General features: G+C 40.1%; 7 protein-coding genes and 1 long non-coding RNA gene across 9 annotated transcripts; 4 read left to right on the top strand and 4 right to left on the bottom strand.

Moving 5' to 3' along the window:
- Positions 1 to 757: 757 nt before the first annotated feature.
- LOC311266534 lies at positions 758 to 2831 on the bottom strand. The gene is made up of 2 exons (XR_014623722.1): positions 2406 to 2831; positions 758 to 1140 (listed from the first exon to the last, which is right to left on the bottom strand). It is a non-coding gene; the product is annotated as an uncharacterized lncRNA (long non-coding RNA).
- An 8-nt stretch (positions 2832 to 2839) lies between these two features.
- Positions 2840 to 7638, top strand: LOC311266533 (uncharacterized protein CXorf38 homolog). Its single transcript, XM_084368948.1, has 6 exons — positions 2840 to 3102; positions 4675 to 4809; positions 5743 to 5865; positions 6727 to 6876; positions 7030 to 7257; positions 7354 to 7638. The coding sequence occupies exons 1-6, from the start codon at positions 2899 to 2901 to the stop codon at positions 7462 to 7464; spliced, it is 951 nt and encodes a 316-aa protein (XP_084225074.1). The 5' UTR covers positions 2840 to 2898; the 3' UTR covers positions 7465 to 7638.
- Positions 7639 to 11861: 4223 nt separating this feature from the next.
- Positions 11862 to 15388, top strand: LOC311266542 (SH2 domain-containing protein 1A-like). Its single transcript, XM_084368959.1, has 4 exons — positions 11862 to 12025; positions 14570 to 14630; positions 14711 to 14855; positions 15138 to 15388. Exons 1-4 carry the CDS (start codon positions 11874 to 11876, stop codon positions 15179 to 15181), a joined length of 402 nt encoding a protein of 133 aa, XP_084225085.1. The 5' UTR covers positions 11862 to 11873; the 3' UTR covers positions 15182 to 15388.
- A 2184-nt stretch (positions 15389 to 17572) lies between these two features.
- LOC311266245 (uncharacterized protein) lies at positions 17573 to 24957 on the bottom strand. The gene is made up of 11 exons (XM_084368526.1): positions 24868 to 24957; positions 22629 to 22698; positions 22101 to 22170; positions 21497 to 21558; positions 21249 to 21400; positions 20980 to 21140; positions 19403 to 19530; positions 19077 to 19221; positions 18629 to 18731; positions 17943 to 18024; positions 17573 to 17807 (listed from the first exon to the last, which is right to left on the bottom strand). Exons 3-11 carry the CDS (start codon positions 22165 to 22167, stop codon positions 17733 to 17735), a joined length of 975 nt encoding a protein of 324 aa, XP_084224652.1. The 5' UTR covers positions 22168 to 22170; positions 22629 to 22698; positions 24868 to 24957; the 3' UTR covers positions 17573 to 17732.
- Positions 24958 to 24980: 23 nt separating this feature from the next.
- Positions 24981 to 27690, top strand: LOC311266244 (caspase-8-like). The gene is made up of 6 exons (XM_084368525.1): positions 24981 to 25071; positions 25243 to 25589; positions 25725 to 25756; positions 26462 to 26567; positions 26667 to 27213; positions 27371 to 27690. The coding sequence occupies exons 2-6, from the start codon at positions 25250 to 25252 to the stop codon at positions 27510 to 27512; spliced, it is 1167 nt and encodes a 388-aa protein (XP_084224651.1). The 5' UTR covers positions 24981 to 25071; positions 25243 to 25249; the 3' UTR covers positions 27513 to 27690.
- A 1885-nt stretch (positions 27691 to 29575) lies between these two features.
- Positions 29576 to 35693, bottom strand: LOC311266506 (Y+L amino acid transporter 2). The gene is made up of 10 exons (XM_084368901.1): positions 35543 to 35693; positions 34802 to 35331; positions 33260 to 33385; positions 33026 to 33170; positions 31699 to 31822; positions 31382 to 31485; positions 31193 to 31289; positions 30899 to 31048; positions 30486 to 30669; positions 29576 to 30286 (listed from the first exon to the last, which is right to left on the bottom strand). Exons 1-10 carry the CDS (start codon positions 35584 to 35586, stop codon positions 30192 to 30194), a joined length of 1599 nt encoding a protein of 532 aa, XP_084225027.1. The 5' UTR covers positions 35587 to 35693; the 3' UTR covers positions 29576 to 30191.
- Positions 35694 to 36852: 1159 nt separating this feature from the next.
- Positions 36853 to 50200, bottom strand: ripk2 (receptor-interacting serine-threonine kinase 2). Of its 2 annotated transcripts, none has more exons than XM_084369805.1 (11): positions 49610 to 50200; positions 48129 to 48282; positions 46993 to 47148; positions 46442 to 46599; positions 45772 to 45821; positions 45498 to 45659; positions 44232 to 44317; positions 41319 to 41420; positions 41105 to 41201; positions 40753 to 40956; positions 36853 to 40107 (listed from the first exon to the last, which is right to left on the bottom strand). In XM_084369805.1, the coding sequence occupies exons 1-11, from the start codon at positions 49852 to 49854 to the stop codon at positions 39719 to 39721; spliced, it is 1803 nt and encodes a 600-aa protein (XP_084225931.1). In that variant the 5' UTR covers positions 49855 to 50200; the 3' UTR covers positions 36853 to 39718. The 2 variants fall into 2 exon arrangements, with proteins under 2 accessions (XP_084225931.1, XP_084225932.1); XM_084369806.1 differs by having other exon boundaries at positions 36853 to 40104.
- Positions 50134 to 55330, top strand: LOC311267019 (sorting nexin-16-like). The gene is made up of 7 exons (XM_084369807.1): positions 50134 to 50191; positions 51428 to 51785; positions 52272 to 52358; positions 54148 to 54296; positions 54383 to 54452; positions 54535 to 54671; positions 54750 to 55330. The coding sequence occupies exons 2-7, from the start codon at positions 51447 to 51449 to the stop codon at positions 54847 to 54849; spliced, it is 882 nt and encodes a 293-aa protein (XP_084225933.1). The 5' UTR covers positions 50134 to 50191; positions 51428 to 51446; the 3' UTR covers positions 54850 to 55330.
- The last annotated feature ends 785 nt before the right edge of the window (positions 55331 to 56115 follow it).

Raw genomic sequence — 56115 nt, 5'->3', positions numbered from 1 at the left:
GTTTATTTATTGCAGTCTGGACCAAAGTGGTGGTCCAACTGTTAGCCAGGAAAACATTACCGTCAGTAATCTGGCTACAAAAGGAATAGATATTTGTATGATTACAATTCATTTTAAATGGGCAGCTCCGTCACAAAGCTGTTTTTCTTTTGATTCTGTAAGGGGCACAGCTGGATAAGGTTTTATTTTTCTTGTGAGCACCTCCTGTGCTTCCACTCATCACCTGCTCTCTCTCTCTGCCTGCCTCCTCCTGGGTCTGCTGGCTAGACGCTCGGAGCGGCCTCCACAGCTGCGGCGGACTGGGGTGCTCGCAAGATAAGTCAGCGTCTCATAAAGACGACTGTCGGTGTCGAGTTGCAGAATGTGGCGCTGTAGTCCTGGGAAAAAATAATATTGGATTGTGGTGTACTGAGTTTGTTGCAAATTGCATTTAAGAGCATTTTTCTTGTGATTTCCTGTTTCAATAATTGTCGCTTTGTATAATAAATGCGCAAATTCTCCTGGTGTGCCGTCTGTTTGCTCGCATTGAAGAGCTCTACCAAGAGGGAAAATAGCACTATTCTTGAAGGGTACTGTACCACCTGATACCAAAACCTGACATTTACCGTTGATGTTGTAGAAGTTGTAAATAGCTGAGGAATGATTGTGCAGCGGGACTGCTGCGGGGTAAGGAAATAACTTGATGTTGTTGTTGGTTTGGACAGTTTTCTGCAGCAATGAGAAAAATACACCGCCAAACACATCAGACCCAGAAATGGATGGTGCATTGTCAATAGCTTTTTTAGTGTATTTTCTTTCAACAATTTCTGCAAGTTCCCACTGCTCAGGCTTGAAATAGGTGGCGGTTAGTGTAGCCTCCCTCCTCCTGCAAGCCCCGAGTCTCAGTTGATACATGGAATATGTCAGAAACTCCAGCTCCTCCCTGATGAACACCTCCAGCAGCAGCCTCAGGGACGTCAGCGCATGCAGCTGCTGGCCCGGCTCTTCTGGGTTTTCCTCCCCTCGTCTTCACAGCAGACAGCAGATGTAGCAGCTTGGTGATGCCACCTCTCATAAGGGGCTGCCTCAGGGTGGCACGATGCACCAACTCCAGCGGGTTATGAAATCAGATATGATGAACACAGGTGTCGATGATCTCACCTGCGCAGACCCCAGCAGATAGCAGCTTCTTAAAATTAAAGTAGTATAGTATAAGTCAGTAAGTATAATTTGGTTTTTATAATCTTCGAAACGTTGATTGAAAGCAGCTCAAAGCTTTATTTTTACTCAACATTAGATCAAATGACTGTGTAATGAAGGGTGTCGCCAGAGTGACAGGCTCATTTTCTGAATTTTCACCAACTCTGTGGTCCCCAACGTCTGTAAACGGATATCTAAATGTAAAATCCTTTAATAAAGGTTGAAAGGTATCGTTCAGTTCATCCTAAAATAAAATAAAACTAACAATCTGAAACCATCTGCATGCCTACATATCATTAGAGTTAGAAAATAAAGCGAGAAAATAAATAATATAAACTTCCTATTTTCAGTCATGAAGTCCTCGGCCAGCCTTTAATAGTCTGCACATATATCAACAGATGTATATAATGTAGTGGATTTAAAGGTCCTGCGCGGAGGATTTAGGGGCACCTAGCTGTGAGGCTGCAGATTGCAGAGAACTGAGTTCCTTCTAGAAGATTCACTTCTAGATTTAAAAGTTAAAAAGTCAATTTTTTTAATTTGAATCAACGTTAACTTTGGCGTACTACGACTTTTTCTTATCAGCACTTCTCACTTGCCAGTACTCTTTTCTTCCCTCTCCATATCACGCCAGGAAGCACAGCAAAACCCACCGATGAGCTGCGGGCTTCCTTGTGGCACCTATGTTAACCATTTGGGCAGTTCCGACAGAACGCTCTGCGCCCGGCGCGCAACTTGGTGGCCGACTCGCTTCCTGCAGCGATCCATTCAGTGTCTGTTGTATTTCCTTCATCCGGTAAGAAAACACACTGATAATGTACAATAAATCGTGTCAGTGCTGGTTGTGGTCCTTTTAACTTCATTGTTGGAAAGGAAGCAACATCCTGCTTATCCAGGAACACATAAAAGGCCATATGTTAGGAATTCATTAGGTTATTATAAAGATCAGCCTGATCAGAAAAGAGCAGAGGAGAAGACCTGACCAGCGAGGAGAAATACACTATAGATTCCCCTAAATCCTACACAGTGGACCTTTAAAAAGGACCAGATTAGGAGTCCTGGGGGCCGATATATTTGCCTTTACGTCGGCCCCCAGAATCCGTAACTGTGCCCCTGTATCGCTCTAACACACTCACAGTCTCAGCTCTACGAGCACAAAGAAAACTCAGAAAAATGCATGAATCAGCTCCTGCAGTTTCCTGAGAATAAAAGGTGGAGGGTCAAACCTGACGGCCGTCCTGAGAAGTTGGTACACCGCACGCAGGAGTTGCTTTGCTGCTTGGAGCTGCACCCTCGCTCTCCGGGTCAAACATGCCCTGACACCACTCCTGGACAGGCAGGTGCAGGTCAGCAGGCCTCAGCCTGAGGCCCACAGGCTTCTTATGGACACACAGCAGCCAGCAAGCCAAGCTGTTTCAAACAATCTGAGACTAGTCTGAAGTCGTGGATACATCCCACCGGAGCCAGGTGTAACCACAGCAATTTACAGTAGTGTCTCGCGGCTCTGCAGGCTGTGAGGTGGTTTATTTAAAGCTTTCTGCCGCCATCAGCACACCTGCCTCGTCCTGACACCGGCAGCGAGCAGCGCCATTGTAAAGCAGACAGCGCCATCTGGTGGCCGCTGTGTCGTCAGCACAGAGAGGGCGGGGCCTGGCGGGAGCGCTTTGTCTGGACCTGCTGGCTCTTTGTTGTGTTTCCCAGCGGGAAGTAAAAGCCGACATGGGCCTGGAGGAGCTGGGAGCTCGTCTCAACGACAGAGGGTATACAAACTGGCTGAAGGCAGGCCGGTGTCTGGCCTCCCTGAGGGACGGTCTGCACCCCTTCACCGACCAACGCATGAGAGCTTTCCACAGAGAGCTGCTCAATGGAAACACCCAGCTGAAGAAACCCTGCCAGACTTCATGCAGGCCGAGCGGGACTAAGGTCAGATCAGATCAGCCTGCCACTTCTGTTCAGTCTGAGTGAAACTGATGTTTCTGTGGCACTAAACTAACCTCCTGTCGCATCACACTGGGGCTGACAGAGGGACTGTGATACTTATTTCTAGTTTACCAGCAGTACAGAAGTTTTCAGAGCACTCGCGAAAGTGAAAGTACTTTGAAAGATACTCCACTAGTAAAAGTAGTGCTGCACTGAAAACCTCACTTAAAGGGGCACTATGTAGTTTCAAACTTAAGTTTTAATATTTACAATATTAATGAGGTAATAATGCAAACCTCAGAACACTGTTAGAAGCTAGGAAGGTGGCAGGGTCCGCCACCTATAAACAAAGTAACACAGTATGAAGTTGTGTTGTCCTTTAAGGTCAGTTTGTTTATTCAGTCGTGAAAACAAGGAGAGTTTAGAGAGATTAGAGTTTGTATTTAGGCGCAAAACTTCTGATTAAGATTTCCTCTGCAAAACTACCTTTCATCTGTGAAAAGTAGAACTTATTCTGCAGTTTTTATATGATGTTTTGGGGTGAGCTCATTTTAACTACTTGAGAGACAAATCTATTAAATCTATAGCAATCCATACTATTATATCACTACTATACATTTTCAAATGAATGAAGAGGGTTTTTAAACACTTAAAGGTACAATACATGGCTCCACACTAAGTTTTTACACTGGATGCACTGGTGCATCCAACTTTTTCATTTAGGTGAGCTAGTACATGATGTAGGTGCACACAATAATAATACATTTAAGTTAATTTATGTAAATGATTGTAACAGGAATAAATGTATTGTCTTCATTTGAACTACAACACACACAAAAGGATATTACAATAATAATTATATATATATATATATATATATATATATATATATATATATATATATATATATATATATATATATATAATAACCTCAATTGTTTACGAAATAAAGTTACAACGTACTGATGTTTAAAGTGCTATTAAATAAATCAACCTCAAATGCTACGGGGGCATTTTAAAAAGGATTCATTGATAGAAAATTTTACAAAAAATGTGTTAATTGGCTAATATTTGTTCAGAGGCAGCTGTCGACTGCTAAAATTATCAACAGAATGTCAAGAAATTAGAGCTTTGATGTTATGTTTAAGTTAGCATGCTAACCAGCTAACCCCAGCCCCAAGCTCACAGTCTGGACTGTTAGCTGAGCGGCTAACTGAGCTAGCAGCAACAGTTAGCAAGTTAGTTAGTTTCTTGAGAGATATGCTCCCCCTATTTGTTTGCTATATGAATTTGAGAGTTGGCAGATTCATTCACATTGCACCTTTAATCTGTCAGTTTATCACAACACATTAACAATAAGAATCACCAGATTTGTGGTTTTCAGGGGACAGAAAGGGTTTGAAACATCCTAATCTGAAAAGTGTGATTACCTTGAATTTATACTTAGTAGTACTGTACTGTAAACGTACTGCAACTGTATTATAGGTGACCTTCAGTCACTATATTTCCCATCTATTCTCACTATAAACTGTAACTTATGTTTGTTTGTGTGTGTGTGTGTGTGTGTGTGAGCAGCTTTCCCATCCATGCAGGACGTGCTCTGAGTGGCAGGCGGTGATTCTGAGACACCACAATCAGCCTAACGTCACAGTTTACTGGGACAACTGTTCCCCTCCCAAATGGAGAACAGACCACTGGGAACTGGCGAAGGTAGTCCACGCACACACTCACCTAACTTTCATCTGCCATGGGGAGCGTTTAGTATCATCAGGCCTTCACCTCATTATGAATGATACATGAGAACTGAAAAAACAGACAAACACTGGCCTTTATCTTCTTTATTTTCTCTTAATTGTCTTCTGTTGACCAATTAGTTGATTAATAGATAAATTGTTTTTGCATATTTATAGTCACAACAACCAACGAACACACTGATTCAGGTTGGTGGGAAACTGTGCAGTCAGCGCAACAATGCCACAATTAAAAACGTGTCAGTTATTGAAATTGAAATTAGACCGATATGCAGTTTTTTGGGCTGATGCCAATACCGATAATGGGGAGTAAAAAATTCCAATATTGATTTGTCGGCCGATATACGCACAGTTTTTGTACAGTGAAAACTCAACTGTGGTTTTCAAATACTTATGATACAAATTTGTAATAGTGGCAGGATATTTTACAGTTAATGTTCTCAGTAAACTTCACTCTAAGCATAATAAATATAAATCACCTGAAGCATCGTTTCATGCACTGTGCTCTTCAAAAACCCAAAAGTTTTCATATAGGCCGATATCAACAACATATTCACCAATACGGATGTAGCTGTGATAGGCCGATATCAGCTGATAATACTGGCCAACCTGTGTATCGGTCAGACTCTAATACAGATATTGGATAAATGGTTGAAACATCCATCTTCTATCAATCCAGGTGATAGCAGTAAGACAATTTCTGGATCAGTGTGTTTAAAAAAAATACTGTAACAGTATCCATGTTTTATATTGCTGATGGTGTTAAATGGCATTTATTTTAATATACCAGTTTAATATTGAACAACACATAAACGGCATGCGGTGTGTGTGTGTGTGTGTGCGTGTGTGTGTGTGCGTGTGTGTGTGTGTGTGTGTGTGTGTGTGTGTGTAGGCCTACATGCCACGGGGTCAGGGGAAAAAGACGGCTGCAGACAAATGCGATGCCTCTGCTCTGCTCAACCTGATCAACTTCTGTGATCGTTTCAAGTCTGTGGACCTAAAATGCGTGAGAGAGGTAAGAGATGTTCATGTTGTTCTAATTTGGGCCTGCCAGGCTACTTCTGGTCAGTCAGTCTGTTGTGAAGTATATCCTTCACAGGAGACCAGGGAAATGCTTTTAATGTGTAATGGAACATGAATAAGTACATCAGACAAATATTAAAAACTGTATTAGATTGAACTGAATCGTCCCATATTTAATATGTATCATCATTGAATCGTATCAAAGACCATGAATCTCGATGCGTATCAGATCATCTTATGAGGGAGCGATGCTGACCCCTAGTGTGAGCGTGTGCATGGTTCTGTTTTATAAATCTCCCTACAGAAAAATTCACAGTTGATACGTGCGCCTCATTCAATGTCTGGGAGTTAAACTATTATCTCTATGTGAATTAAAATGATATGACCTTTTGTATAAACCTTTTTAAGCAATTTTAAAGGTTTATGAAGATCAGTTGCAACTTTACAATAAACAATTGCTTAATAAATGGTTTGTCAACAGTCAAATAACTATAAAAACTATACACTTACCATTTATTAATGATGGTTCATGAAGTGTTACCTATAGCAAAAATATTTAAAAAGACTTTACAAACTGCTTCAGAAAGAAAAGGATGAACACTAGTAGACACTGATGCACAAAAAGTAAATAAATAATAAATAAATAAGACTTTATACAGTTAAACAAACAAAAGGTGAAAGTAATGCTGCATATAAGATCGATTTTCTCACCTTTTTTCTACTTTTACTGTTGAAATCCAAAACAAAGAGAAGGTAGAATGGTTAAGAGGGGGGTCTCACGGTTGCTGGATGTTTGACGATGTTCTGTAATGTGTGTGTGTGTGTGTGTGTGTGTGTGTGTGTGTGGTTCCAGGTGATCCGTTACAGGAATGAGTTGATGCATTCTAGTGAGTTCCATGTGACAGATGAATGGATGAGGCACTACCAGACCGCTCTGAGAAACCTTTTGCGGCAGTTCAGCCAGGTACCACAGATGGCAACAGTTGGCCAGCAGATAGAGGAGGTGAGCGTGTGTGTGTGTGTGTGTGTGTGTGTGTGTGTGTGTGTGTGTGTGTGTGTGTGTGTGTTTGTCCAGAGTGTTGAAGCTCTTCAGTCCCGGCTGCATCAGTGTTGTTTTGCGTCACAGTTTGTGTGCATGTGCATTGTGTTTGTACAGATGCTGACCGTCGACTTGTCGATATGTGTCTCCGGTTTGGACCAAAGGGATTCTGCTCTCTGTGATGGATTAGTGTGTGACACCGTCAGCCAATTGCAGATCAGCGCCGGCGCAGTAAGCCAATGGGAGGCTGAGTTGCTACAAGAGAGGCTGCAGGAATTACTGCATGCTGCCACTGACGATGATGATGATGATGATGATGATGATGATGATGATACAAAGACACAGGTGAGAAGAAGAAATACAGATGTTTGGGTGCACTTCGACATAACACACACAAAGAAAATTGTTCCATGACTTCAGCTGACTGGGTCTCTTCCTCAGGACACTGAGCAGTTGAGGAGTCTGGGTGGTTTCCTGCGGGCCAACACAGATCTGGCTGCGAGGTTTTCTGCAGAGCTCCAAGCCATCAACTCACTGCAGGCCAGAGATTAAGAGAGAAGGACGAGGTGACAGAAAGAATGGGGAGCTACCTGTGCACTACGTCTTATTGTTTACTATAAAAATGTGCCAAAGTCACAGTTTAAGCAGATCAAGTCAGATATTTTTATTTGCATGTATATATAGTATTTTATTGAAGATGTAAATTAAAACATCTGAGGAAATCCATCGACTTGCTTCTGATTGACTGATTTATAGATCCTTATTTTAGTTGTTGTGTAAAGATGCACCCAGGTGCTTAAACAGCCACAGACTCGTCTGAACAAGGTGAGCATTATTTTGTCCCTACAGCCACTGGCCTTAGAAATAACTCTGGGATATTGTTGTGTCGCTAAAACAAATGACCTTTTATAAAGACACCTTCAACCTTGATTTCTATGCTATACCTTCTTAAGTGTAACTTTAACACACCTTACACAGGCTACTAACAGGCGGATGCATTCATGTGCAGGCAGAAATGTGAAGGTACTTTTTTTTACTTTGTATCCTCTGTATAGCTTCATCTATTACAATGCACCGTATTTCATAAGGGGATTATATATAAAATATGAATCTGTAGTGTAACTCGTGACCATTGGTATTAACAGCAGCAGAGTAAAATGTCCACTATTCCCTCTGAATTGTTGTGGGATCCAAGTTAAGTAGCATAAAAAGGAGATATTCAAGTGAAGCGGCTCAAAATGGAGGCTCTTCAGGAGTTTGCTGCAGAAAGTCACAGGAATTGGTCAAAATGTGTTGTAGGTTTTTTTTCCCTTAGGAAACGGCTGGTGCCATTCATCGACGAGCAAACTGGACTATTCCACAAGAACCTGCTCAATAATGCGACTCAAATCTGTGTGCCAAGAAATGCTATCTCCAAAACTGGACAGAGGGCTTTGAAAAGTTACACAAGCCAGAAACACGTGTCTCAGCTGCAGCCGAGTGTCAAGTGAAGTTTTCTCGGAAAGAGTCAAATAAAAGTGGGCTTCAAAGTTTATTTTTACGTTAAAGAAGTATGGTCTTTACAGGGGAAGGAAAAATGAGCAGAGAAAATTGAATAAGTGCTGTGGAGTGCATTTGTCTTTTGGGAGCACCTGGGGTTTTCCATCAATGCACAGCTGGTTGTTACAGTTAAAGGGGCTCTATGTAACAGTTTATATGAATTTAAATATATCAATCACTTTGTTTTTTAGTTGTTCAATGCTGCTGGACTGTGGGTTTCTTTGTAGAGGACTCTGGTCAGATTTTCCAAGACAGTCCGAAGAATGTGATGCCTCGTATCAGTGCCTCTTCCTGCTCTGATAACAGAGCAGGAAGAGGCACTGAGGCACTTTCCAATCAGAAACAAAAGAAAAGCAAATGTCCCATACAAGTCCAATTCTTCTTTCCTTCTTTAGTATTTTCCCCAGTGTTTGACCTTTAATCTATCCCATTCTAACGGCCATTTTGTTGTCTAGCAGTTGATATTTTTGTCAAAGTTTAGCTTCAGTGTTTGTAGCCAGCAGGGAGGCCTGTGACATGGGCGGCACGGTTGGGCCCAGCAGAGTGGTGTAGTAATGAGTCCTAATAGCCGGAAATCATATAATTCTTTTGCACTTCCGGTTCCCTGGTCTCAAAGTCAGTGAGTCTTTTGATTTGTTTTTTTGATTAAATATCTTAAATAAGGTCTGTGGTTACCACAGGCTTAAGTATTTACACTGAGAGATGGAAAGACATTTAAAGGCCCAGTTCACATTTATCTTTTTGCAAGTTTATCTATTTACTGGATTGTTTCCAGACCTTTTCACCTTCTTTCAGCACAGAGAGAGGTCCTTAATGAAAACTGCAGAGCGCACTAAAACCTCTGCGTGGCTTTTATCAGTAGAAGGTGCACACACAGCTCCAACATCACAAACCAACTTCATGTATTTTGCCTCTTTTACTTCTCTGTAGTATCACATCTATAACTCAAAGCCTTGATGAAGCATTAAGGAATCATACTCTTACTCTTGGCACATAATGTGGCCATGTATTTGCAATTTCACAAACAGTTTAATGTGCGTATGTATTGTGCTCTTTAACCGTAGGAGGGCATGGCTTATCAAACGGTAATGTTAGCAAAGAAGTTGTTGAAAGCTAACATCAGCCAATGAGTCATCAAAAATGTTTTTTACCTTCAAATATGGCCAAATGTGGCTCCAGATTTTCAATATCTATCATCTTTTACGTCGCCGATCAATTGAGAAGCTATAAAATCACAACAGTTTGTCAGATTACCTTCTTTTATACGACTTGCAACCTGGAACACAGCAGCATAACATTATCCCAGCATTTAAGCTTCCCACCCTGAGCGTGACCCTACTGTGTCAGTAAGGTCTATTAAGGGAACTTAGGATGTTATCACCATTTTGTATCTTTACAATACAATTCAATAGACGCTTGCTTTTGGCCCCCGGCCCACCATGAAGTTTTAGTTTTGGCCCTCAAAGGCAAAAAGCCTGGGCAAATGTTTATATTGATTTATATTGATTCTGAATCCTTGAAAGGCTTTCCGTTCCCTCCGGCAGTGCCTGTTCTCCTGTCTATGGTCAGAATTAAATTCACTTAGCTGTTGTGCTTAACACACAATACACAAGTCTTGTCACTGTATATTTATCTTTAAATACAAATCTGAAATGTTACACTCTCAGTGTTTTTCAATTTTCAAGTGCTGCCTGAGAGCTGCTACAACAGACACATGTCACACCCTGCCAACAACATTTATGCACAGTAAGGGCAAATGTCCGACAGGAAGTAGATTAAATAATGTTTCTTCATTCTGTATCTGTCGTCACTGTATGATGTTGCTCAACTGCTACTTAAAGGTGCTCACTGTCAATACAGGCACTAGACCTATACTGAGTGTGTGAGTAGAATTTATGAATGTAAACTGTAAACTTTATTTATTCATTTATATGTCAAGAGGTTGGATAGACACTGTTATGGTGATCGTAGAGGATGTTTGACTGTAATGTTGGGTCACTGAATGCAAATCTCACTTAAAGTCAATTGAGAGACAGATCTCTCAGCCTACAACAGACAGACACAGAGACCCTTCACTGGTGACCATGTGCTCTAAGGTCTGCTTCACCAGAGTCAATGTGCAAAATACTTGTCTGCTCTGATCCTGAGAGCTCAGAGATTACTTTCAAACTTTTTGGATTAGAAAGAGGATTTATCTTCACTCCTGTATGTCAACCACAGAACTGACTGTAGTGATGACTGCTGACTGGAGCTGGAGGGGAAATGTAGGCTACTTTACTTCATGAGGGGAAAAGAACAGAGGGTACCAGAGTCTCTGGTGAGGAGGCTGCTGAATCCACCGAGAGTTGTCCTGAATTTAACCGCACAGGCACACACATACCCTCAGTGTGTGCCAGCTAGCTAACCGTCACCAGCCAGCAAGTTCATTTTTTAGTTTAGCTTAGGCTAATGCTAACATTAGCTACCGCTGAGGAAAACAAAATCAGGACATCCCTACAATTATCTCATTAGACAGTTTTAACGGTGTCACAAATGCAAATTTCGAATTAAATGAAGGTAGATAGGGGGAAAAAAGATGGTAACTTGTCTCTGGCAATACATTTTAAACTAAAAATACAACATTAGACAAAAACAATGTGACTAATATCAGTGAAATTATATGTTTGTTCATGAAAACAAAGAGAGTTTGTTAATTTCATTTGTTTAGGCATAAAAAAAATATCTTTCTCAGCTGATTAAAATTTCTCCCCCAGAACTACGTAGTGCACCTTTAAGTATTTTCTCGAGTAAATGTTCTTAAATGTTCAGTCTGGTGACAGTATCCAGTTAAACCACAGCTTATATGTCTTTGTTTTTGTAAGCGTGCTGTTGGGTTAGCTGGTGGTAAATGTGGGGACTTTTTTGCATTCATGCTCATTGTCCTCTGTGTTGTGAGTTTGTCATATACTACGTTCATACAGCTGATGAGCCCAAATGTACGCCGATTTGTAGAGAAGGTTGTGGAAATACAATTGCTCTTGAAATATGTCAGTTGCAGCTGAGTTAATTTGGTGGAACAAAACAACATTTCATGTTTACACACACACGAGATCAGAAGGCAAAATGGTGGAGCGGGTCAGAGAGCAGGACTAAGGGAGCATTAGTTATTTTATGAGGGTATTCTTCTGTTTTGTGACTTGCAAAAGGAACCATATTAAAAATGCACCATGTCAACAAACACAAAAACAAAAATATACTTTCACTTTCCGACAGATAAAAGCCATCTTTCAGTGCACAACATGTGAGCTGCAGCTGCATGACAGAAAAGTGTGAAAACCATAAAAGCTTTTCCTGCCTGATATACTTTCGCACACTCTGCTGCCACAACCTGCTGCACCCTCGGTCACTCTGCACACAAGATGGGCGCCTGCCTCTGAGGCAACATGGAGAGTGAGGGGATGTTGATCCGGTCTATTTACTATGGGAGAATTGGAAGCGAGGCCACAGAGACGCTGCTGGAGAGGTTTGGACATGAGGGCAGCTTTCTGCTGAGGGACAGCGAGACTGTGCAGGGGGCCTACTGCCTGTGTGTGAGGTGAGCTGTGAGTGGTGAGGTGGTGCAAACTGGACCAGAAGTGACATTTTTCATGTACTTCTTTTGCGCCTTTGTGCATGTTTGTTGCCAGTCTTCTTTTAAGTGGTGGTGAAGTGAGACTTAAGCCTAACCGCCGAGTTAAGCTGAGAAACCTAGCTAAAGGTGCTAATGTGGGGCTTTTACATGGTATTTCCTCTAAGTCTGTACATCATAGCAACATTTTTTAATAGAAATTTGTATTTGAATTGTAATTGTATTAATAATGGGTATTTTTGTGATTTTCAGTGAATTACAGGCAATGAAAAAGGCTCAAAAACGAGTTGGGATTAATCCACCTTACGTTTCAACAGACTGTAATATAGTTTAATTTCATAACTGTATTGTTTGTGTATAAATGGTGAAACAATACTTTTGTTTTTTACAACCTTAAACTCCTCCCTACTAATATTTTAAGTAAAAAGTAAAACATTTGTACATTTGTACATTTTTATGGGCACCTGTGTCATTTTCTTGTATTTTGGGTTCCTTACAGAGTTTGTGAAAGTTACATAGTGAGAGGTCAGATCAAAAGCTGAGTTTGTGCTGACAAAATGACACAATACATGTGGTGTACAGACAGCTTAGAAGGTGTTCAACAAAGGTAAACAACAAAGTATAGAGGGTCAGAAACCATTTGAACAGAAGAGTGAAAGAGAATGAGTATTGAGTGTGAGTATAATTAGACCGATCTGAAACAAGACAGCAGCCGTCTAATTTTTATCTTAATGTATTTGAAGGCATCTCTTTTACAGTAAACATGTTGCGGTTGACAAATTGTACGACAGTAAACCTCAACGTGTCAACATGAGTAAAAAGACCAAACCTTAAAAATAAAACCAAGCAGAAATAACAGGAAATCCAAATCTACTGTATTTTCCATTTTAGTTCAGCAGAAAGCTAAAACATGCACCATAAATACTGACAGTGATGGAAGGTCCTTTACTGGAGTCAAGGTAGCAGTACCACACAGAAAACCTACACACATAGTCTCGCATTTAAAATCAGCAAATTGTATTTAAAGTATTTAAGTACTCAATAAGCAAAATAACTCAATTTAAAGTTTATGATGTACATATTGTTGTAATTTTGTTCCTGATTCATCACCGTCTTTACGCTGCATCTAGAACAATACATGTTTTAAAGGGGCTCTGTGGAAGTTCTGCATTGTGCTGGAGACCGGATCATTAGTTCATGTTATTGGACTTCGATATTGAAAGTATATAAAGTCACATCCTTTGGACTGTCGTAGAAAATCTGACAGATAGATGATAGAAATCCGAGGTCAAGCAGCTTTAAACAACTTAAACAAATTGCCCACGGCAAAGTAGGAAACAGAGAGAGGCGGGGAAGGTCTCATTTTCGTGTGACGTTACGATCTGCTCACATATGGACATTAAAAAAAGTGATTAATACATGTTAATTACTACAAATTGTTACATAGCCCCTTATAAAAACTAGCAACATGTTTGACATTTAAATCTTTATCTAAAAAAGTAGAAATGTAGTAAAAAGTACAATATTTCTCTCTAAAATGAAGTGGAGAAGTATAAAGTAGCATAATTCGGACATTTTCAAGTGAAGTGCTGTAACTAAATACATTTACTCAAGTACTGTACTTAAGTACAATTGTGAAGTATTTGTACTTTACTTGAGTATTTTCATTACATACATGTAAATAAATTTACATTTACATTTACATTTAGGGCATTTAGCAGACGCTTTTGTCCAAAGCGACTTACAATAAGTACATTTGTCACAAGAAAGAAACCACAACATATCACGCTATGCGGGGTCGAGGTGAAGTCTGCACAAGTGAGTCTTGAGTCTTTTGCGAAAGATGGCGAGTGACTCTGCTGTCCTGACAATGGTCGGGAGTTTGTTCCACCACTGAGGTGCCAGAACATAGAAGAGTCGGGATTTCGCTGGGCGGTCTTTGTTTGCTCTTAGCGATGACTTTTGGGTACTTTATATACTGTATATACTTTATATACAGTACTGCACATATGTATGTAAGTACTGTAAGTAAATATACATACAAATTACATTCCACTGCTGTGTACTGCAGACTACTCTGACAATATAACAAACATAACTGCAAAAATATTCAAAGAGTCATCCTGTAGTTTAGATTGTAAGAATTACAGTCATCTGCCAGAAAAGTCTTTCCTATTTACAAACTAGTTGCAATTTCTTTTTCAATTTTGGAAACACATTGACATTACTAATTCACATATATATATTTTTGAAGAATATACAGAATAATGTATAACAAAAGCATGTGAAAACTAAGAAAAAAGTGAGATTGATTGCCCTGTAAAAAAGATTAGTGAGGACTAAATGAGGTCTGGTTTCACCCCGATTGTGTCAAACAGAAAGCCGAAATCAGTTTCAATTTTCTCTTTCCAATTTAGTCATCACGTTGGAACATGTGCGTACGCTTGCGCCATTTCCGACTGACTCATTCCCAGCAAATCAATCAAATTTCTCAACTTTTGTGTTTTGCAGGAAAGCTCCGTTTGTGCACACCTACAGGCTCGTGCACTCTGCTGACGGCTGGTGTCTGCAGGTGGGTGATCGTCTCTAGACTCACTCACACACACACATACACAAGGATGTTATTTATGGTTTCCTGTGTGTGATCAACAGGTTTCAGGAGTCAGACTGCACAATTGTGGGACTCTGGAAACACTGATAGAGAGCTACAGAAGGGTTGCGGCCTCTCATGTCAGTATACCCCCACTCACAGATCCACTGGACAAAACACGGCTACAACACATGAGCCTGGGACAAGGTATGACACACACACACACACACACACACACACACACACACAGTACTTTCCTTTGTCAAGTTGGCTGTACGGAATGTGAAAATAATTATCCTGGAAAGGACGATAAAATCTATCTATCTATCTAAAACATCCTGAAATATTCCCCATGGCAAAATCTAGTCCACACACTCACACATAGGTCAGAAACACACACAGTGCTCAGTGTGTGTTTTGATTGTTGTGGTGCATTAATGAGTCACTTTCCAGCTGCTCACTCAACTTTAACACTGGTGTCGTCCACAGAGTTTGTCTACATGGAAACATGCGGCAGCAGCTCTGTCTGTTGAGGCCAGGCCTTCAGCCTGCGAGACCAGCGCCATTGATCAGGTGGACAGAGAAGATCAGAAACGCAGACTGTGGTTATTACTCGACATGATTATAAAAAAGATCTACAATTCCAAGATTTATTTAACCATGTACTCTGCAGACTTTGAAATGTTTTTTGAAATGTTTTTTTTTTTTCATTTGGTGTCCAAGTTAGTGTGGGAACTCACAAAATAAATTCTGTGCAAATACACCAAACACTATCTCTTGCTGTGGTTTCATTTCGACAAACCTGTCACCTACATATGCAGTCTGTCACGTATGTGTTTGTGTGTGTGTGAGAGGCTGCGTTCACCTGTTCGGTCGTCTGTGGTGCTTTGTGTCACAAAACTGATATCTGACCTCCTTGTGGTCATGTATTATATTAGTTTTATCACACACAGATGGAGCCGATGTGTTTTTCTACTTTATATCAGCTTGGGGAAGTCACACTACAGTCACACACTCATACAGTAATCAGTGTGATCAGTCTGATGTTTGTGGTTTGCCTGCCATCTTTTATCTTATCCGAAGTCACAGCACAGGAAACGGAAAACAAAAAGGCACATGAGAAAACCTATTGTGGGCACACTCATTTCACCACGTGAATTTATTTATTCATTTTTGCAACACGAAGCTCTTTTCAGCTGCTGGCAGTACCCAACCTACAAGCTGGCTGTCAAGCCTGACAACAAGCTCGTCTTTTACTGATCTCAACCTGGTATCAAATGGGAATAAATAAAATAAAACTTCACTTTAGGCGTAAGCAGTGTGATGGTTAATCTGTCAAACTGAAACACAGCGTTTCTTCTTTCGTGGCACTTCCTCTTAACCGCCAAAATGTGAACATAAACATTTACTAAAGAGCTAAAGTTAGCAGTTTGTGGTTTCCCTGATGATATGCTGCCCCCCTTTTGGTGTATGTGTATGAATTTGACAGATGGAATATTTTTACATTTTGCACCTTTAGCGGCATTATATTTAGCTGATCTGGTTTAGTGCATGCTTACTCACCAACATAGCTTACTGTGCCTTCGTTTAGTTATAACTGTGCTTTTCCTGCTTTGACAATTCAAAACATCTTCTGTGAAAAAGGGTCTATAAGCACTCACATCACATTGATCCTCTGATGGTGTGGTCACTTTGGGTCTGCCTGATCGTGCTTTGGATACAACTGATCCAGTTTCTGTAAAGCCCCCTCAGAAACCTTTAGTGTAGTCATGATATGACGCTGAGAAAGCCCCTCTTTGTTTGAAATAACAATGTGACCACTGACATTTAAAGGCACAGCCATCTTGATACTGGCAGCAAGTGAACAAGCCTCTGATGATGAGTGTCATCTTAATTCACGCTTCAATGGAAGAGGTACAATTCAAGACAAATTACTTTGGTAACTTTGGTTTATGTACAAATATTAAAGATTAAAAAAAACAAAACATTAAAGACTTTTGGACTTCACTGTATTCATAGAGCACTTCTAAGAAAACAGTCTATATACTGTACATTTGCTAAAATCTCTTCTGTAGTACAGACCCAGTCTGATTACTACATGTCCAGTGAGATGGAAAAAACAGTAGGAACTGAAGTTTGATCACTTCATTTCATTAAGATTTTTCTTAGCTCTGAGTGTAAACCTTTTCAGGAATAATTCAGCATTTTAGAATATAATATAAGATGAGATGATTGATTCCACTGTCATATCTGTAACTTACATATAAGGCTACAACCAGCTACCGTCTTCAAGTGTGCTTATTGACCACAATCTATGAATGATGCCTGGATAAATTATTTATTTTTAAAATGAGCAGGTGATTTATCACTCAACTTTATTTCACATGCAAAAATGTATAAATATTTTATAGAAGCACTAGATCATATATAGATCTACATTTCAAGACTTCAAGCTAACTAGTTAGCTCAGGCAGCGCAAGTGTGTTTCATCAAAACGGCAACAAACATGTCCTTGTTTCAATAAACAACCGAAAACAAAACATGATTTAGCAGAGCAAAATTATCATACATCCGCAGCGTGTTTTGCTGCGATCATTTTACATGTGCATAAATGTATTAAAGGTGCAATATGTGAGAATTTTTGGCCAAATTCATACTTCATAACTTTGCTAACTCCAGCAGATATCTCTCCAACACAATACATAACTACCAACAAATCTAAATGCTATTTTTCTCATGTTTTTTCATGTTGTTCGAGCCCTAACCAAAGGTAATTTTCTGTCACTATGTGATGGACAATTAAGTTTCTTGAATCTTGATTTCTTCAAATTTTAGTTTCCAACAACAATTCTAACATTTTGCCCCTTTAAAATGTACCAAAACTTAAAAGACCACACAAAATGCACACCTTCATACGCTCTGCATGCATTCAACACCTTTATACAAGTTGCTATATAAATAAAGTTATTATTATTATCATTAGTTGCTGAATTGTTATGTATGAAAATGCAGAGTTAGAGCTGACCTCAGGCTTTGTTTTTACATTTGAATATGTCCTTTCCATATTGTTTTCAAGAACTCTTTTCAGGGTGTTTCCTCTGAATCCTCCACCTCTGTGATCTCCTCCATTGGCTCAGGTGACGGGGCAGGAAGGAAGATCTGAAAATATAAAACACGGACGTGCAAAAAATTACATTTTACCATTCATTTTATTTCATTTGATCTATATGAAGGACTTTGTACTTTGTTTTGAAGTGCTGAGAGTGTTTGTGTGCAGTATGGGCTTGTACTTACATTGAATGTGTCATTTTTTTCCAGGAAATGTATGTACTTAGGTGGGGGGCGAGGAATCGGAGGAAACAAGACCTTAGACACCCTGAAAAACACACACACACACACACACACACACACACACACACACACACACACACACACACACACACACACACACACACACACAATCTCTAACTCATTCTGTTTCCATTTCCACTGGATAAAATAATCATGTTGATATGTATTTTTTTCAAAACAAACAGTTGACCACAAAGTGAAACTGAAAAAGAAAGAAGAAATAAAGGTGCATCCTTTCTTTATCTTCCTCTGCATCTTCTCTCATTTAGAGCTTTTCCTGTTTGGCTATTTTAGAACTCACACGGGGGAGTTTCTGTCTCCACCTTAAGGAAGTTTAAGGTTAATGCGGTGGTTTTTCAGAGAAAAGACACGGCCGCCACCCAAACACTCCTCTCACTTCTCCTTTCTGCATTCTGTTTTCTAACTTAACTTTAGTGCTTCTGCCGCGAGTTTATGTTTTCAGATTCAGGTTTTCCATCATCTCACAGAGGCGCATAGAAAAATAGAGCACGTGTGAAAAACGGCAGCAAGTCTGTGAGGAGTTGTGTAGATGAATGGGCGCGTGTGAGAGTGTGTGGGTCACGCGTCAGTAAACAGGTGAGTCATTCAGTCACAGACAGAAACAGTACCTCTGATAGCGCACCAACAGCAGCACAGCCAGGAGGATCATGGGTATTCCAAGTGAGATTGAGACGATCACGAGGATGTTGAGTTTGTTTGATGGTTCTATCACTAAAACAGACACACACATAAAGATGATGATTATTGTACTGAGGTTATTGCATTCAAGGAAGAGAAAATTGTGTATTCCGGCTTCCAGACATCAACCAGTCAATGGAAGAAGATGATTCAACTCTGATTCCTGCAAATGCAAATTCAATTTAATCTAAATTGCAAATGTTACGTTTTACACAGCATCCCAACTATTTTGAAATCAGGGCTGTGTAAAGTCTATGTGGACTCCTGGTAGATTAGCTAATGAGCTAATAGAGATCTGAATGAAATCAAAATCAATTCTTAAGTCACCAGCTTTTGATTAAACCACTTTTCAAGATGACTTTAACAAACAGCACTCACTGACAACTTGACTCCATTCACTCCATTCATGGTTGTGATGGCAATCCTGTTGCATCCTTGTCCTCATCCTCACTCTATAGATGCGGCTGGGATCTGCATTTTGCTCTCTATAAGACAGCTTGGATGGGACGTTTTTGGGTATTTCCTGTTTTCAAAAGATAAAGATTTAGGATAAACACTCAGCAGGTTTACCTCATTTACATTGTTTTTTAGCTGATCAGGTCTGACTGCGGGAACATGTGTGTCCATGATTTATTCCTTCATTATTGCTAATAGTTTATCTTGTTAATGTGCATCAGAAAATAACACATACAGACATACTGTACCTGGTCACCCAAGTCCAGCTGGTATTCAAAGCAGTCAGAACTGACATTACTGGGGGGCGCAGCCCATGTCACCAACAGGTCTCCATCTTTGACTGACGCAGAGATGTTGGCGGGAGGAGGCAGGATCGCTGTGGCACACACAACCACATGAGCACATGAGCCAAATAACTGACAACAATTCATTTAGAAGGTCTGCTAAGGGCTCTATGGTTGACAAGGTTGGTCCACCGCTTCCTGCCCATTTTGCAGTTAGCAGTTGCTTGGACTGTTTGGTAGTATAAGCTGGAATTGGTGGCTTCCCCCTGTTCTGCTATTTCTGGTGTTGGTAGCAGAATAGCGGGATCCTGCCCTCTCTGTGTTTCTCAAGCACACAGGACCGCCGCTTTATGGAGTTTTCTATCATGATTGGATAAAGTGGGCAAGAAAATATATTTTCTCTCCATAAGCAGGTGGAGGAGAGACATTGGTTACTGACCAAACACTCTTTAACAGCGATAACTGTTGGAAGACAGAGCCATTTAACACTTATTTAAATAAGAAAATAACGCAGCTACTTCAACAAGCACAAATTCACAAAAATTGTGACTGTATACACACAGATATCTACCTGTTGATGCAGTCACATGCACACAACTTCAGAAAACATGGCAGATGGTGTGTGTGTCATATTACGTGACTTAGTTTAGACATAATGTGACTTTTTGTTTCCCACTCACTCACACCTGTTTATGCTTTGGCTACATTAAACACGTAACATATGCGGACCAGTCACAGAGTTAAAGTGCAGCAGAGTTGCGTGGGCCACAAGCAAAACAAGATGGTGTGCTTTCGTTTTCAGGATTGTGTCTTCAGTTTTTGGACTCGGAAACACTGTGAATGCAACTTTTCACTGAGTTTGTGTAATATGAGTATGTCAACATCTACAAACTACAGTAAGGTACTAAGTAACCACAAGCTGCTAGTTAGATGCAGACAGGGTGATCAAGACCCGAAGGGAAGCTGCTATTTCAATCTCTTTTGTCAGCGATATCAAAATAAGCAGGTGTCAGGAAACAATTCATAATAATAGAAACACTAAAAACCCCACTGCCAGCGAGAGCACTTTCCTGTACAATTTAATTTATCAAACTAAGTCTGTTTTGAAGGGCTGCACATGCCCGTTCATTTCATTTTACATATGTGAAGCACTTTGTACTTTGTTTCAATAAGTACTTTTTGTGTTAGGCCCCTCCCATTACTACGCCCCCTTTTAGCTGCTCGGCATGAACACACTATTCAGTTTTGGAGAAGAAATTCAAACTCAATATTTACAATATGAATGAGGTCATAGTACAAACTCAGAAATATTTATCTTTTCCATAACTGAATAAACAAGCTGTTCTCAGAGGAAAATTAGGTCCCAGAACACTGTTTAAAGCTAGAAAGGTGGCAGGGTCCGCCACATATAAACAAAGTCAAACAGTAATTTGTCTTTTAAGATTTGTTTTGTTGTCAGTCATGAAAACAAATAGAGTTTGACATAGTGCACCTTCAACAACAGCAACATACTTTCTTTTTTTTATATCTGAGAGTATTACCATGCTGGCTGATTTCATATGTGTAGGTGTAGACTGCCCAGTTGTTGTGCAGGCTTATGTTGAATTGAAGGATCACCAAGTCCTCACGCATAGGCAGGTGAAAAGACTTTGATCCGACTCTTCCCTCGGACGACTCAATCTCCATTTCGTTGTGACAAACACTGCATGATTAGACAGAGATACATGCTCAAAGCATTTCATACATTTGGTCTTACCTGTAGTGTAAATATGCATTCATATTTCTAAATGTTCATTATGTTAAAAAATACCTGATGGAGACAAAGAGCTCAGTATCCTTCTGCAAAGTGGGGAATGACCAGGAGCAGTTGACTATATTTGTCAGGTAAAGGTAGCAGGGAAAGTTCTTCGGATCACTCAAAACAGTCCACTCTTCATCAGGCTCCTGCTCTGTAGACTGAATCTGAAGGAGTTTAACAAACAAGAAGAACAGGATAAAGACAGTGAAAAAAAAAAGTTTTTACTGTGAATGTGTGGACTTTGGAAGTTAAAGTAATACTTTGATTCTCGCATCATCATCATACGTTGACTGGCAGAAATCTGGAGTGAGGGCCTCTGTCTCTGTTAAAAGAAAACATGTGTCCAGAGTTAAAGCACGAGGGGAACCAAACTTTGAGAATGTACGCGCAGTGAAGTACAATGCAAGTCCATCAAAACTTGAACATGTTGTGCAGTACACCATGCTTAATTCATCAACGTTTTCGGGTATTTTGCTTTAATAGGGTGGTGTCAGAAGCTGGTTTCCTTCCATACTGTATGCAAGGAAACCAGCAACTAACTGCGATACCGCCCTGATTAAAGCAAGTAAGCCAAAAAGTGTTTGACGTGTTAAACATGGTGCACACAATTAACTGGGGCTGGCTTGTCCAGTTGCAGACAAAACTGTGGTTTATTTGTGATTCTGGGGTGAGGGTTAGCCGAGTAGTGGTTATGGTTTTGGGTCTATGTAGTCCCCAAAAGATGCATGAATCAATGTGTGTGTGTGTGTGTGTGTGTGTGTGTGTGCGCGTGTGTGTGTGTGTGTGTGTGTGTGTGTGTGTGTGTGTGTGTGTGTGTGTGTGTGTGTGGCTGTGTGTGTGTGGCTGTGTGTGTTATTTACCCACCACTTTGTGATGCCCATAAAACCAGCAAACTGAACCAAAGTACTGAATGGACGGAAGACGGCATCATAGCCTAGAGGTTTTATACACACAGAGAGAAACATTCATGCATAAAAACACACAAGGGAGGCTTACTAATTTCCTTGGTATTCATACTTCCCCTTTTGAACTGCCTACATAGCCTGACAGCTACTAAAACATATCAATGGGCACATAATCAAATACAAACAGCTCTCCTCATACAAATTCAATATCATTCTCCTCTATGTTACATTTAATTGTTTGTTTTAACAACATACATACATCTTTCCACGCTTACAAAAGCTTTGCCCTTTTTTAACGTTTAAAGGAAGAATACGTGCCTTGCTTTGTTTACACACTCAGCTGTAGTACTCAAAAATGATAAATGGATATAGCCATGATTAGATCTTCTGGGTTTAAGCTTTCTTATGAATACATTCTATTACAAAGTCCTCCTACAGTATATATTGTAATACTGTCATTGTAAATAGCATTAAGAAGAAGCAGTACCTTCCGTTGTCCCTCCACTCAGTCACTTCTCGGAGTGCCCTCCTCTCTGACAGAAGACAATGAAACATTTCTGGGGAAGGAAGAAGCATGACGTCACATACTGTACAGAGCTTCAGGAAACCAAGGGTTTCTTCCTCTTCCCTTATTAGTATGATACACTGCAAGATCAAAAGACATTTAACACCCTGTGCTCAGCTTTTCTGTTGACATCCAGAGCAATGTGTTGATGGTAAATACAGTAAAAAAAAACTAAAGGTACAGGTAAAAGACTGAATCATTAACTTCTTAATAGAATTGGTAAAAAAGATTTTTTTCAAGTAACCAAATTAGTAACTTTTTAATGAAATGACTAACTTTCTTAGAATCAGTACCATTTTAAGTTGGGCTATTTAAATATTTAACTTATTAGTATTTTTTTTTTATTATCAAAACTGGCAACTTGTAAATTAATTGGTAACTTTTTTTGAATGTTACCAGATCTTAAACTTTTGAACACAATTTGTGACTTTAGAGCATTAGGCTTTCACTATTTTCTGTAAGTTTTTAAAGAAAATTGGTAGCTTTCGTAAAAAGAGACTGTTGATTTTGTTCCTGTAGGTTTTTCAAAGCATTTAGACATGTATATCAGTAAATTACATTTACAGATAATATAATTCAACAAAATATTTCAAAATCCACGCAGTTAAACAACTTTTGAGACTTTCTATTTGGTATGTGGGCGAAATTTTTCTGTGTGATGGGGGGCCGTGTTATCAATGACCTCTGTATTTCTAAAATCTTGCCTACTGTTGAACTGAATACATTGTACTTACTGTATATTGTAATCTAAAATGTATTTATGCTTTGGGGATATTTCTCTGAAGGATGAATAAATAATGATCAGAGGACTGACCTGGTGGGAGTCTTAACATTTCCACAAACACCTACAACTTCTATTTAAAGACCTGTTAATTGGTATGTCAGAAACATAACGTGGCTTTTGTCATTAGTGCTTTATCAAAATCGAACAGTTTTATGTAAAACATGGGCAGTGCTTGTATCAGTTATTACCAGGACTAATTTGATTAATCAAGATCTTGCTCTATTCATTGACAACAGCTGTGGGTCAAACCCAGTAAAATGCAGAATGATGTAGAATCAGCTCAGGCCCTGAGGGAGGGTCTGCAGCCCAACAGTGATAAATACCATACCACATATTTTAATTCTGTGTGTAGGTGCAGTTCCAAGAATTATCATGATTAAGTGTCTGGTGTTCAGTGGTTTACTAGTGTGAGGAAGTAAAGTACGGGGTGGTTTTCCATAGACCCATGACTGGGACAGTTGAATGGTTTTGTTAAAGTTAAAGTGGTTTTAACAAATGCATTCCTGAGGTGTAAGTAGTTCCATCTGAGGTGATTTAATGACAGTATTCACATGGTATGCCTTAACAAAACAGAAGTTCAATAGAAGAGCGTCGCAGAGCAGGACCTGTTGGCATCTCTGCAAAGTGGGATAATAGAGACAAATTGTTCCTTTAGGGATTGACAGACTAAGACATGCATCGGATGCAGTAAATGTATAGTAAGTATGTATGTAAATGTATAATACTTCAGTAAGTACATCCTGCTAACACAAATGTAGCCTGATACAGTCATGCTGCAATAAATCATATAGGTAAACCTTTATATCAACCATGGTGCTAGGCAAACGGGCTAACCTCTAACAGAGACACCACTTCAAGTTGAAATAACTGGGAACTGAGTGTTTACAATGTATATTAATTCTGTTATAGATCCAGTTTATCATATGTTCAAGTGGGGTCAATCAACGACTGATTATTATCTGTGTAATTTACCATGACAACAGGGAAATAGATAAACAATAACTAACCAACAACGAAAAGAATGACAACAAAATAAATAAAAAAACAATTGAATGTTGTTCATAAAGGTGGACAATTGCAACAAGTGGTTTGCTATACGTAGCTCGGGTAGACGATTGTGTTTCTGCTTCTGGTTTATGTCTGGTACAGAGAGAAAACCTATTTGAGGACAAAAGTAGTTCCCTGACCGGGAATCGAACCCGGGCCGCGGCGGTGAGAGCGCCGAATCCTAACCACTAGACCACCAGGGAAGGTTGCTACGAAGTACAGAGAAAATAAATTTTTGTATATACTATTTTTACTATATTGGGACCTGTACACACAAACTGCCTTGTCACTCCCGTTGTGAACCAAAGTCAATTGCCAAACTATACTTACCCTACAAACGCACACCTCACAAATGTTCATTACTACCCCGCTTTGTGGCGGATGGCGGGAAAAGAGTGACAGGAGCCGTGGCTGTGTTGGACCGCGCTGCTTCCTCGTCAGCTTCAACACGGAAGCAGGAAGTTATTGCTGAGACGAGCCTGAGTGTGGTTACAGTTCACCGAAAGTACAACTTGAAGGGAAGACTTACTGACGGTAAATTACCAAAGCTTTACTTAATTACCGCTGTTATTCTTATAGCTGTGTGTGCCAGGTAGTGGCTCTCGAGTGTTAAAGCAATGCTACTACAGTGTGTAACAACAAACTTTTACAGTCTGACATAAACCAAAAACTTTCTCCTACTGTCTTCCTGTGTCTCTGTGTCAGATTCAGCATGGAGCCCAAGCACAAAATTAGACAGAATAAAGTGGCCATTGTTGATATTTTGAGTACAGACTACATTCGTATCCTCAACAAGGTTCATGAGCAGGAGCTGATAACTCAACGAGACTACAACAACCTCAAAGACATCAAAGGATTAAATGATGAGGAGCACGTCGTGAAGCTTGTGGATAAGATAATAGATAGAGGAGAAGACACCTGCCAGGAGTTCCTGAACCTCCTGCAAACTGATGAGGACATTAAAGGCACTTACCCTGAGCTGAAGAAGATACAGTGGACCAAGACCAGCCTTTTACCTAAACCAGTCCAAGCCTCTTCAGCTGAACACAGTGGTATGTTAACATAAATCATGTTGGTATGGAGATGACTGTGTCTAGTATAAGTCATCTACCAGCCTTCTGTCTGCTTCACATGATGTTGAGTTTCATGTTTGGAGGTGTCATGCTGTTTCGCTCTGATTTCCTCAGATGGTCCGTCACAAGAGGGGAGACGTAAGGAGGTGAGGCCTTTAATCAATATTCAAACAAATCATTACATTATTTCAGTTTTGCTTTGTTAGAGAGGCACAAGAATTATCGTCACAGATAATTAAAAGACAAGTGTTCACCTCAAAGCCTTCAGACGTTGTGTTTGAGGGGGACCACAGGTGTCGTGGAAATAATAATAAAGCATGTCACATATTAATAACTAATTGTGAAATTAACCCTTGTGCCCTCCTCAAATTTACTACTCTCTGGACACCTTTGTGGCAAAAATGTACACGCACAAAGAAACTGCTCTTAAATCATACATCAACTTCACACTTATTCAAAACTACCAAACATTAAATCATTTTCAGGATTTTAACCCTTTAAAGGCCGTCAATAAGTAGTTCTTGTGAAAAAGGGATTTACAGAAACAACATAAAACAGTCGATAAGTTCATCTTTTAAATAGACATTAATGAATGCATAACTAATTCATACATCTGTTTGAAAAACAGAGTTTAAAAAAAGAAATGAATGCCTGAATGAATTACTGAGTGATGCTACATGAAATTACTATTTCTGTGACACTCATGGTCCTCCATATGTATTTACATATAAAATATTAGATTTGTAATATTGTAATATTGAATAACATTTAAACTAATAAAGAAACATCTTGAAATACAACTCCAGTTACTTCATTATGTGTTTGTGTCCAACTGTTTCCATTGTTGTTAGGATGAGCAGTACCAGCTGAACAGCCAGCCCACCGGCCTCTGCGTGATCATAAACAACGAGAACTTCATGTCTGGGGATCCAAGACGTGGAACCAACGAAGATGCTGGTATGTCAGAGTAGACAGATTCACAGGTTTTTTACTAATATCTTGTTTTTTTGGTCATTGAAGCTTAACTACATTTTTTTTAAATGAAATTTCTTGTAGAAAGTCTGGGGAAGGTGTTCAGCTGGCTGGGCTTCAGAGTGCTGATGTGTAAAGACCAAACCATGGATCAGATGGATCGGGCGCTGAAGTGCTTCGCTTCTCTCAGCGACCTCTCTCAGCTGCAGGAGTTCAGGGTTCAGGAGTGGTCCAGCAACGGATTCACTGATCTTCAGGAGGCTCCTAAACATGGCGACGCCTTCATCTGCTGTATTTTGAGTCATGGAGCGAGCGGTGTGGTCAGTGGGATTGATAGGAAGCACCTCTCCATTAAACAAATAATTGGAACCTTCAAGGCGACCGACCAGTCACCCCTCACTGACAAGCCCAAAGTGTTCCTGATCCAGGCCTGCCAGGGAAGCCAAAAACACAAGGGAGTGTTATTGAAAGATCTGGAGGCTGATGGTTCTCATTCAGGATCCATTCCTGAAGGAACCGATATTCTGGTTGCCAGAGCAACTGTTGACGACTGTGTCTCATATAGAAACAAAATATCAGGGAGCTGGTTCATCCAATCTGTGTGTCAGCAGCTAAAGGAGGGCTGTCAGAGGTGAATATATAACTCAAAATTAAGTTGAAGTTCAGTAATGTCCACCATATTTAGTATTTTGTAGATCTGATGATTTGAACCTTATCATGCAGTCTAACTGTAAAAGTCACTGAAAAGGGATATTGATGTGTTTTTCAACACTGTTTGTGGTTTTTAGGGGTGACGACATAAAAGACATCCTCCAACGTGTGAACAACGATGTGAGCCAGAAAGAGGCGGCCGAGCAACCTGGAACAGCAAAGCAGATGTCTGAAGTTACCTACACCCTGAGAAAGACACTTGTGTTGACACCACGTTAGAATTGAGGCTCACCACAAAGCATGTAAAAACAGTATAGTGAATGTCTTAATTAAGGATGTATTATCATCTCTCTTTTTTATCATTTTAAATCTTTTATATTTCCAAGTCATCACAATGAATCACTTTTATATTGTCACAGATTTATGTTTCAGAATAAATCTGTGTTTTGATTTTGAATGTGTTTGGATTTTTTTGTGTTTCATGTTTCATGGGGGAAACATTTTATCACCCTCTTACTCTTAAAAGACTGAGTGGAACAGTGATATTTGTCTGATGTGGTTTTTAGCCCTAAAAAAACCCTAAAACCTAAAGACTCTTTATTTACTATCATAAATGACAAGAACAGCAGCAAAAAAATTACATTCAAGAAGCTGGAAACAGCAAATATTTGAGATTTTAGCATTTGACAGTCATCTCTGCTGATTTCTTTAATAATGTGTTCTCTCTAAACTCATTCATTCATTCTGTACTGTTACACAGATGTTCCTCTAAACACAGCAGCACTCTGCAGATGTTCTTGTACTGCTGCATCTAGTGATGCTACAAAATCCACTGCCACTGGTTTTCACCCTAATCCATTTCTGGTTGGTTTGTTGGTTTGTGAGCGGGGATTACACAAAAACTACCAAACAGATTTGGATGAAACTTGGATGGAGGATGGGTCTTGGTCCAGAATAGACCCCCTTAACTTCTGGTGTAAATGCGGATAAAGGGAAGGAGCTAGAGATTTTTTTTCACACTTTCTTTGACCCACAAAATAATGAAGAACAGAGTGTTCAGAGCATATACACTCATACAATGTGTTATTGCAATGTGATTCCTGGTGGAGATGTTTTAATAAGTAATGGCAGGAGACAGAAAATCAGCAATAATTAAGGAGCATAATTTATCCTTTAAGTGTTTAAAGTTCAAAGTGCTTCCATTACTGAATTTGATGAGTTTTGCACTGAAGCATAAAGTCATACTGAATTCAAACAGATTCACAGTAATTGAAAAGATTGAGGGTTAAGTTTTACCTTTAATTAAACCTCATCTGTTTTCTAAATATAAGGCACAAAAATCACAAACAGTTTATGCTACATCTTACAGGTGGTACCACATATAAAAAATAAATAAAATAAAGGTGGTACCAAATATACTGGTGCACTCATTTGGCAGTAAGTAACAGCAGCAGCGTGATGTGCACCTCCTCCTGTCGCTGTCCTGTGTTCAGCTCAGGTTGGCACATTAAGACCAGGAAGACAATAATAAAAACAGCTCCACCTGGTGGAGAAGCTGCAGCCTGCTGGAGGGAAAGGAGTTTGTGAGTGACTTACAACCAATGATGGGATGTAACCAAGTATATTTACTCAAGTACCGTACTTAAATGCAATTTTGAGGAACTTGCCCTTTATTTCAGTATTTCCAGTTTCTGCTACATTGTACTTCCTCTCCACTTCATTCTGGAGCTAAATATTGTACTTTTTACTCCACTACATTTATGCAGCAACTTTAGCTTCTAGTTACTTTGCAGATTACAAACTGTACCAGAGCCAAAGTATACAGTATACATGTAAATACAAGTGTAATTTACTTTTAGTTGTAATTTTGATACTTAAGAGGAATTAATATCAAATACTATAATACTTTTATTCAAGCACTATACATAATGGAGACTTTATTTCATTTTTACTGAAGTAATACACAACATCTTTACTTGTACTCAGGTATGAATTTCGGGTACTTTTTACTGAAATATCAAGTAACGGTGCGTTAGTCACATAATTCAGTGTAACGTCAGTGGTTTGAGGCAGGTTTTGGTGCAAAACTTGAAATGGTCAAAATATGTTCTAGCAGCAACACCTACTGTGATTATGAGGTTATATTTATGAAACAAAATGTGTTAAGTTATTCAAATCAACCACTTAAAGTGACGAATGATAGCACTTAAATAAGGCATTTAACTTATATACTTCCACTTATATACAGTATGTAATCAAGCTGTAAACTTACCCCTGGATAAATTAGACATACTTCTGCGAAATGACGACGATCAGATGATCACATTTCAGCCACGTAATAGTTAGGTTCAATACATCTTATTTATTAAATGTTTCCTTCTTTCATTGAACAAATAGACATGATAGAGTAGACAAAAATGAAACAAACTGAAAAAGTGAAAAAGTGCTCATATGCACGTCTGTCCATGTGATGAATGAAATTTCCACCAGTGGGTTGAGGTCAGAAGTCCACGGAGCCAGGACCAGGTGAGGCTGAGTGAGACCTCAGTGTTGTGTGATTATTGAAAACAAGTTCAGACATAAAGTGATCAGCTTTCATCTTAACACAAGTCTAAAAAATGTAATGTGAGCTATGTGGTTTTTTTTTAAAATTATATCCTCATAGAAGATTCATTGATCCTTGTAGAAAAGTACATCACATTTTAAGAAGAAAGCAACAGTTCGTGGTTTCCCAAGTGGCCTGCTCCTTCCTGGTGAGTCATTCGAGATGTCCGGCCTTTTTTTAACCTGACCCGGCAGTGGTAATTCTCACAAACGTTGTGAGACAGCGCCTTGCCACTCTGTCCATGAAAGGTCTCGTTTTTCAGCGTTCGAGGAAAACATGAACCTCAACACGTGGACAAGAGCGAGGCCTCCGGCAGAAAGCTGACTGCTGAAGCGATGGGGATCATCTGCAGCTCACTGCGTCTTACCGCCGGCTTGTGTTTCTGTCTCGGTGTCAAATTCAGTCAGGCAGCAGTAGAGCAGCTTCTGGATGAATCTGGTGGCAAGGACTGGATGAGAAGAAGACGTGAGAGGATGAGCGAGGGACGGGAAAAGACAGATTCAGTTAAGATGACTGATAATCAAAGAGGATTGATGCTCTATGTTGAAGTCACTTCCTCTTAAGACAGTAATAAACTGATATACATTTCCCTAAATAAAATGAAAACACACGTCCTCCTGGACTCAAATAGTAATTTTTCAACTTACCGTTTAACTTGCGGATGAATTTGGGCCTCCTCTCCTCAGGCAGGTAAATGGCCACATAATAGACCGGCACCCCCGACAGTGCAATGCCAATTCCTATGAGAGAGTTGATTGTGTCTCCGTACAGAGGCACGATGACTAGGAACAGGCTGCAGAAACAGTAGATGAAGGGGAAGAACAAGGTCAGCTGTGGAGAGAAAGACACAAGTCTGGTTAGTTTGCGTGTCCACAGAGACAGTTTAAGCCAATTTGTGAAATGGAAAACATCTATCTATCTATCTATCTATCTGTCCTTCTGTCTGTCTGTCTGTCTGTCAGGACCTCAGTATTTCTAAAATCCTGGCTCCGGCCCTGCATATAGAGCATTTGCATGTAATTGTATTCAGCATGAATGTGAACAGTGAAAGGAGCAGCACCTTCACAGGCCGGTATCTGTCGGGCTGAGTGATGCGCAGGTAGATGAGTCCGGCCACAGACATACCCACATAGAGCCAGTAACTGAAGCTGAAGTAGCTGATGAGCTGGAACACGTCCTCCACACACAGGAAGATCAGACCCATTAGCCCCTGCAGACACACAGCACATAAAAGACTTGCTTTATTCCATAAGATAAGGATTCATATACTTGTGTTCCTGCACATTGTTCATTTATTACGCATTTGAGGAATCTGATGTTTAATTGGAATAAGAGAAACAGAAATGGTCCTCACATTGAACAGCAGTGCAGGTATGGGTGTGTAGCGCTCCATGTGGATCAGGCTCAGACTGTCGGGGAGGTGGCCCTCTCTGGCCCCGACGAAAAACAACCTGCAGGATCAACAAAGATGGAAAGTTATTTTAAAAAATACTCATCATGACCTGAGCCTAAAGTCCGTGCCTGTTCAGCGTTTCCTGATTACCTTGAGGCAGCGATGATAGAAGCGTTGAGCCCTCCGTAGCAGGACATGGCCACCGAAACAGGGATGATCCACTTGAATGGCCCCAGGACCGCGTTCCCAAATGTCTACTGGGTCACATTAACATGGTTGATGACACTGTGTTTTCAGGAGAGCCTATCAGTGCCTCAGATCATTATACTGTCCACATTCCACTGACAACATGCAAGCAACTTCCTTTAGTTTCTCAAGTGCAAAAGGTCTGGGGTCAACCAAGCAGAGCAGGGTTATATTTAGCAGCACAGTGAATTATCTCCCCAAAGTGGCTGTTTGTTTCTCACCACAGCAACTGCGTCACTGGCCAGCAGGGACGGCATGTCCAGAACCACATAATATGCCACGTTGGTCAACAGGTAGATGATGGTCACTATGGGCATGGAAATGGCAATGGCCAGGGGGAGATTCCTACAACAACAACAACAACAACAACAGCAGCAACAACACAGAGCGGTTTATGAATCAGTCAGTAAACATTATTGCAAAAGATCAAGGTGCAATCCAAGTCATGTGATTTTACCACTGGACTAGTTCTGTCAAATTCATCTAGATAAAACATAAAATATGAAAATCAATAACAATTGTATCTAGCTATGCTACAACAAAAGGTAATCAGGCTCGGGATGCACCTTATTGAGTTTTTCACGGACAGTTGCAGACATACAATGCTTTTCAAAATGAACCCATTCACTGGGCAAAATAACAAATCTACTTTGTTTATGTGACGATAGTATTGTGCATTTTTTTCAAATTTTGGCCACTTGGGGGCGACAGAAACAAGATGTAATGCATATTCACACATCCACCAGTTTTGGAGCATTATAAGTATGAGTCATTATTGAAAAGTCATGTATTCAAAATATTTTTGCTCTGTTTTTAGTCTCCACCAACTACTGAAGAAAATATATATCAGTTTAGCTGCTAAATGCTAAATGCTCCACTGTGTTACAAGCTAGCTGCTCTCTGTTTGTTGTTTGACTGAAAACAGCTGCCTGCTGTGGCTGGAAAAACAATAATGGAATATAACTAAGTACATTTACTCATGTACTATAATTAAGTATAATTCTGAGGTACGCGTACTTTATGTGAGTATTTCCATGTTCTGCTACTTTATACTCCACTTCATTTATTTGATAACTTTAATTACTAGTAACTTAGTAGTAACAAAACACTGATTGCAATAATCAGAAAAATTCTGAATATCACTCAACCCATAAATTACGGTAAATATATGTATAATTTACTTTTACTTGTACTTTTGATACTTAAGAACATTTAGTATCAGATACTTAAAATACTTTACTATTTGGGTGGCTGTCACTATTACCAACGTAATATTTAAACAGATATCTTTACTTTTACTCAAGTATGACTTTTGGGTACTTTATACAACACTGCTGGAAACAACGTTGATGAGAGCAGTGAGACTTGACTCACTGCAGTGAGACTACTAAAATAATAAAGCAGGGAAACCAAAACAAGGAACTGAAAGATGCTAAAAGTCCTCTGTAGAGCTGAGAGTACCTGTAGAGTCATGATGATGATTCTCTTTGGGTTTTACCACCACATTCCCTTTATGTTTATATGTCTTTGTATATACGTGTGTGTTACCTCTCTGGATTCTGAATCTCCTCTGTGACGAAGTTGAGTGTATCCCAGCCGGAGTAGGAGAACAGAGCTGAGTAGAGGGCCAAGGCTAAGGCTCCGGGATCCGTCGTCGAGCCCTCAAATGGGTTGTGGAAGCTCTTTGTTTCTCCTACACAAAGACAAGTCAAAGTTTAAAGCACACAGCCTTTTCATTTGGCGTGCTTCCTCTGATGCATTCGCACTTTAACGTAATCTTACCAGAAGATATTTTTAGGATTCCTACAATAATGATGAGGCAGAGCGACATGAGTTTGGCGTAAGTGAAAATGTCCTGGACCAGAGTCCCCCACTTCACGTAGGCACAGTTAATGAAGATGAGCATGCCTAGGGAAAACCAGAGGAATAAAGACAATGACTGAGGTGAGATCAGACGTTGATACTTGTACAAAGGCCTAATACAACTTCTACAGCTTCTGCTTTCTTCTTTGGTTGCATTTGCATAGCAGACATAGATGAATCATTCAGGAAACTAGCTGCCATCTCTCTGCCCGATGCCCAGGGAACAGAATCAGAAACTTGTCATGACTAATGACATTGCTGCTCTCTAACCTAAATACCACTTCTGGTCATTTAAATTCTCCAAAGCACAAAGCCTGGCTGTAAACCACAGTGGTATTTTTACAGGACTGGACAGCCAGTCTAACTATAGCTGATGCCAGTTTCACATTCAGAGGGTTATTGAGTTTAGTACCAGGGTGCAGTGGCGGTCCTAGCTTGCATGACGCCCTGGGCGAACCTCACCTTCAGTGTCACCTCACCTTTATTTCGGGTTACTGCTAGAATAAGTTTACATGCTTTAATCCTCACAAAATCATCAGTTTTCTCATACTATCCGGTGTATTCCCTGTTTCTGAAACGCTCTGTTCTAGCTTCTGTCTCTTTAAGGCCCCTCTCAAAAATACCCAGTCCTGTCTAATTGGTTAGCTCAGCACCGCTAACAACAACAGAGCATGTTGATGAAGGTTCTCAGTCTTCCAGGTCATTGTACTTCTAAGTGCTATGTCGTAGGCAACTGGACATTAAGTGCCAAACTAGCCAATGTGTCATAGTGTGATGTCACAAAGTCACGGAATTAAAGGCGGGTGTATTGACGAGGCGTTTCAGGATCAGTGTTTTCTGTGGGAGAAAGGAGCTTCTGTTGGCGCAGACTTTGACCTTTTCAACTTTCGGGATCTTTTACATGCACAATGACCTTGACAACACAGAGGAAAGGAGAAAAAAAAGAAATAGCATAAAAGGTCTCCTTTAATACAGCACTGCAACGATGTTCAGTTCAGGCTGATATCAATGAGATCTTATTTAAAACGCTAACTTTGGATAACAGTCATTCCTCTGTCTTGTAAATCCCTTCTGTGTGTGAAGGCTTTGACTCCACCACTAACAATTAAAACTATTATAGAGAGAGGTACTTTTTTATCTTTTTCTTCCTGCAGCAAACAAGTAAAAAAGGCTTCTTGGGGTGATAGAGAGAGGGCAAGCTGGCGTCAGGGACTGGGTTAAGGCCAAAGAGGGCATCAGAGTGAAAAATTCAAACACTAGATGGCAATAAAGTCAGTTTTCCCTGCCTGCATTTTTTTCAAACACTTGTAATTGTACACACTTTTATGTTTGATATTGGAAAATGCAGCAAAACACAGCCTAGAGTTTACAGATTAAATTATAAAAGCAATTAAATTATTAGTCAACTTTATGCTGAACTACATCTCACACATTCATTCAGAACAGAGGAGTGTTCCTTACAGAGGCAGGCTGCAGCAATGAGCCGGACAGAATCGTACGGCGCCTGGCAGGTGGGGTAGAAAGTCTCCACCAGGTAGTTGGCAAAGGTCAGTGAAATCACAGCCTGGCTGGCCGGCTCGATCAACAGGATGGATGTCCACAGACGGATGAAAGCAAGGAAGCCTCCAAACGACTCCAGGATGTAGGCGTAGCTGGCTCCAGACTTGGTGATGGTTGTGCCGAGCTCCGCGTAGCACAAAGCCCCGAACACTGAGAAGATGCCTCCGACAGCCCAAATCAGCAAGGACAGCCCGTAAGAACCGCTGAACATGAGTACACCCTTCGGTGAGACGAAGATCCCGGAGCCGATCATGTTGCCAACAATGAGGCAGATCCCATTCATGAGGGAGATTTCTCTCCTCATCTGCATTTTCTCCTGTTTGACATTATTTGGGGCCTTTAAGTCCTCGTCAGACGGAGCCCGCGATGTTGGACATATCGTCTGTGACATGACCCCTATCTTATGCCTCAGATCTCCCATGAGTCCAGTGCTGACTTGGAGATGATAGAGCAAGAATGAACATGTTATATAGATGTAAATATGACAGGATTTTCTTAAATATACTTTTCTTTAATGTCTACACACCTCCAGATTGAAATATCTTAATTGCTACCAATGTCTCAAATCTCCCAGTAACATTTTCACCACACTACTCTTTATACATCCAGACATAAGATGTATGAATGGATAAGTGAACTTACTTTATTTGCAGATGATCGACAGGTATATCTGTTCCTCTGAGCATGTACAGCCTCCGTCAGGTCCCTGCTGCTCCTCTGAATGATAGGACCACGGGTGAGATCACATCAGAGTGGTAGCAACAGGAGGTTCGATGTTGCAATCCCTGCAGCCCAGCACAACCACAACGAGTGTTTTTCCAGCGCCGGGCGAACCGCACTCTCGAGTTCCCCCCTGAGCTATTTTCAGAGACAAGTAGACCTTGTCCCCCTCCTTGCCCCCCCCTCAGGGAGCCTTCAACAGCTAAGACAGAGGGCCAAAGCTGCTTCTGGGTCAACATGCAGTATACAGTCAGCGGATCGAATTATTTATAGCAAATGTTCTGATGTATACTGACATTAAAGGATAGTTTGATGCGATGTGATCGGCCAAACAGCTGCTTCTCTACACGGTCATTGCCCATGACACACTGACCTCAAAAATAGAGAGTGAAGAAGATGTAGTATATTGTGATTTAGAGACACTTCTCGGACTGTTGTGTTTAAAAGTGGCAAGACATCTTCGAACAAGCGAGACCTATCATTAGTATCGTAAGAAAATTTGGAGCAAGTGGCTATATCAGTCTCTGAAACAGGTTGCGACATGGATCGTATTATGAAACGAGAATGTCACTCTAGTAAAGCGCGTACATCTGCCAACAGTCCCCCTTAATTCAATTGAGCCTAATGTAATATTAAATAAAGTATATTTAAATCCCCTATAACTCCTTTATTTGGAAAATAAAGGAACTCAAATTGCCCTCATGTTGAAAAAACGTCAAAAACAATCTGGCAATGTTAAAGAAAGTGGGAACAAATTCATGGAACTGCACTAAAAGTTAACAGGGTCTATTCTGGGCCGAGGCCCATCCTCCATCCAAGTTTCGTGGAAATCTGTTCAGTAGTTTTTGTGTGATCCTGCACACAAACCAACAAACAGAACAAACAGACACGGGCGAGGTCAACACCCCTCTTTCGTAGAGGAGCCAACATATCTTTGTGTCTGGTTTGTTGTTCTGTATTTCTTTGTAGTTCTTTTTTTAAATCCTCTGTAGTTGTTTTTCATGGTTCTGCGATTGCTTTTACGCCACTTTGTGAATCTTTTGCATCGTTTTGCAACAGTTCTGTGTGAAGGATTGTTTTAACATCGCTTTGCCATCCTTTTGAATATTTTGGTGGTCATTTTGCGTCTCTTTAAAGTAGTTCTTTGCCAGTGGCATTTTACAGGTGAAGCCCAGGGCGCCCCTCACCTCTCCCTGTTAGTCAAGAGGAACAAAGAAGAAATCAGGCAGAAGTAAAAACAAAGAACCATTTTAATGAAGTTTGACAATATATGAAAATCCTAGTTTCTGTTGAAACCCCGGCTACACATCAACTGAACTTTATGTGACATGATATATTATTTTGGATCAACTGACACTGATAATGACATGAGCACTAAATTACATCGGTATTTTGCAGAAGGCAAGTATCAAATCATCACTTCACAAAAACAATGCATGACTTTGAGATCACAAATGAAAGAATGTATAAAAAAGATGAAACTATCATCTACAGTACAAAACATATAACAACATATTTAGACTATCAAATGTGTAGCATTTTTCCGCTCTTTTGCTTGATATGTGTGTAAAAGGCTTTTGCATGTTATTACAGTTGAGACCAAGCAGTATAAGAGGCACGGTTATCAAAGACATATCCAACATCATGGAAGCACATCGACCTTGCTTGGCTTTCCTGTTGTCATTTAAATGAAATTATATCATTGTGTCCAATTTCCTGTTACTAATATTGACCTGCTGTGGCTCACTCTTTTTCTCTTAGTACATCCTTTATTGAATGATGGGGAACATGTGCATCCATATAACAAAAAGGAAGTGTGTTTTTTTTAAGATAAAAGGGAACAAAATTCATTCTGTGGTGAATCTGTAATGGTTCGGGCAGTAAACACCACAGCTACATTAGTAATTTAAGCACCCGTTTGAGCAAGTGAAGGCAGTGATGAAGACAGTAAGGCTCCTCAAGACAAATTACACACACATGCATGCACGCAACATACACACTCGAGCTGAAACGAGTAGCTGATTAAGCCATTTGCCGATCGAAAGTAAGTGAACCTGCAACTATTTTGGTAATCAATAAATAAGTAGTTCATTTTAAAAAATCAAACAATTTGAAAATGTCACCTTTGGCTCTTTTACAGATCAATTGTTTAATCATGTAAATAATCATTAGTTGCAGTCCTATTACACACACACACACACACACACACACACACACACACACACACACACACACAACAATAAGGAGGAGTGAAAGAACGACTGTGTCTTAGAAACAGAATTTGCTTCTTAACTTCTGCATGTTGGCACAAAGATCATATATAAATATGCTGTATGTATGAATGAAGTAACAGCTAAGAAAAGGTATTACTCCCATTAATACAGATGAACTGCTGCTACCGCCTTAATGTATGTGTACTTTCTTAAGAAAAGAGAGAAATTTATTTTATAAACAAGCATAACTGTCATTATTAACAGATTAGGAAGCACAGCTAGGTAGAAAAAGTTGTATGAGTCGAGAGACGAACTGAGCAGAGTGACTGCTTGGAAGTAGGTAAACTACAGGTTTGCTACAAGCAGAGCAGGTTTTCTGTTCACGTGTTGCAGTTGTCGTCTGCAGAGCAGCTCAGTACGATCAAAACTGTTAAGCTCAGAGTCCGTGGATAAACTGTGAGAGAACCTTGTTCAGAAAACTGGGAGGTGGCTTGAGATAACCAAAAGAAACTCCAGGGCAGATCACTTTGTCCCATTTTTAATCTAGACATGCAGACATGCACGCATCACTCTCATTCTGAGTGTAGTATTACGATCTCAACTTCCTCTTTACTCCGTGTCCCAGTGACTCTCTTTAGCTCAGCGGTAAAAAAGAGGGGGAGGAAAAATAGCCCAGACAGGGACAAAAATGTTCCATACAGTCACATGACCACTGAACCAAAATCACAGCTCTACCCAACACCTCAGCTGAGTGACATGAAGCTGCTAACACGAAGGACTACATTCTGGTAGTTAGATAGCAATCATTAGCTCTGAAGTCAGCCTCCCACAACACTTGACTTAGCATTTTCTCACTGAGAGACAGACGCTTAGTCTTCTGTGATACTGACTCACTTCACTGGTGGTGAAGATTATTATCAGGATTATTAACCTGTGAATACTTGATACTTTAAAAGGAGCACTATGATGTTTTCAGGAAGAAATTTTAATCAGAAGAAAAGATCTTCATTGACTTCACTTTTTATGCCTAAACAAACAAAATAAACTCTCTTTGTTTTCACGACTGAATAAACCGATTAAACAAACTGACCTTAAAAGGACAACACAGTTTCATACTGTTTTACTTTGTTTATATTTGGCGGACCCTGCCACCTGTCTAGCTTCAAACAGTGTTCTGGGACCTTATTTTCCTCTGAGAACAGCTTGTTTACTCAGTTATGGCAAAAATAAATATTTCCGAGTTTGTATTATTACCTCATTAATATTGTAAATATTAAAACTCTGAGACTGAATTTCTTCTCCAAAATGACACAGTGTCCCTTAAATAATAATAATAGTATTAAACTTATTTTTGATGTTGGTTTTCCAGTATGTTAACTGTCCTCCTGTCTCAGACCAACTGAGCAAACTGAAGAGGTTTGCATTCTACAAGTAAGGCCACACACACACACACACACACACACACACACACACACACACACACTCGCGCGCATACACACACACAAAAATACAGCACTACATAATAATGTCTTTAAATAATGGTAACTGAGCTTTGCAGACAAAAGCATAATGTACCAAAAGGAGAGAAACCCTGCGATACACCCACTCAGAATGAAGGGACTATAAATAAATCACCTTGTTAAATCCAAACATTGTTAAATAAAAAATACTGATTCAGTCGAAATCTTTTGATTCTGATTATACAGAATAAAAACTTTTGTCTCTAGTTGATGGGTGGCTTAAGTTTTTCTACCTGTGACTCTTTTCGCTCAAGCAGCCGTTCGTCATTCTTACTGAGACAGCAACCACGTCGACACTGATGACAGCGTGTAGTGTAAAGTCGGCACAGTCTATAATCTGGATTGCTTCTATTGTTTGGCTGCCGCTACACGTTCCTGGGGAAATTGCAAGACATGGACAGCGGTGGTGCGCTGGGGAGCACGGCTGCGGTAGGGGAGCTGATTTCCACCGGGTACGGCTGCAGACCATTCTGCTTGTTTTCGTGCAGCTTGCGGACAATGACGCGGCAGAAGTCTTCGTTGTGCCGGTGACAGTTGTCCAGGAGCTGGCGGACTTTGGCGGTGCGCGTGGGCTGGTTCCTTACCAGTTCGTAATCCTCACGCATCAGCATGGAGCGTGCCAGCAGGGCGTCCAAGCTCTGGTTCAGACAGGCCTCCGTCATCTGGTTGACGATCGCTTCGCGGCGGGTCGAGATCCATTGGGCGATCGGGCCTTCTGAGGGAGGGGAGTGCAGCAATGGAGGAGAGTACTCTGCTTTAAGAGAGGAGGGAGAGGAGTGACTGGTTGTAGATTCTGGTTAAACAATAAGAACGTCATTCAATTTAACTTTCAAGAATATGATTATCACCTATTATATTATTATGCAAAGGGACAGTTCACCCCCAAATCAACTTCTTTCTTTTTTTTTTCCCTCTTACCTGCGGTGCTATTTATACATCTAGACTGATTCGGTTTGTGGTGAGCAGGGCACCAACGAATTACAACAGGAATGTTGATTTCCAGAAATCATGACCCAGTTAATCGAGACAATCCACAGTACTTGTTGTGAGCAGTTTCACGTTGGAACTATTTTCTTTCTGTCTTACCTCATACATGGAAATGAAGCTAACTAAGCTAGTTAACGTTATAGCTCAGTGGAGGAAGATGGCATTTATGTTACATCCCACGCTGTCACAAGCACGAGCCTCCCATCCATTAGTTGAAGCTGCTCACAACAAGGTCTGTGGATTATCTTGAGTTACTCGGTGCGTTTCTTAGTGCTTTGAGCAACACAAGCAGAGTGCCCTAGAGTTACATTTATTCCATTATATTACGATATCTCGAAACTATGCAACTCACATCAAAGCAATTTAGATGGATAAACAGCACCACAGTGTACTGTGAACTTTAACTGCTAACCTTGTTGCTGAGGCTGTAGCTGAAGGGGGGTGTTATCCTGCCATGTATCGCAATCAGTGGCGGGCATGGCGGTTTTAACAGGTATGTTCCAGTCGTTTATGGGCCTGGCACTCTGGTGGCCGTTCAGATTGTTGACTATGTTGATGTCCTTCAAGGATTGCGGACGCTCAAGAGAGGGAGGCGAGAATGATGATGGAAGCCCCTCTACATCAGAAAGAGAAGAAGAGCTATGATGTACCCATGTATATACAGGTTGTTTTCTTGGTTTTTTGTTTTTTTACATAAAACCTGATGTTGAGAGCCCCACTAATTCAATGATACCAATATAAAATGCCATTCCTGTTGTAAATACCTTTAGAGGGTGCAACACTGCTGCTGATGAGGTCGCCTGGTAGAGATATGTCTGTGTCCTGGGAGGAATAAGAGCCTGAGCCTGAGGTGGAGCTCTCCTGTGGCAGGACAGACAGTGATGTTTAACTGACACTGACACACACACATTTAAGACGTATCAATGTTTATTATGAGACTTTATCTTGATATTTTCAGCAGACATTTCAGCTACTGACCGGCCAGAGGCTGGGCCTGTCCTTCAGCATGTTCAGGGATGCCTCCTCACTCCTCTTGTCACTCACTGACTGGGCAGCACAACAGCCTGACCTCCCCCTCAACTGTGGAGGAACAAGGAAGAAGAGAGTAATGAGTAATCCTGATGGGGAAGATAAGTGGTGAGCAATTAATATGACAACGCCAATAAATATGCTGTTAACCCAAACAAAACACTTTATTTTCCCAACCCTCTTATACAAAAACAGTTCAAATGTTTCCACACAACATACAAGGGATGTTGTTCTTTAGGTTTACAAATGGAGAAACGATGACTAAACTGTGTCAGACAGTTTGTGGAGCAGATATGACTTCATGTATCTGACCACATGGTTAAACAGTAACTACTAGTTCCTACATTTTGCCCTGATCAAAGTTTTAGCCTTCAAGTGTTTCTCATACTGAATGGTCCTACTGTATAACTGAATTTAAGAGCTATACACCAAACATCACTTGTTGTGCGTCCCTATTCTTATCCTGGCTATTTATCACTCGTAACAAAATCAAAAACACAAGATCAGAATGTGATATTACTCCTAAAATGAGGAATGACGGTTCCTTTCAAACGTGACGTTTTTCCATAACATCTGCCGGCCCGGCTCTACCTGGTTTTACTCGGTGCGACCGGGGTTTTGCATTTCCATCACAACTGGGCTTCATGCTTGAAGGTGTGTCTTAAACCGGTGACACGCTTGTCCTGATCCCTGCAGGACTATCGAAGAATCACCGCTAACAAAGTGGCTCTGCTTATTCAGTTACAAACAAGTTTAATTTACTATAACTTCTTCACAATAAAAGCCCCCCGTTATTTAGTCATTTGAAAGATTTTATTTCCAGCATTACAGGAAACTTTATCTTTTCACCAGCAGTAACTAAACATGACTCCTGCAAGTGAACACGATGAAACAGTAAAACACAGCAGATGCTTGAAAGAACAAACAGGATGACAGTTTTTCTCTGAGGTTTCCTGCACAGACTTAAGTTCAGTATCGATTTTAGGGGGAGACTGGTGCTTGTAATGGTTTGGCTACAGTTGCGAGACGTCACCGCAGGCCGGCTTGGAGGTGAGGCGGCCGCAGCTTGGCCCTAGTGTGATGGAAAAGCAAATCCACGCGGCTGGGTTTGACTCGGCGGGGCCAAAAGTGCTAGTGAATAAACGGCAATAGAGACAAGACTAACTTCTCATTAATGGATGAACTATTCCTTTAACACAGCAATTGTTTTTTTCCCTCTTCCTCACAAGCGTATAATCAGTTGCCTGTTACTAGGCTTCAATCCAACTTCATCTTACAAACAAGATTTACTGAACAACAAGAAACAATAGTCTCAGTCACGTGTGCACACACACACACACACACACACACACACACACACACACACACACACACACACACACACACACACACACACACACACACACACACACACACACACACACACACACACACAGAAAAGAGGAAGGATATGTTAAGGGGAAATTATGAAGTAAACTTTTTGACCCATCATCCTATCTTCGTCCGATTCAAACTGTCCCAGATTACACACCGAGTTTGTATGTTGCATGTAATTGTGTATTCCAGAGCAGGGGAATTCCTTCATACATCTGTACAAACCATCACTATTATTACCTAACACCACTGAGACGTGATAGAAAAAACAAACAGGACGTCAGATGATAAATATTTGTTTTACAGAGAACAGGTTTTTGTTTCCAATAGTACAGTTCTGCTTCACTCTCAGAAGTGAATTCACACTGCTGTGGAGCTGGTGTTCAGTAAAACGGAACAGCTACAGAATAAGACAATTAATTAGCAAAGTGAAAAAGAACCGTTTGCTTTTGTTCATTTATCAAGGAAAAAACAAAACAAAACTAAACATTGGCTGGTTTCAGTCCAATAAGTCTAATACGTTGCTTGCTTTTCTCCTTGTAAAAAAAGAATGAGACTTTTGGTGCTTTGGACTTTTAGTGAAACAAAGTAAGAAATATATCATCACTTAAGGCTCTGGTAAAATGTATTTGCCAGTATTTTCTATCAGTGAATTAATAAGTTTAATTCAAGTCCAAACCAAATCTTTCCAGCCCATTCAAACTCACTACAGTATGTCACATCAGTGAGTGCCAATAACTGATCAATGCATCAGACTGTTTTATTTACTAATTTATGTACAGGCGTTATTAGCCTATACCATTCAAACACCTACCAGTGTTGGTAGTTCCTTTTCCCAGAGGCCAACAAGAGTTTCGACAGTAACACATCTGCCTCGAGTTGATCACTTTTAGCATTTTAGCATAATTTTAGCTCTAGCCAGCTACTCCTCACAAGTGTCTCCCTTTAAAAAGTCCATGTGGAAACAAACACTACATGATAATAGGACTACTATTGTTACACCTATCCTTACAGTTGTTGTAATGTAAATAACCTCTTATTAATTTAATAGGTTAAACACTCAAATGGGAAAGGTTCATAAAAAGTTCATACAGTTTGCTTTGAAACTCTCAAACCCACCCCACAGACTAGTGTTTATGTCATGGTCCACTCTTATGATAAATTATCTTGTTGTCTCATTAACACAACATTTGTTATTCTGTGATAATGACAAAAATAACTTGTGATCTAGAGAAAACAAAAATCAAATTTTACTTGTTATCACGGTACAATGGAGGAAATAATATGTTTGACCCACGACCATTTAGGGTTTCCATACCATTATCCATATTCAGCAGTTCAGATAATCAAAACTGTGAGAACTGGACTCATGACTGGCTTCAAGGCGCCAACAATAAACCAGACCCCAGTCTGATTCCAGGTCTTGCACTTAATTTCCTGTCATCTCTTTAATAATATCCTAAAAATATGAGATGACTCCCAACTGACCTTTGACCTCTTGATCTCCAACACGGCCTCCAGGAAGTCAATCTCGTCAAAGTTCCTCACCATCGGCTCCAGCTCGATCAAACACTCTGAAATGGCAGTGAACACATCACAACTTAAAGGTGAAATTGATAACATTCAGCCAATAAATGTGGCATTCGATCACCCGCCTTCCACTGTATTCATGTCCAAATATTGCTGTTGTTTGAATCATCTGCCCCCTCAAGTGGCTGCCAGTTTGTGCACTAGCCAACGTTAGCCAGCAAACGTTAGCTAACGTTGCTAATAGTAGCTAAATAAACATTAGGGCAGTACTGTATGGTGGGTGCATACTGTAGAATTCAGCCATTTTTACGGAAAAGAGATTATTTACTTTTATTCTGCACCTTTCTACAAGCTCTGCAGATGTTCTGCAGATTTTTTTTTTTAATGATTTACCTACATGACAATGTTATTGATATGTCATTTAACAATGCAGAATGAAACCATTTTAAGTGGTATCACTGTTTTGCCTAATCATGTGTTTTTTTCTTTTTTTTTTTTTTAAAACTGTATCTGCCAATTTGTGGGTCAGAGACTTGTTCACTGGGGATTGTTGCACATTTTTAAAAATAATAAAATGTAAATGTACTGAACTGTTACACTCAGAATCAGAGAGCATTTACTACAAGCAAAGGAGGACAGATAAATCAAAACCTTGTGACTGTGATGGTGTGACTCTGCAGTCTGTATGGGTGTGTCAGTGAGACAAAATTAAAGAAAGAAGATAAGGTGCACTTTAATTCTGACATGTTTTGGGAATTAAATGAATAATTTCTTGAAGTGACTGAATGGAAAACCACACTTTAATCATAAATGTGTTCTCATTATCAAAATGTGGTTTTGATTTATTTCAGTTTTGGTCAGAAAGAGAAGTTAAAGTGACATACAACCAACCACACATAATGATGAAATGATCTTCTGTAAAATATGTTTTCATCATTTCATCAAAACTAAAACTACTTTGAGCAGTTTGAAAGTTTGAGGTTTTGTGCTTCTTTACACAAGTTAGAGAAATGGATGTTGTTTCAGTGAAGACAGCAGAGAAATTTTCAAAAATGTGACAGGAAGCTGATACTTAGTCACTGCCTTGTCAGGGTAAAAAAATCAGCCCTGACCAGGAGGATTTATCTATTACTCAACACGAAGACAGATGTCAAAGTGTGCAAGAGGTTAAGCCACGGCAGAAGAGTGCGATCTTTTGAGTGGGTGGACTCTGCGTGAACTCACTGAGGAAGGAAGGTCGCTCATCTGGGTTTGAAGTCCAGCCGCAGGTCATTAAAGTGATGAGAGTTTCTCTGCTGGGGATCTCAGCTGGCAGACTGTCCAGACTCGTGTCAGGACGCATCCCCCGCAGCACACTGAACATGATCTGCATTGGGTTGGTCACCTCTGACCACACAAACACATTCACACAGGTCCGTGATCAGTCTGATAGCACAGTGAAAGATCACACTGTACAGAATGAGAAAGTGACAAAACAACATCATATAAAATGTGTTACCTTCAAATGGAATCTGCCTGGACAGCACTTCCCACATAATGATGGCATAGCTATAACGTAAACAGCACGAAGAGAAACAGATTAGGGAAATTAGCTCATTCTTTAAGACTGGTTTTCCCCTTTAGATCTGAGGGACTTTACCACGAGCTAACACGACAGGCTGCTTTGAGGAAGAGAAAAGACCTGTTGCAGCAATTCAAACCTATTACCCAAAACCTTTAGAGACCGCATTAGCCACGATCCAGGAGAGATTCTTAGTCAGACACAGAGAGAAATTGACTAGTTGTTTTGTAATTGTCACCAGTCCCCCAGTTTCCAGAAATCAGACCAATTTCCCTGTTGACAGATTAAGTCTTTGGCACAGATCACTGCACTGTTCTGGTTGGTATGCTAACAATTCAACCACATGCTTGCAAACTGTCACACTTTGCCAATGACGAAAAAATAATTTGCCTGTGGTGCCGATAGTGCTCGACAAATATTTACAGAGTTAAAAACGGTGTAATAAAGTCATCAAGAGTTCAGCCATTTACAAATTCTGCTCAATAATCTGACAACTGACCTACTAGAAACTAAAACCCAGATTAATGAATGAAGGGACTTACTGCTGCTCATTCTGTAGTCCAACATATTTCTAATCACTCATTATTATTGGGGTGTTGTGTCTCACCTGTACATGTCGTGTTTCACATCAGCCCGGCGGCTCTTGGATGGTTCATACTTCTCAGGGGGCATGTAGATGACGGTGCCCCCCATCTCTGTGGGCTTGGATCCTGAGCCTTTACTGACCGACAGCTGCCGCCACTTTGAGAGGCCGAAGTCTGCAATCTGGACAGAACCAAAGCAGAATATTAGGAGCATTATTTGAGAATTCTGGACATATTTTTAAACAATGTTTTTCCTTTTTTTAATCACCCTTTTCTTTAATCAATCAAAGACAACTGATGTGAGCTAAGAGACTATTAGCAATTGTCCTGTTTATTAGAGTGGCAGCTAATTTTACACATTTTCTTTATTAGCACAAAGTGCTTTTAAGGTAGCACTTCTCGTGGGGACCCCAATTATTTTAAGAAATAATAATTAGGGTCGCAACTAACAATTATTTTCTTTATTGATTAATTAGCTGGTTATTTTCTCAACGTTTTGTCTGGACAATCAAAAAACGGCCCATTATAATTTCCCAGAACCCAATCTATGACAAATTGTGGCTGACACACATACCTTCACATGAAATTCACCATCCAGCAGTATATTCTGTGTCTTTAGGTCATGATGTAAGAGGGGTGGGTTCATGTTGTGAAGGAAGTTAACCCCCAGGGCGATCTCATACAGAATCCTGAGCCGCAAAGGCCAGGCAAGCTCAGGGTACATGTCCTTCTGTAGGAGGAGACCACAGATCAGAATAAAGGTATCAATACAAGTATCAATAAAGCATGCGTTTAGACATGTGTAGAGGGTTAGGCTGCATTTAAAACCAAGAGCACAAAATGAATGGCGAGAAAATGTACAACATCAATACAAGTGGGAATTTCCCCCAAGCTATATTTGTCTGTATTCCTCATGGCTCAGCTTGCTCTTTTCCTCCCTCGTTTCAAAGTTTCATCAGAGACTGTGAATGTTTCAAAGTTTCACTTTTGCTTGCCGTCCCTCTCTGGGAAGGAGTGCCATTTACATGAAGAGTGATTCATAAAAAAAGACAGTACCAGAGATGGAGCAGCTTGCCAAAAAGAACAAAGACTCTTTCACTCACTGGAGTGCAGAAATAAGTACGAACGTTTAAGATGTCCTCTTTATATTTGTGACTGTGTCATTTAACTGGATACAATTTAAACTTGCTAGAAATCATTTGCAATTTTTTTCTATTTATTTATATATTACTTCCTTATCTGAGTGAAAGAGGAAAACATAAATGCCACACGGTTAAGGAAGCTTTTTTAATTATTAATCCACACTGATTCTTTAAGATTGCACCTTGGATGACGGTGTTAGGACTACATCTGTTTCTCAATACATAGCTCTTTAAAGGTGCATTATGTAGCTTTGGAGAAGAGTTTTTAAATCAGAAGAGAAAGCTTCATTGACTGATTTTTCATGCCTAAACAAACAAATAAAATAAACAAACTCTTTGTTTTTCATGTGGCGGACCCTGCCACCTTTCTAGCTTCAAACAGTGTTCTGGGACCTTAATTTCCTCTGAGAACAGCTTGTTTATTCAGTTATGGAAAAAATACATATTTCTTAGTTTGTATTATTACCTCATCAATATTGTAAATATTAGGTTTCTGAGTTTGAATTTCTTTTCAAAAACTACACAGTGCCCTTTAATGTCACAAAGTAACATGATGACCTATAGCTACCTCGTGTAGCAACAGGTCCAGAGATCCATTGCTCATAAACTCTGTGACTATGCAGAAGAACTCGGGTTCATTGCAGATGCCAAAAATCTGGATTATGTAGTTGAACCTGGCTTTGTGGAGCACCTCCGCCTCCTTCAGCAAGCAGTTCCTCTCTCTGAAACACAGCCAGTTAAACAGAGTTAGATAGTGATAGAGATGACAAAACAGCAATGGCATTTACAGTATTGTTTGTGCACACACACTTGCGAGAAGCTCGCCAAAGGAATGAATCCTGGAAGTTGACTGTCATTAGGGCTGGGCAATGGGCAAATGTTATTATCACAATATCAATCTGGATTATTTAAATATCTTTGATATGGTGTATATACGGCAAATCATGTGTAAAATGATCTAATCGGCCTTTAAAAGTGTCAGACAAAACTATTCATTAATTTTGTTTTTCAAGCTCAGGTTGCTCAGGATCATTAATTGCGTCTACAGAAATGTGTTGGATGATAAATTTAATGAATCATATCAGCACAATATGGTGTGAAATTGAAAGTCGCCTTTACACAGGGAAATGAAGTGCCACTGTATTCAGAACTTTAAATCTGTAAATTTGTCTTGTGACCTGTAAGCTGTAAGCCAAAACAGAGAGCAATGATGCAACACCGGGGACATAGCAACAGCACCTAATAGAGCCTGGGCAACTGTTTGGCCAAGCCAATATATCTGCTGATATTAGCTCACAGTATCGACATGTACATTGGCCAATAAGTGACAAGAAATAATAGTACAGAAACTCCAAGATGTGTTTAAGATAACTTAGAAACGGTGAGTCAATTGTATAGTTTGTCCACTATACAGCACTGACATGGGGATTTATCAATTATGAGACAACCTGCCCATTGAAAATCTCGGTCACAATTCTGTAACAACCAAACTTAATGAATCCTCATCAAAAATGTTGTTTTACTGTTATATGTTTATGTTTAAAAGGCATTATAAGATCTTTAAACTCTCAAGTATCGATATCAGCCTAAAAAATCCAGGATCAGTGGGCCTTTTGTTGTTGTACAAAGAGTTATGGCAGACGAAGCATAATTGTGCGCTGGGCATATGTCAGCCAGCGGCCTCACCCAAGAAGAGACTGTCTGTCTGTCTCTTTTTGCACTTTTTGTTATAAGATTGTGTTGAAAAGTTCCATTTTAATTAAACATATGCTGGAGGGCAGAGTGATTATTCATCCAGACACAAACCCTGCAGCTGCTCCTCAGACACCCATGGCACACTATGAATACATCTGATTTAAATCTATCCAAAAGGCTTACATCACACTTGATTAAAACTGACACAAATTCAAGTCCGGCTGCTCTGACTTCCACCTCAGACAGCTGTATCTGACTGTACAGTAAATGCTGAGTTTTCACTACAGCACCCCAATGGACGTTTCTGTTTAAGAGTGCATTTATCTTAAAATGTACAGCACTTGAAATCCCTACCTTTCTCCAACAGGACTGTCGAGTTTCAGGCACTTGATGGCCACAGTGGTCCTCCAGTCTGAGTGCTGCGCCTTGAACACGGTGCCGAAGCCCCCTCTGCTCAGGTAGTACAGGTCGGTCAGCTTCTGGTAGGGTATCACCGGCAATGTGCTGGTCAGACTGCCAATGTTCATACAGCCCATAGCCGCGGACGGCTCCATAGCAGTTAGTGAGCCTTTAACGTGAAGTCTCTGAGGATTTATCATCCACTAAGTGAGCCACTAAAAGCGGAACTGCCCCTTTTGATGAACGCAATGAGGAAGAGCTCTCTCATTTAAGCGCATGCCGTCATGTCGCGGACTGCTAGCTAGCTAAGCTAACGTTAATGTAGCGGAGGAGGAGGGAGGCTGAAAAAGAGCAGACGATAAACAGTTCACCCGTTCGCTGACGGAAAACGCCGTGCACTTAGGAGTAAATGTTTGCGCTTTCACATGCCCGTTTATTCATGATATGCTGCCAGGCTTTATCCGACCAGCTGTCACAGGCTGGGTTAAAGATATACAACGACAACGAGCTGCTCGGCTCTGCTGTCATTTAAGGCAGGTGGGTTTGTTGTTGCTAACGACGGCACGCTTCCGGGTTTTGGCAAGATGCGTTCACGTGCATAGGTTTCGACGCTTTCAGGCATTTGACCTGGATTTCTTCCAAAAAGCGATTTGAGCATATACAGCCTCCACGAATGCGTCTTATTTCGAGGAGGAATTACATAGAGTGACAAAACCAAATATTTTCACGGTGTGTTTAAAGACTGTTTGACAAACGGCATTGTTGAGTCTTTTAATACAACATTTTTTTTGTTTCAGTTTCGTTGGAACAAAAACCTCCTATGAGCCTGAACTCAACTGATGAATTACGGGGGTTTCAAAATGTCGGAATTCCCCAAACATGGGATTTTCCTACGAAGTTGTTGTCGATGCCACGTGTGAATACATGTCAACAATCAAAAGTGGAAACTTTATTCGGTAGTGCGAGGACAGCTAAGCCCCACATCTACACTGGGTAGTTTTAGCAATATTCAAAAATTACATTAAAAAATATAATTCAGTGTTTCACTTATTTTAGACATCCTGCCCCTAGTATGATTTTAAAAGACCAGGCAATATAAAACACAAACACACACTCATCATGGACAAACTCTATTTCAAGACTTTTTAAGAAATAAATAAATAAAGGATGGAATTAAATATTTAAGTTAATCAGAATTGCAGAAACAAATATTGGTTATGGTAAAGATATTCAAATGTAAAACTAATTATGGAATTATAGGCTAAGCTTACATTGATTGAAAATATCATTATATTAAATGTTGGTCTACTAAGGGTGATCCATACTGTCAATATAATTGTGTTACCTTTGATTATCTCATGTATCACAGTTTACAATATGGCTGAATACATTTCCAATCACAATACTACTGCAAGGCATTCACTGGGTTTACATTTGCATTATAACGTTTAATAGGCTGTCTGTTTGTGCTACATTTTAACAAGAAGAGCACTCTATATCTTTGGGGATGGGACATACCATGAAGCACATGACCCACTGAAGCACATTTTGTCCTCACCTGAAACCCTTGAGTGTCCACAAATCAGTTACCACAGTATAACTGCTGATTACGTGGGTCTCACACACCCTGCCTAGTGTTTTTGATGATCCAGCAATCTATCAACAAGACAGCCCCTGCACAGCTCAGGATAGACACAAAACGTGGGATCATTTACACGGACCTGGTGTAAGTCGGCTACTACATGTACAGTCTGTGTGTTCCTGTTTCTATAGTTCACCAGGACCACCACGGATGGCTGCTCCCTTTGTTCCAGTCCCGTTCCCAGTGGACTGGACTGGAGCGTGCAGATCCTGGGCCACGAGAGGGTCTCCCATATATTCTGCTTCATCCATGGACTCTGAGCCATCACCTCCACAAAGTATCTCCTGGGCTATAGGAGCTGGACCCTGCAGTGTTGTAGTTGGGACTCCCATCCCAGATGACTCCCGGAGTAGACCCAGAGAAGGTGTATTGGATGGGTTATCCACAGTGCTGGAGGGTGAAAGGAGCCACTGGGATAGCTGGGTGGAGAGACCCATCACCCCAACGCTGCTGGGCTACGACATCCTGGAGGGGAGGGCAAAGTTCACGGTATGGATGAAGCAGGTCTGGCAGTTGAAATAACTCAAACTGATACAAAATTGTTTTAAAGATTGTATTTTTTAGGTTAAAACCTTTTCAGAAATGATGTGTGTACCTTTTGAAAACACATGGAGCTTGACAGTGTGTGTGTGATGTCACACTGGCATCACATGACTTCCTCTCTTGTAAAAGATTACATAACTAGAGTGTGCGTGTGTGTGTGTGTGTGTGTGTGTGTGTGTGTGTGTGTGTGTGTGTGTATCGATGGAACAATACTGCTGAATGAGCAAAACCAGTCAGTCACAAGTGTGAGCATGTCAGCGTGTTTTGCAACACAAACTGAATTTAAAATTCCCAGTTTTCCAGTTCTATAGGACACACACACTTAAACACATTTAACTTGATGAGACTGTAACTGTACAGTAAGTGTGTGTGTACTGAAACTGTACAGATGCTCACACATTTGTGGACCCTGCGTTGGCTTCTGTGTTGTAGGTTTATAAGATCCTGGTGAGGGAGGGTCAAGGAGACAGCTGGGTGATCTTCAGAAGATACAAAGACTTCCACAGGCTCCATGACAAGGTGAGATCCATGTAACAGTCGTAAAATCAGTTAACGCCGACAATCAGTGTCATTGCACACAGATGGAGGGTGGACAGTGTTGAAAACAGAAGATCTTGCTCTGTCTCACAATTTATTGATCTTGCTAACATTTCAGTCCCTCTGGACCTTTGTCAAGAGTGTCACTCATCAGGGACCAACATGTTCGTATGATCAACTAGAATGGCACAGAGCTCATACTTCCACCAACCCCAACAGTCCTAAATACCACCTTTTTTCATCAATAGCCATGCTTTATTCCTGAGAAATATACAAAAATGTCAATTTCTGTCGACGAATTACTGTATTCTTTATCTGGATCTGGACCAAAAGTTAATGGGGTCTGTTCTGAGCTGAACTCCATCCTCCATCATGAAAAGTGTCATGAAAATCTGTTCAGTAGTTTTTGTCTTGGACATGGGTAAAAACATAGCTTTCTTGGTGGAGGTTGTAACAGCATGATCTTCTTTTCTCAAGAATTAATAAGTTAATTTTTTCATCCAAAAATGAAATGTGAGAGGCAGGGCAGGACCTTCATTTCATTTTCATTTTTCACTTTCATTATTAGTAGCCACATTCACACTGCCGTTTGCATGCGGGGATCCTGCGCCAATTCTCCGCATGTGAAAGTTTCAGATGGGGGGGGCTTGCTGTTTCCCCCATAAAACAGCATCCCTCCCCGCGAGTGACAGAGTCAGACAGCGTCCCGTTCCCTGATGGTGATTATGTAATTAAGAGAAAAACGTAACTTTCATTTTCCAGGATGTTTGGTGGGTCAGGATCCCAATCACAACACATTATAACTGCATCCATATGATGATAAGTGTGTACATGTTTAGATTAACATTTTGTCAGTGCGGCATCAGTAAACAAAATAAAGTCAAAGTAAAATAAAGTTTTTTAAAAAAGCACTATTGTTGCAAATTTTGCACAAAAAAATTAAAAAGTCCTTTTTGAAAAGGAATAAGCTGATGAAGCTGACAAGTGACCAATGTTCACAGTTTAAAGTTTTGAATGTTACTGTGTTAAGTCTATAAAAATGCACATCCCAGTGAATCATCTGCACTTTTTTCTCTGTTTTGAGAATCACACAGTCTTGTTTAAATGTTACAAATTGAGTTAATAAACTAAACTTGGAAATTGTTTTAAGTTGTTGCAGATGTTAACTCAGCTCATTTTTTCTATCTATTTTGATAATCAGGTGATTGATTGCAGAATGCTGGTGCCAGCAACTCATACAGTGGTTTATACAAATAAATAAATAAATAAATATTATCAGGTTCTCAATAGTATTTCAATTCAGGGGGGGCGTGAAAACATTTCTGTCCTCTAGGGGGGGCATGACAGAAAATAATTGAGAACCACTGTATTATTTATTCACCCTCATGCCGATGCAACAAATCATTTCTGGAGCTCCACAGCAAAACAGTGTTCCAGCAAGTTCCAGAAGTCCCCAGAAGCCCCGAGATCCTGGATTAATTTGGAAAGACTCTACAGGCGGTCGAGCAAACACTTTTAGCTTAGCAGCCACAGTGAAGATTTTGACTTGAAGAAGGGTGTAAATCATGTATTTTCAAATCAGTTTAGGTTCTTGGAACTTCTGCAGACTTGGATTAAACCTGACGAGCTGTACAGAGCGATTTTATTCTTGTTCTTCTTGACTGAATTTTCATTTGTGGGTAAACTGTTCCTGTAACACCACTGACTGTTTAATGTTATTGTCATACTTCTTTTTTGTTTTCTCACCCTTTTGGTCATCGTTTTCCTGCAGCTTAAAGAGCTGTTTCCCAGCTTCTGTCTTGCTCTGCCGCCTAAGCGCTGGCTCAAAGACAACTATGATGAGGAATTTCTAGACAAGAGGCAGATCGGGCTGCAGACATTTCTGCATAACTTGACGCTACACAAAGACGTCATCAGCAGGTGTGTGATGTGGCATTAAAGGTCTGACTTCAGAAATCACACTCCACCTTGTCTGATTTGTAGTTTTGACTCTATTTGCTCTCCAGTGAAGCCGTCAGGAACTTTCTGTGTTTGGTTGACCCACCAAGTCCATTTGACAGTCCGGAGGAAATTAAGGTGAGGTAATTTTCTTCACAAAAATATTGCCTCAAAGGCTGAGTGTTGTTTGGTAATTTGCTGGCTGTTGTTCTGAGTACAGGCTTTTTGTGAGACTCTGGAGGAGACTAACCAGCAACTTCAGATGAAACTCTTGGAAAGTCAGAGAGAGTTTGATATTTTGAAGAGGACCCTTGAGGAGAAGGAAAACCACATCAGCCTCCTGGTGAAGAAAGTCAAGTAAAGATATGTCTATTGCACAGAATACAAGCTTTATATGTACCGTAACCTGTATTGAGATGATTTCCTCTTCCACAGACCCCTGGCACTTTCAGCAGCGAGCTTTGAGGGTTCAGCATCATTAGCCACAGACACCAACACTGAATGTATTAAAGCAGCAACGCACAGATGTACATGAAGGCGTGCATGACGACAGAGGATACTCTGGAACGGTGACTGACAAATAATTAATTTACAGAACAAGGTTTCCTCTAATCCTCCCAAATCTGTTACAGAAGTTTTCATCACAATTTTTCCGATCTCAAACTGCCATTTATTAATTCACACAAAGCAAGAGTTTTATTCTTTTTCACACTCACTGAAAAGTCTAATATTTATTTTCTGTGTCATAGTTAACGATGTTCTCACCTTTGTCATTCATGATGACTCATTTTAATATTATGCTCTGAAGCTTCTGACAACACACAAGCAAAAGTTTAGCAACGGTACAATCATGCAGAATAATGTTATTCTGTCGACTGTAGAGCACTGCAGACTTTGAATTTCTATATCTTCTTTTTGTTTGTATGTCCAGTGGTGGATTGTAACTGCATTACTGTACTTTCATTTTTATGTTTATTTATACTTCTACTACATCTCAGAAGTAAATATTGTGCTTATTATTCCACAACATTGGTCTCACAGCTTTAGTTATTTGTTAATTTTTCAGATTACAATTTTACATATTCTTCCTGTCAAACATTTTTCTGATGCAGTAAATTGAAGTATTAAGCGTTCTTTTTGAAAATTCTCCTTCTTCTTAAGTGGAATACAACTAAAGTATTTGATTTTAAAACTGTACTCGATTAGCTGTAAAATGCATCAATGTTGGAATAAAAGTTTTTAGATACATGGTTCTCACAGGATAGCTAAGCTACAAACATATGATGATTTTATAGAATATGATGCATTGATGTAGATCAAACCAGCCAACAGTGAAGGAGTTGAAAATAATTCAACCCTTGACAACCACATTAGCACAATGCTACATACACATTAGTACAGCTCTAATATTAATCCGAAAACATCACATATAATAGTAAAACATTTACTGATTGATTACATACTTTACTTAAGTGGGGAATGCAGAGAAAGTAGTATTTTGGGGTGATAAACCTTTAAAGCAACGAGTACTTGTACTGAAATTTATATCTGGATGCAATAAGCCTTTAAAAATATATGGACTTGCACCGAAAGTAGTATTTGGGTGGAATAAACCTTTAAAAGTATGAGTACTTGCACAGAAAGTAGTATTTGGGTGGAATAAACCTTTAAAAGTATAAGTACCTGCACTTTGTTTGAAATGTTCAGCGTTGTGGAGTACTTTGACTGTGTGGTATTAGAACATATGCCACAGCTATGTGTTGCAGTGTGTGCAGGCGCTGCACTGTGGTGTGTGATGTGT

Source organism: Pagrus pagrus (assembly GCF_965226575.1).
Source record: "Pagrus pagrus genome assembly, chromosome: 12".
NCBI lineage: Eukaryota > Metazoa > Chordata > Actinopteri > Spariformes > Sparidae > Pagrus > Pagrus pagrus.
Note: the sequence above shows the minus strand (reverse complement) of the source record. Positions and strands in the feature narration are given on the sequence as shown.

What these genes read in the sequence shown, in the direction of transcription:
- LOC311266533 (XM_084368948.1), top strand. Translation starts at nt 2,899, where the DNA reads ATGGGCCTGGAGGAGCTGGGAGCTCGTCTCAACGACAGAGGGTATACA. An exon ending in GCAGGCCGAGCGGGACTAAG is followed by an intron (nt 3,103 to 4,674) that starts GTCAGATCAGAT and finishes GTGTGTGAGCAG; the next exon opens with CTTTCCCATCCATGCAGGAC. An exon ending in ACCACTGGGAACTGGCGAAG is followed by an intron (nt 4,810 to 5,742) that starts GTAGTCCACGCA and finishes GTGTGTGTGTAG; the next exon opens with GCCTACATGCCACGGGGTCA.
- LOC311266542 (XM_084368959.1), top strand. Translation starts at nt 11,874, where the DNA reads ATGGAGAGTGAGGGGATGTTGATCCGGTCTATTTACTATGGGAGAATT. An exon ending in GCCTACTGCCTGTGTGTGAG is followed by an intron (nt 12,026 to 14,569) that starts GTGAGCTGTGAG and finishes TGTGTTTTGCAG; the next exon opens with GAAAGCTCCGTTTGTGCACA. An exon ending in CTGACGGCTGGTGTCTGCAG is followed by an intron (nt 14,631 to 14,710) that starts GTGGGTGATCGT and finishes TGTGATCAACAG; the next exon opens with GTTTCAGGAGTCAGACTGCA.
- LOC311266245 (XM_084368526.1), bottom strand. Translation starts at nt 22,167, where the DNA reads ATGATGCCGTCTTCCGTCCATTCAGTACTTTGGTTCAGTTTGCTGGTT. An exon ending in GAGCTCTTTGTCTCCATCAG is followed by an intron (nt 21,141 to 21,248) that starts GTATTTTTTAAC and finishes CTAATCATGCAG; the next exon opens with TGTTTGTCACAACGAAATGG. An exon ending in AAAAAAATGACACATTCAAT is followed by an intron (nt 17,808 to 17,942) that starts GTAAGTACAAGC and finishes TTATATTTTCAG; the next exon opens with ATCTTCCTTCCTGCCCCGTC.
- LOC311266244 (XM_084368525.1), top strand. Translation starts at nt 25,250, where the DNA reads ATGGAGCCCAAGCACAAAATTAGACAGAATAAAGTGGCCATTGTTGAT. An exon ending in CTCTTCAGCTGAACACAGTG is followed by an intron (nt 25,590 to 25,724) that starts GTATGTTAACAT and finishes TGATTTCCTCAG; the next exon opens with ATGGTCCGTCACAAGAGGGG. An exon ending in AAGAGGGGAGACGTAAGGAG is followed by an intron (nt 25,757 to 26,461) that starts GTGAGGCCTTTA and finishes CATTGTTGTTAG; the next exon opens with GATGAGCAGTACCAGCTGAA.
- LOC311266506 (XM_084368901.1), bottom strand. Translation starts at nt 35,586, where the DNA reads ATGCTCAGAGGAACAGATATACCTGTCGATCATCTGCAAATAAA. An exon ending in GTCGATCATCTGCAAATAAA is followed by an intron (nt 35,332 to 35,542) that starts GTAAGTTCACTT and finishes TCTCCAAGTCAG; the next exon opens with CACTGGACTCATGGGAGATC. An exon ending in CCAGTGACGCAGTTGCTGTG is followed by an intron (nt 31,486 to 31,698) that starts GTGAGAAACAAA and finishes GTGACCCAGTAG; the next exon opens with ACATTTGGGAACGCGGTCCT.
- ripk2 (XM_084369805.1), bottom strand. Translation starts at nt 49,854, where the DNA reads ATGATAAATCCTCAGAGACTTCACGTTAAAGGCTCACTAACTGCTATG. An exon ending in TGGAGATCAAGAGGTCAAAG is followed by an intron (nt 41,421 to 44,231) that starts GTCAGTTGGGAG and finishes GTTCCTCCACAG; the next exon opens with TTGAGGGGGAGGTCAGGCTG. An exon ending in CAGTGTTGCACCCTCTAAAG is followed by an intron (nt 40,957 to 41,104) that starts GTATTTACAACA and finishes TTTCTGATGTAG; the next exon opens with AGGGGCTTCCATCATCATTC.
- LOC311267019 (XM_084369807.1), top strand. Translation starts at nt 51,447, where the DNA reads ATGGCTGCTCCCTTTGTTCCAGTCCCGTTCCCAGTGGACTGGACTGGA. An exon ending in AGGGGAGGGCAAAGTTCACG is followed by an intron (nt 51,786 to 52,271) that starts GTATGGATGAAG and finishes TCTGTGTTGTAG; the next exon opens with GTTTATAAGATCCTGGTGAG. An exon ending in TCCACAGGCTCCATGACAAG is followed by an intron (nt 52,359 to 54,147) that starts GTGAGATCCATG and finishes GTTTTCCTGCAG; the next exon opens with CTTAAAGAGCTGTTTCCCAG.